At 38.4% G+C, this 72,089-nt stretch overlaps 1 protein-coding gene across 1 annotated transcript; it reads left to right on the top strand.

Moving 5' to 3' along the window:
- The first annotated feature begins 24,511 nt into the window (after positions 1-24,511).
- plpbp (pyridoxal phosphate binding protein) lies at positions 24,512-69,651 on the top strand. The gene is made up of 8 exons (XM_051924258.1): positions 24,512-24,661; positions 36,966-37,073; positions 37,526-37,561; positions 41,633-41,708; positions 62,441-62,578; positions 67,324-67,466; positions 68,145-68,243; positions 68,850-69,651. The coding sequence occupies exons 1-8, from the start codon at positions 24,572-24,574 to the stop codon at positions 68,994-68,996; spliced, it is 837 nt and encodes a 278-aa protein (XP_051780218.1). The 5' UTR covers positions 24,512-24,571; the 3' UTR covers positions 68,997-69,651.
- Positions 69,652-72,089: the final 2,438 nt, after the last annotated feature.

Genomic DNA, 72,089 nt, shown 5'->3' with positions numbered 1-72,089 from the left:
ATCGAAAGAAGCAGAGAAATTAGTTCACGCATTTGTTTTCAGTCGGCTAGTTACTGTAACGCACTCCTCTCAGGACTACCCAAAAAAGACATAAATCGTTTGCAACTAGTGCAGAATGCAGCTGCTAGAATCCTTACCAGGAAAAGAAAATCCGAACACATTTCTCCAGTTTGATGTCACTACACTGGTTACCTGTGTCATTCAGAATTGACTTTATAATTCTGCTTATGGTTTATAAAGCCTTAAATAATCTCGCTCCGTCTTATCTATCGGAATGTCTGACACCTTATATTCCAAATTGTAACCTCAGATCCTCAACTGAGTGTCTCCTTAGAATTCCAAGAGCAAAACTTAAAAGAAGTGGTGAGGTGGCCTTCTGCTGTTATGCACCTAAAATCTGGAATAGCCTGCCAGTAGGAATTCGCAAGGCTAATACAGTGGAGCACTTTAAAAAACTGCTGAAAACACATTACTTTAACATGGCCTTCTCATAACTTCACTGTAATTTAATCCTGATACTCTGTATATCCAATTCATTATAATAACTATTCATTCAAAATCTGTACTAAACCCCTACTCTCTCTTCTGTTTCCTTTTCTGGTGTCCTTTTGGTGGTGGCTTGCGCCACCACCATCTACCCAAAGCTCCATGATGTTCCAACAATGATGGATGGATTAAAAGCCAGAGTCTGTATGACCATCAGCATCAAGTGACTCCGTGAAACCCTAACTACAAAGAGGACTATTTCATTTATGTTAGGTAGAATGTCCAGAGGGGACTGGGTGTCTCGTGGCCTGGAACCCCTACAGATTTTATTTTTTTCTCCAGCTTCTGGAGTTTTTTTTTTGGTTTTTCTGTCCACCCTGGCCATCGGGACCTTACTCCTTTTCTATGTTAACTAATGTTATCTTATTTTAATTTTGTATTTTGTCTTTTATTTTCTTTTCTTCATTATGTAAAGCACTTTGAGCTACTTTTTGTATGAAAATGTGCTATATAAATAAATGTTGTTGTTGTTGTTGAAAGGATAAACCGCATGTGCTATCAAGCCACTGCCGATGTCCATAATGAAGCGGCCTGTCTTGAATTTAACCATTTGAGACAGACATTTGTCACTCCTTCAGGATGCTACATTGGCTCCCTGTAGCAGCATGCATTAAGTTTAGATCCATCATGCTTACCTACAGAATAGTAAATGGGTCAGCACCTGTGTAAGTGGTGACATGGATGAGGTGCTATGCTTCTTCTCGCCCACTCAGGTCTGCCAGTGAACAGCGTCTGGTGATGCTGCCTCTGCTTGGTATCAAGTCTCAATAGAGATTATTTTCCTGTATAAGTCCTAATTGGTGGAACAAGATGCCCACCTTCATCTGAACTGCTGACTCCCTCAACGTATTTAAGATGCAGTTGAAGACCCATCTGTTCTGTAAATATCTAATAAAAAATAAAACTTTGCTCTGTGATCTTTCACAGTGTTGGTTGATTTGTTGTTACATTACTTTAATTGCTTTATCAATTGTTAATCTATGTTTGTAAATTTATTATGTGAGCTTTCTGAACACTCTGAGACCACCCCAACGGGGTGACACGCTGAAGCACTATTGCCGCATCTGTGGAGGACTGCTTGCCCAGGCAACCGCAGGTTCGCAGCACCACAGCACAACCTCACAGAAACAACTACAAGCCGATCACTGCTGCACTATAAACGTCTGTCGCCAGTAATGCAGGGAACATTTTAACTTGGCCACTGACCTGGCCCCAACTATGTCCGTATGCTGTGTCTATGAATAGGAGAGTGGTCGCTCCCGCTGCAATGAATAACTGTGCTGTTCCTGTGTCAATAAAAGCTGGTTTTGCTAAAGTACTGAGACTCAACCTCATGTTTTGGGGTACAAGATAGTGACTCACACAACACAATTAGTTCAGGGGTTGCCAACTCCAGTCCTGGAGAACCACCATGGCTGCAGGTTTTCATTCTAACCCTTTTCTAAATAAGTGACCTGTTTTTGTTGCGAATTAACTTCTTTTGAATTCATTTTAATTGACTTGCTCTTGAAGACACAGACCCCTTAATTGTTTCTTTTTCCTTAATTAGTAGCCAAACAATAATGAGATACAAAATGAGCCAAAACAACTGGTGTCTATCATACAATATCTGACAATAAAGAAAGATGAAGGTTTCAGAAATGTCGTTCTGCTCAGGTCCCTAAAACATTTTAGCAGTGCTCTTAGAAAGAGAAAATCAACAATTTCAGAAATGTCTGCTATTGCCCAATGACAGCAGCAACAAGCCATGGAACTAAAGAACGGGTTTAATTAATGACAGGAATTGGCACCTCATTAAGCACCTGGTTGGAGTGAAATTGATTGGAGTTGAAGGCCCTGACTTAGTTGGTCTTCTGTTGGCTGACTTACTTCACATTTCATTTCTGTTTGGGTGCCATTTTAGGAAAGAAATTAAGCAATTCAGAGGAACGATGAAGAAATTCAGGAGAACAAATCTTAAAAAAGCAATTCAATTAAAATTAATTCACAAGAAGTTAATTAACAGCACAAACAGGGTACTCAATTAAAAAGGGTTAGAATGAAAACCTGCAGCCACGGTGGTCCTCCAGGACCGGACTTGGCGACCCCTGAATTAGTTATTACCTCTTTTCACTTGTGATAATCAACTTTAGTTACCTTGCTGAACAAACAGGCGCTACCCTAATGTTATTCGATTATGTTTACCTCTTTTGTAAGTCGCTCTGGATAAAAGCATTTGCCAAGCAAAGAAATATAAATTTAAATATAAATGAGTCTGAATACTTGTGTTAATGCTATATTTGAGTTTTTATTCCTTTTGATAAAACTGAACAAATTTCAAAAAGTTTGTTTTCTCTTTCTCTTTCTAGGATATTGAATGTTGCTTAATAATAGAAAACATGAACTTAAATAAATAATTTTAGCAGAAGACTGCAGCATAACAAAATGTGCAAAAAGAGGACTGAATACTTTCTGAAGACGCTATAGATGTAGGCTAAAGTAAGTCGGTGCTTGGTGCAATTACAAAGCCAATACTTAAGCACTACAATAGAAGATATTTCTCTCCATATGAGGTGCTTCTGTCATTAAATGCTGAAAGAGAAAAGAAATCACCTTAGCTGTAAGTTTGATCTTTCACAGCTTAATGAAGAATGAATATTAAGAATCTAAGGTTATTACCAATGTGAGTCAAACATCAAAAACGTGTCAAACAGATCGTATGACCACACTGCCTCAGTAGGACATGGCCTTCATCTACATGTCATGCTCTTGATCTGTAAGGCTAAAGGGTGTCACCTTGTACAGTTAATAAAAGAGGAAACAGTTTGTGCTCAGAAACATATATATTGCCTTCTAATATATGTGATACTTCTTTTAAAGATGCAGGCTTTTTAACAGTGCACTTTACAATATCATTGAGTTAAAAGCACAGCCCATATAGGCTTGTGGTGGCTCGATAGCTTTCAGAGAGGGCAGATTCAAATAAAGTGATGGAGAAATGGCATCATCTAATGTCCTATTGTTAGCTGCTCATCTGTTAGAGTCCATGTATAATTGTAGTTCAGATTTCTTACTCATAACATTCTTGAAAAATATACTTGAATAAGAGTACAAATCTTTGATTATGTCTCGATTTAAAATTTTCGGCTGCTTCAGACTATGATGGAAAGCAGGTATGGAGATGAATTATACTGTAGTATCATAGTAATATTAAATCACTGTAATATGCAGATCATGCAGCCATGAGGTTGTTTTTAATGTAACATGCTGTAAATGCTTACAGAGGGATGCTTATGGAACTCTTTTCCACCAGTTTTTTTACTTTTTCAAGAAGCAGGAGAAGTGAGCCATGGCTTACATGTTCAGACATCTGCTGGAGCCTCATTTATCAAGCCTTGCGTGGATTCAAGCGTGAAAATATGCACAGGTCAAAAAACAGGAAAATGCATATGCCAAAAAAAAACAAATTTATAAAACCTGTCCTACACACATTTCTGCGCAATTTACCCTTTATAAATCATAACCACCTTGTAAATATGCGTACTGGAATGAGTCTCTGCCCTGAAACATTGATATATGGAGCGTGCTAATTAACCTCATACATATGCAATCACAATGCTGCTGGTACAGCAAGTTCCTTCTGACATGCTGAGATCCCACCATTTGCATTTAAGAGTATCTGGCTGTTCTCCACAATGGAGAGCATACGATCATAGCATATGTCATTATAACACCTCTGCGCTCTTGAACATGAAGCACCAGCGTCTGAGTGGGTAGCCACTATCACCTAGAACATGTAATGATGTGATTGCTGGTAGTACAGGCCACATGAAACACTGAGGGTTCAGCTATAGTTATCTTACCAACAAGCCATTCACCACGTTCAGCACCATCACCTCTGTCAAAGCTACTTGGCCTCAAAATAAATGAATCACGGGGTGACCCAGGCCACTGAGAGACATCATTTGCCAGACACATCATGGCATCTCAGACGACTTATGCAACAATGGAATGTAACTACTTACGGTTAACAAAAGCAGCTTCATTCTCGCTAGGTGCCCTTATTGCAATATGAATGTAGTCAATAACTCCGATTATATTAGGAGAACCGGACCCTACTGCAAATTACCTGTTAGCTAAAGCATTTGTTTTATGTGTATGCACTCACACCATACAAAAGCTGGACTTCATTAATGGCTTCCAGCACAGCAGGCATGAGGGAGTGAAGCTTAGCTGAGATATTCTGGACCTGTCAACCAATTCCCTGAGAAGTGACAATGGGTAGGCACTGGCCCTCTTAAAATTAAGCTAAAATACAGTCTGTCATATTCATTCATTGTTTTTGAGGTATAATATGTTTGTCATATTGTAATAATGGCTCAGTGATATGAATTATTATACATGTGAGTTGTTGTTTAGCTGGTTTGTCTGCATTTCCATTTTTGATCAAGGGTGCCATCATTTCCCAGTTTCTTCAAAATGTTGTGTATGCTTGGGTCAGAGTTGTTGTAAATATATGGATGCTCTCCCATCAAGTTTTCATGTATAAATTCCAAAAATATGCAAAATATATAAGTTGAAGTGCTTTTCAATGAGAAAGTTGAAATTTGAAAACTGTGTGCAGTGTGCTGTATTCAAGATGACAAACAAAATCTCTCCACTGGGGGTTGCAGTAGGTGCTTCTCTCATTATATGGAAATGCACCTAAAAAGACTTGAAAGCAATTTACTTGCTGGTTGTTGTTGTTGCTGCTGCTTTTATTGGTGCCTGCTGGCAGATGAGGTAAGTCTGGTTTGAAAAAGAACTTTATTGAATTGCACTTCTTTATTCTGTCACCTATTCTTGTATTACAGGTGAAATTTTACAATATGGGTCTGTGGTGATGCAAACTTCTTCTTTCTTAAAGTTACTTTTTGTGAGAAAGCTGACATATATTTTAAAAATACCGTCCATTCTCATTATGTATGGCCTTCTTGTTATTTCAGTTTAAATAAATTTTTAAAAAGTTTGGATGAACCACTTTAATATGATGCTACAACCTGTGTGATTTTTCACATTAAACATAAGACAGACAAATTATGTGCTAAAATCTGCATGGCTTTGTTTCATAAACAAAGGTAAACTTTTGTGTTTCATTTAGGTTGAGCCACAAGTGGCTTCTTACATTCCACCAAATGATTTAGTGTAAGAAACAATGAGCCCTGAAGCAAGCTAAATAAGTGTAAAATTGTAAAATGAGGAAGAGATGAAGATAAACTTTAAAGCAATGGATTCAGAAAGTATTCTGACCCCTTCACTTTCTGCACACTTTATTCTATTGTTGATTTAATTTTTGTCCATCAATTTACACACAATAAACCATAATGACAAAGTGAAAACATATTTTCAGAAATTAAATATTGAAATCTTGCATTTCTAGCCGTTTTTCAGACTCTTTGCTGTGGCACTCCAAATTGTGGGGAGGTGCATCCTGTTTGCTTCAGTTTTCTTTGAGATGTTTCTAGAACTTGACTGGAGTCCACCTGTGCCAACTGAATTGATTGGATGTCGTTTAGAAAGGCATACATGTGTGTATAGAACTCACACCGTGTGGCAGGTCAAAAACCAAGCCCAAGGAACTCTCTGTAGACCTGAAACTGTGGTGAGGCATAGATCAGGAGAAGGAGATAAAGCAATTTCTAAAGCTCTGAGTATTTCTGGGAGCACATGGAAGAAGCTTGGAACAACCAGGACTGTTAACCACGTGAGAAGGGCCTTGATCAGGGATGTGACCAAGAACTCAATTGTTACTGTAACAGAGATTCAAAAGTCCACTGTTAAAATAGGAGAACTTGTCAGAAGGATGGCCATCACAGCAGAATTTCATTAATCAGGCATTTATGGTAGAGTGATTAGATGGAAGCTATAGCCATCTGCTTACAGTAGTCTCTGGTCTATTAAGAGAAAAAAGAACTTCAAGTACTATGTCTGGAGAAGACCAGGCACTTCTTATCACCTACTTATTGCCACCCCTGCAGTGACACATGGTGGTGGCAGCATCATGCAATGAGGGTGCTTCTCCTCAGCATGGACCTGGGGATTGGTCAGAATTGAGGTATGGATAAATTCAGCCAAATACAGGGAGGTTTTTGAAGAAAACCTGATCTAGAGTGCATGTGACATCAGACTGGGGTCTGACAATGACCTGAAGCATATAGCCATTACAAATCGAGAATGGCTTCAGGACATTTCAGGACTATCTTTCAGTGGCCCAGCCAAACCCCAGACTTAAACCCCAGAACATTTGTAGCGAGATCTAAAGATGACAGTTTATGCTTGACATCCAATCTAATGAGAAGATCTGGCAGGAAAAAGGGATAAACTTCCAAAATTCAGGTGTTCAAAGCTTGCAGAAATTTATGAAGGAAGACACAAAGCTCTGACTGCTGCCAAAGGGGCTTCTACAGAGTAATTAAGGGTCTGAATAAATCCATTGATTTTAATAAATATCCATCCATTTTCCAACCCGCTATATCCTAACTACAGGGTCACGGGGGTCTGCCGGAGCCAATCCCAGCTAACACAATGTGCAAGGCAGGAAACAAACCCCGGGCAGGTCGCAGCTCACCGCAGAGCGCACACACACACACCAAGCACACACTATGGACAGTTTAGAATCGCCAATGCACCTAACCTGCATGTCTTTGGACTGTGGGAGGAAACCCACACGGGGAGAACATGCAAACTTCACGTAGGGAGGACCCGGGTCTCCTAACTGCAAGGCAGCAGCACTACACACTGCGCCACCATGCCTCCTTTTTAATAAATATGAAAACCATTATGGATTTTTGAATGTAGTTTGATGGACAAATGTGTCCATTTAAAATGTAATCTACCCCACCATAAAGCGTGGAGAAAGTAAAACGGTCTGAAAGCTTCCTGAATCTACATGAAACTTGAATGCGGTGCTGAAACCTGTGTGATTTTTCGGTGTTAAAATCTGACTAGTGGATTTCTGTCATAACGAAGGTAAGCTTTTATGACTCGGTGTGATTGAACTTTATATGCTTCTTAAATTCCACCAAATAATTTAAAGATAGAAACAATACATTTAAATACGCTGATGAGTAAGCTTTAAAGTAAACCGGCACTTGTGATATAAGGTTCCAATACAATTAAAAAATTTAACTAAATGGGAGAATCCTAACTTCATTTTCCTTTTTACTGGCGCTACTTAGCTGCGATCTTCACGGACCTTCTTGTGAAGTGGGAGTTGTAGAAAAGGGAAGCCCTCTTACGATTTAATCAATTATTATTTAACGGGTGGGACAAACTGAAACTAAATTCGGATCCGTGTGTGAGCTTGTAGGGGATTTTATGGACTTCCATGTAAAACCACAGAAGTGAAAGAGAGTCTGATTTCTTTTTCTCATATCTCAAAATCTCTCTCTGTCTGTCATATATAGCTGTGAAGGGCTTTCGAACGCATAGCTTCCGTCCGTCTGTATTATTTATTTATTCATCGTTTTATTCAATCACAAGTCTGATTTTACTGAAAACTGGGCGCCCCGGAGTCGTGCCCCACTCCTCCACCACTGCTGCCTCACAGAAGGCACGAAAGCAAAGAAGAAACTACAAGTGCGTCCTCCCGAGCGCGTCCCCCCGTGTGTCACCTTACATTTTGACACTCCCGTTACCGTACAGCTGTGTTTTATTCCAACCTCATATTAATTCTTGGAGCGAAATAAGAAATTCATATAGCAAGGTGTATTATTGCCAGTTAGCCGCTCAGTTCTAAACCCTAATCGGTGCCCTCTGCCTCCATTGGTCAATAATGGAATAATGTAAAAGTGTCTTACAATAATTATTTTATAAAATTGTAATTAAAACGAGACTGTGATATAATAACTAACAGCAAATAATAAGCATAAACATAAAAAATGTGCTTTACTGGCGACTCTCACAGCCTTTAAACTAAAGGTTTTCAGATCACACATTAATCTTTCCTGCGGATTTCATATTTATATATCGTATAAACGGTGATCCGTCTCCATCCTTAGGTACATGTCTATTTTTATAAACGCCGCATTACAGCAGTGATGTCGATGCTTGCGTGGGCTCCCTGGTGAGCAATCATGTGCGTCAAATGCTCTTTTCTCCTTGCTTGGAAAAAAAAGGGCGATTTACTTTAACGTCACAAATAAGAAATTGATTTAGTGGATTTGGCTGCCAACAGTTAGCATCTGGAAAACGCCAAAGGCGTTGAAGCTCGCATAACTGATATTAATAAGCGTATTGTTAGGCGCTGAAATTTGGGCTTTGCTTTATTTCGGTCTGTTAACAGACTCAGACAGCATATGTGACAGTATACTGATAATAAAGCGCATGCTCATAGCACTTTTTTTGCTTTGCTCCAAACTTTTATCTGTCAGTTTTCTTAATACGCGTATACAATTTAGTGTGGCGAGGACTTTGTTTATGAATATTCTAGAGATTATGAGATTAAAAGAAAGCACGTAAAAACACAAATGTATGATTAATCTCCAAGAGCACTGACCATCTTTAAAAAGGTGATATACTGTACTTTCTACCATATTAATTAATTTAATGCAATGACTTTATAGTTCAACCTAAAAAAATTACAAGACAACGAAATTATCTCAATAGCACTCAGGAAAATGATCGAAATACTGTGCGAAGACAGTATGATATGCTAAATTAAACTCGAAGTGAAAGAGCTGTAAAGTATTCAGACGGCGATGCATAGCCATTATCAGCGCTTGTAGATAAAGCTAGGAAAGTACAGTAGTTATAAAAACGCTACACATTTGACCGCCGCCGTGTTTAGCTGTAAACCTTTTTCTTATTAAGTATGCGTTCAAGTTCTTTATTACTGCCACCTAGTGACGCTTGATTTTTATGCAGCTACCCTCATTTAATTAAGCGATTAAATTAAGTGTCTACGTGATCCTTTTTTCTTTTTGACCACTTGTACTTGCAATCTTATTCTTTCCCTTATTACTCCTAACTTGGAACCACTGACGATAATAAAATGAAGATGGGTTCAACAGCCACAAAACTGATGCATCTTTATCAATTCATTGGTCAATCTTACCACAATCTCCTTCTCCACTCAGGATTCTTTGTATGCCTTTAAAACAAACATACATAGGTGATCTTACTCGATCTTACCAGCCAGGTACATAAAATGTAATTAATATTATTGTTCACCTTGAGAATTTATCTCTCTTAGAAACAATTCTTCTAAGCAAAAGTACACATGAGTATATGGGTTTCTTTATATTGGGTACTTTCCTGTGCACCTTTGCCATATATTATTATTGAAATGATGATTTATTTATTTTATTATGTATATGGCTACTACTGTGTTATCATTTCTGTTACCTGTACGCTGCTCCCAGTTGCCAAGGAATGTGGATTCAAACAGTGACATGTCTTACATCATAAGTGTGACACCCAAAATACCGGCACAATGGTTCATTTGTATGCATGATCTGGAAAAAAACACGCAAATGAAAGGAGTGCCAATTTCTCTCTTAAATGTCTGGTTTCTGAACTGTCAGTTCTTCCTGTGACTTTGAATTCTGAATAGCAATTAGGCTTTGGTGCAATAGGTTTCGTCTTCTCAGTTTCTTTGGAAAGAACAACACAGGTCACCCTGTGGGGGGGGGGGGGGGTACAAAGGGGGACATCTGTCCCCGGGCGCAGCATCCAGAGGGCACCAAATTGGTGTTTCTTTCCCTTCCCCATTGCATTTTGGCAAACAGGAGGGTGCGCAAAATCTTCAGTTGTCCCCGGGCACTGAAAACCCTAGCTACACCTCTGGGGTCACCCATATACAATGCATGGTAAAACAAGTGCAAAACAATACCAATACAGTACAAAACATTTACATGACTAGGTAGTGTGTTGATGGATGTTCAATGTACAGTTTATTTATTCGAACTGTAGCACACATTATTGAGAAGGACTGCAGTGCAGTAAAAACTGTCCTTGAACTGAGAGGTGCTAACTTTGATACTAGCAATACCTATGGCCTAACCTCAGTTTTTGAAAACAGATTGTGCCCAGGGTAAGCAACCCAGCCACAGGGGATGCACAAACCAGTGTGTTTCTTCGTGACGGTCCCAAACCCAGATAAATGGGGAGAGTTACGTCAGGAAAGGAATCCGGTGTAAAATTTTGCCAAATCAATATGCGAACAACAATACAAATTTCCATACTGGATTGGTCGAGCCACGGGTTAACAACGACCACCACCAGTACTGTTAGTCAACAGGGTGCTGGCGGAAATTGGGCTACTGTTGGCCAAAGAAGAAGAAGGAGAAGAAGAGGGGGGAGACGTGTCCCGAGGCAGGAGGAGAGGAGGAAGGTAAAGAGAGTGGAACTGAAGGTAGGAACTTTGAATGTTGGCAGTATGACTGGTAAGGGGAGAGAGTTAGCAGATATGATGGAGAGAAGGAAGGTTGATATATTGTGCGTGCAAGAGACTAAATGGAAGGGGAGTAAGGCCAGGTGGATCAGAGGTGGATTCAAATTGTTCTATCATGGTGTAGAAAGGAGGAGAAATGGGGTAGGAGTTATTCTGAAGGAACAGTATGTCAAGAGTGTGAAGGTGAAAAGAGTGTCAGACAGAGTAATGATTATGAAGCTGGAAATTGGAGGTGTGATGATGAATGTTGTTAGTTGTGGATGAAAAAGGCACACTGAAAAGCAGGCAGATAATATTTCTCAATTCTCGTTTTTATTCATTCAGAGTCACAGTAAGTAGAGATTCAAAAGAGCATAACTTATTGCCACAAAGCTCAATTGAACACCGAGAAAAAATTAGGAGGGGTTTTTATAATTCAGCATTTCATGATTAATAAAACAGAAAGAACATCCTTATCAAAACAGTAAAGTTAAACAATATGTCTGTTGAGCTAAGCATTATCTGTGTTCTCAAAGCTAAACACAGGAGAGACGCCTTTGCATAAACTACATGTACTTTCTGCAGCCTTGTGACCTTGTCCCTGAAACATTCACTCTGAGAAAGGGAAAACAAGAAACAGCTTAGATTTTATTCATGTGGACACTATTTCTCCTGAACCCTGGAATAACATATTTTTGTTAGTTCATAAGCCAAGCTTCTCTCACTGGCAAGTTACAAAATAGTTATTATAAAAATTCTAATTTACTAAACACACAAAATACATGGTGCTGAGGAGAACATTCTTCTTCTACATAGTACATATGCACCGCGAGTGGGTATGCAATGGATGAGAAAGAAGATTTTTGGAGTGAGTTGGATGAAGTGATGAACAGTGTACCCAAGGGACAGAAAGTGGTGATTGGGGCGGATTTCAATGGGACATGTTGGTGAAGGGAACAGAGGAGATGAGGAGGTGATGGGTAGGTATGGTGTCAAGGACAGGAATGAAGAAGGTCAGAGGATAGTGGATTTTGCCAAAAGGATGGCCATGGCTGTGGTGAATACGTATTTTAAGAAGAGGGAGAAACATAGGGTGACGTGCAAGAGTGGAGGAAGAAGCACACAGGTAGATTACATTCTATGCAGAAGAGTTGATCTGAAGGAGATTGAAGACAGCAAAGTGGTGGCAAGGGAAAATGTAGTTAAGCAGCATAGGATGGTGGTCTGTAGGATGACGTTGGAAATCAAGTAGAGGAAGAGAGTGTGGGCAGAGCCAAGGATCAAATGGTGGAAGTTGAAAAAGGAAGACTGCAAGGTTGAGTTTAGGGAGAAGGTGAGACAGGCACTGGGTGGTAGTAAAGAATTACCAGACAGTTGGGAAACTACAGCAGATGTAATAAGGGTGACAGCAAGAAGGGAGGAAGGAGGAAAAGGAAACCTGGTGGTGGAATGGGGAAATACAGGAGAGTATACAGAGGAAGAGGATGGCAAAAAAGAAGTGGGATAGTCAGAGAGATACAGAAAGTAGACAAGATTACAAGGAGATAAGGTGCAAGGTGAAGAGAGAGGTGGTGAAGGCTAAAGAAAAGGCGCATGATGAGTTGTATGAGAGGCTGGACACTAAGGAGGGAGAAAAGAACCTGTACCCATTGGCTAGACAGAGGGACTGATCTGGAAAAGATGTGTAGCAGGTTAGGGTAATAAAAGATAAAGATGGAAACGTACTCACAAGCGAGGAGAGTGTGTTGAGCAGATGGAAAGAGTACGTTGAAATGCTGATGAATGAAGAGAATGAGAGAGAGAAGAGGTTGGATGATGTGGAGATAGTGAATCAGGAAGTGCAACGGATTAACAAGGAGGAAGTAAGGACAGCTATGAAGAAGATGAAAAATGGAAAAGCCGTTGGTCCTGATGACATACCTGTGGAAGCATGGAGGTGTTTAGGAGAGATGGCAGTGTAGTTTTTAACCAGATTGTTTAATGGAATCTTGGAAAGTGAGAGGATGCCTGAGGAGTGGAGAAGAAGTGTACTGGTGCCGATATTTAAGAATAAGGGGGATGTGCAGGATGGACTGTAGTAACTACAGGGGGATAAAATTGATGAGCCACAGCATGAAGTTATGGGAAAGAGTAGTGGAAGCTAGGTTAAGAAATGAGGAAGAGCACCACAGATGCAATGTTTGCTCTGAGGGTGTTGATGGAGAAGTATAGAGAAGGCCAGAAGGAGTTGCATTGTGTCTTTGTGGACCTGGAGCAAGTATATGACAGGATGCCTCGAGAGGAGCTGTGGTATTGTATGAGGAAGTTGGGAGTGGCAGAGAAGAAGAGTTATACAGGATATATACGAGGGAAGTGTGACTGTGGTGAGGTCTGCGGTAGGAGTGACGGATGCATTCAAGGTGTAGGTGGCTCTGAGCCCTTTCTTATTTGCAATGGTGATGGACATGTTGACAAACGAGATTAGACAGGAGTCCCCGTGGACTATGATGTTTGCTGATGACATTGTGATCTGTAGCAATAGTAGGAAGCAGGTTGAGGAGACCCTGGAGAGGTGGAGATATGCTCTAGAGAGGAGAGGAATGAAAGTCCATAGGAACAAGACAGAATACATGCGTGTAAATGAGAGTAAGGTCAGTGGAATGGTGAGGATACAAGGAGTAGAGTTGGCAAAGGTGTATGAGTTCAAATACTTGGGATCAACAGTACGAAGTAATGGGGATTGTGGAAGAGAAGTGAAAAAGAGAGTGCAGGCAGGGTGGAATGGGTGGAGAAGAGTGTCAGGAGTGATTTGTGACAGTCGGATATCAGCAAGAGTGAAAGGGAAGGTCTACAGGACGGTAGTGAGACCAGCTATGTCATATGGGTTGGAGACGGTGGCACTGACCAGAAAGCAGGAGACAGAGGTGGAGGTGGTAGAGTTAAAGAAGCTAAGATTTGTATTGGATGTGGCAAGGATGGATAGGATTAGAAATGAGTACATTAGAGGGTCAGCTCATGTTGAACGGTTGGGAGACAAAGTCAGAGAGGTGAGATTGTGTTGGTTTGGACATGTGCAGAGGAGAGATGCTGAGTAAATTGGGAGAAGGATGCTAAGGATAGAGCTGCCAGGCAAGAGAAAAAGAGGAAGGCCTAAGAGAAGGTTTATGGATGTGGCGAGAGAGGACATGCAGGTGATGGGTGTAACAGAACAAGATGTAGAGGACAGAAAGATATGAAAGAAGACGATCCGCTGTGGCAACCCCTAACCGGAGCATCCAAAAGAAGAAGAAGAAGATTCAGCCCAGGGTAAGTTGGGTGTACATTTGGTGTACATGGACTTCACAGAGGGTAGAACAGAGCCAGTGATATGCTGTACCTCTTTTCCTAGACTGTGGGGTTTCCATACCAGACCATGATCCTGCCTGTCAGAACACTCTCATTAGTGCTGCAGTAGAAGCTCACCAGTGTTTATTTCTTCATACCACACTTCTTCAAGCTTTTTGATGATGGCAGTTGTGTTTTGTAACCAGTTTAGGTTTTCCAAGATTTGCAGACTGAGGTATTTGAAATGCCCCAATATTGCAGACTGGTGAGTGGTTCACCTCTCCCCTCTTCAAATCCAGAATCATTTTTGTAACAATACCCTGAAGTACTTGAACTCCAGAAGCTGGGGAAACTGTTTATGACTTACAATGGAGAGTGCATGCTGTTCTCTACTTGTAGAGGACCATGACTTAAGGTTTGGAAGTGTGAACTCTCATCCTAGCCATAACAGTCTGATGTGTGATCGGGCTTCATACAATTCAGGGTCATGGGTGGCCAAAGCCTACCCTTGCATCATAAGATGCAGGGTAAGCACAAACTGTGAACAGAATGTCAGTCCACTGAAGAATAAAGTTATGTACACACACATACACACACATACACTTTCTCAAATTAGAGTCACTAATCAACATAAGAATAATTAAAGGGTCTAAAAAACACAGACATGGGAAGAACATGCAGACTCCACCCAAACATTGACAAGGCTGGATCTGATCTGAGTTTCTCTCAACAGAGTAGTACTAAAGACTGTTCCACCATGCTGTACAAGTACTGTTTCCAACAACTGAATACTTCTGCTACAACATCCCATCTGTTTATAACAAACTTGTTTCAGTATTTTGAAAGTTATACTTGTTTAATATTGATATATTTGAGTATGAAAATATGTCCTGCTTATTTTGATTCCCACATTATTATGAGTCAAATAAAGAAAAAATGTTAGAATAAACAGTTCAGTGATATATTTTTTCAGAGATAAAACTTCAAATTCAAGAGAAAGTAGATTTAGGTTTACTAGTGAGTTCTTAGCATATGGGTGTGCATTGACTATCTGGCTATCAGGGTATAATGACAATACAAGAAGCCTTGGCATTTTCAGAATATTTCTAGATTAGATATTATGGGTGTTGCATTTTCTTACTGGTAGTCCTATGTCACAGCACATTTATACCAGCCTATTCTAACAGACAGCTTTAAACAATTGACTTAATTAAATCTAATCAACAATGGAGATCATTGGCTATTTAAATACACCTGGAATTGGATTTCTATACATATATCCATCCATCCATCCATTTTCCAACCCGCTGAATCCGAACACAGGGTCACGGGGGTCTGCTGGAGCCAATCCCAGCCAACACAGGGCACAAGGCAGGAAACAATCCTGGGCAGGGTGCCAACCCACCACAGGACACACACAAACACACCCACACACCAAGCACACACTAGGGCCAATTTAGAATCGCCAATCCACCTAACCTGCATGTCTTTGGAATGTGGGAGGAAACCGGAGCGCCCGGAGGAAACCCACGCAGACACGGGGAGAACATGCAAACTCCACACAGGGAGGACCCGGGAATCGAACCCAGGTCCCCAGATCTCCCAACTGCGAGGCAGCAGCGCTACCCACTGCACCACCGTGCCGCCCTCTATACATATATATTGATATCATATGGCATGATTTACGCATAGCACAAACTTTCATATAATGCATAATGTGGCAAATTAGCTTACCTAAAGTCAAAGTTTTAGGTGCATTTGCATATAAAGTGAAAGCCATACCACAGCCATGTCTGTCTTTTTGCCTCTTCGTACATCTGTCTGTATGTGACCACTCAGTTCCCAGTGAACCAGTTTTTCTTAAACTGGATGCACTTATTATGTTGGAACACTTCAATTTTCACTGAGAAATCTCAAATACAGCACACTGTACACATTTTGTAAAATTTCAGTGTCTCTCATTACCAAATTTGGAAACTTGTCTATCTTAAATCAGAGAAACACGCTGTGAGATTTCAACTACACATTAGTTTGGTATTTCAATTTTACCTCGATAGTGGCTACAACAACTTGAGTGTTCAATTTTTTTTTTCTGTTAGTCATTCAACAGCCGCTCCTGACAGCAGAACAATGAAACACTTGCAGTGGTGCACACTGAAGCAAGTACACCACACTGCAGGACATGTGATGGGGTGGGGTCAGAGGTAGGTGGGGCTAGAGAGTCGAGCATTACCATAATAGGAAGGTGTATTTTTAGATGTGTATTTATTTATTCAATTCACTAACAATGATATTCTTTATTTATGCAATATGGTAATACTTATATTGTTTATTTATTCATTTCTGCAGAATGCACGTTCAATTCCTTACTGTACCAGAATGGAGTAAGTGGTAGGCCTAGTTGAACGCCTCTTCCTCTGTCCAAACCCACACTCATCTTGTGTGAATCTCAGTGACAACAGCTCCAGCTCCTTGAAATCAAAGCGGGTAAGTGACGTGTTGTTCATGTCCATAAAAGTAAAAAAAAAGCAATTAACTTATGTGGAAATGTATGAAGGATAGCTTATTGACATTTTAGATTTCAGTGATTAAACAACTACTTAGTATTTCTGTTACAATAAAAAGAACCTCAAAGCTGCATTATCCAAAGATTATGATTGCTCAATATTTCACTGACACTATTATTTATCATAAAGTGCCACAATAATCCAAAAAGGAGCAAATCATTTTAGCTTAAGACTTAAGCACAGATTTTAAATCAGGTTATTCTTTGAAAAAATGTATGTTTAAGAAATTTGAACTCCAATTAACCAGAGACCCTCCACATCCAACAAGAACCAACTGCTGTACAGCAATATTTTCACTATTTGAAAACTTCAGCCACATTATATTAAAGCAGTATTAAAATGTTTTTATGTACACTATTAGTACATGTAGTTGCATTCTATTATCTTTGTATTTAATATGACTCACTGTTACAAAAATATGTCATTAACAAAGGTGTGATAGCCACTCTTTGATAAAGTGACTAGAAAACTGTCAAACTAGCTATTCAAGTCTCCAGTAACGCCTGAATATTACACCAGGCATACATTTTCTTAAATCTTAAACTGTGGAAAGAAGCTGAAGCTCTTGGACCAAGTACATACATAGAGAGAGGGGACATGAAGATTGCACAGACAAAGAGTCCCTAAATATTACCTGTTAAATGGGGATGCTGTGCTAGTCCATTCATCTTTTCATTTGTTATACAACCCATTTAATCAAGTGCTAAATAAAGAGATCGGCAGCTAGGCAGGAATCAGCCCAATGAGGCACATACACAGCATTTCCATCTTTACTCTGAGCTGAGTTTAATCTTAGTTCATAAGTATACTCACCAGCCACTCATAACTGACAAAACAATATATTTGATGTTTAGACAGTTGAAACAACTGTCAATAGTTCATGGAAAATATGCAAGTAGAGATTGTATTGCATTACGTACACATACGACTGTTAAGTCATTTTATCTAACAGATTATTCACTGATGTGTCAAGAAATGCTACTTCGGCTCCTTCATGAAGCAATACACCTTTATAATGCCACACTCTGACTACTCTTTTATTATTTGCTAAGTGAGAGAAAGGTTTTCAATCTGAACAATCTGTTTGAAAAGTTTCAGTCTGGTTTTCGCCCTGGCCATAGCGCCGAAACAGCCCTGGTCAGGGTCACCAATGATCTTCTGATGACGGCAGATACTGGTTCACCTTCACTACTTATCCTCCTTGACCTGACAGCTGCTTTTGACACAATAGACCATAACATCCTTCTTCACCGCCTGCAATACACTATTGGACTCTCAGGGATTGTTCTAAATTGGTTTACATCATACCTGACTGGCAGAACTGAGCATGTCGCCCTTGGCAGCGCAAAGTCCCACACCCACAATGTCGCCTGTGGTGTTCCACAGGGCTCTGTGCTGGGCCCTATCCTTTTTACTATCTACATGCTCCCCCTTGGAACTGTCATTGGCAGACATGGTTTATCGTTCCATTGCTATGCCGATGACACTCAGCTTTACCTCAGGACTACTCCCACCTCCTCTACTGCTCCTCTGCCAACATCTACATTGTCTACCTGCCTGGAGGAGATAGAGGCATGGATGAGGCTCAATTTTCTTCAGTTGAACAGATCCAAAACAGAAGCCATCTTAGTTGGTACATCACATCATCTTCGCTCTTCTACCATCACCAGTATTACTTTCTCTGGCCAAAATATTCCTCTTTCCACATCTGTTACTAATTTGGGTGTTAGAATGGACTCCCAACTTACTTTTGACACCCACATCAAATATCTCTGTAAGTCATCTTTTTACCATCTCAAGAACATCGCCAAACTCCGCCCATTACTCACCCTGGCAGATGCAGAGAAGCTCGTCCATGCCTTTGTCTCTTCCAGGCTGGATTACTGTAATGCACTCCTCATTGGGATTCCTGGCAAGAGTATCCAGAGACTCCAGTATATTCAGAACAGCGCTGCCAGGATCCTGATGAGGGTGCGAAAGTATGATCACATCACCCCAATCCTGAAAACCCTTCACTGGCTCCCTGTTTCATTCAGAATAGAGTACAAGGTCTCCCTTCTTACCCATCAGTGCATTTATGGACATGCCCCTCTTTATCTACAGGAACTCCTTACCCCCCATAACTCCTTACGTTCCCTCCGCTCTGTACTCACTAACACTCTTCAAGTCCCCAGAACTAAGCTCAGCAGCATGGGTGACAGGGCGTTTTCATCGGTGGCGCCGAGGCTGTGGAATGCCCTCCCTGATTACCTGAGAGCCCCACAGTCGACTGAGGCCTTTAAGCGAAACCTAAAAACTCATCTTTTTAGAAAGTCATTTTGTTAAAGTATTTTATAGACTCTTCTGTTCTTTTTTATTTTATTATTCTATTTTTACTCTGTAGCACTTTGGGATTGCTAAAATATAAAGTGCAATATAAATAAAATTTATTATTATTATTATTATTATTTTCTTCTTTTATGTAATTGCAATATATGTTTTATGGGGGATGTTATTGCTGTTTGTTATCTATCTATCTATCTATCTATCTATCTATCTATCTATCTATCTATCTATCTATCTATCTATCTATCTATCTATCTATCTACATAAGACAGTAAACGTGAATATAAATTTCAATTTGAACTTCAAGGTGTGCACAAGTTACAGTCTACTATGTCCTTGAGAAATACAACCAAATCAAAGCTTGTATGCGGTGGGCTGGCGCCCTGCCCGGGGTTTGTTTCCAGCCTTGTGCCCTGTGTTGGCTGAGATTGGCTCCAGCAGACCCCTGTGACCCTGTAGTTAGGATATAGTGGGTTGGATAATGGATGGATGGATAAAAGCTTGTAATGAGTGACTCTGGTTTATTGAAACTGGCCAACTATCATATTTGTGAGTGAGTACACCATTAACAGATAGAAACAGTAGATGTGTGGTCTAAGTTATTATTAGTCATAAGCCTGATGAAAGCAACACTGCTTGAAGCATTGTGTCTGTAATCTTCATTTCTATATTTTTGCAACCTTTATATTTTTTCCTTTTCTTTATTATAGTGCACTATTACTGGGGTATCAGGCTAATCCTTGCCAAGTCATCGTTTTGGATATCTTATCATTTTGCCTGTCGATTAGACCTCCTACCAGCTACCACTTTTACAACTGAGCATTGAAGCTCAGACTGCTGGAGGAAAGTCTGACAGAAAAATGATACATGTACCCAAAGAGTGTCATTAAAAAAGGCTTTTTGCCTAGTCAAAATGTTGGATCAGGATATAAAGCCTAGCAAGGAAGACCTTAAATTCAAACCATTGTGGACAATTATGGATCAAAATACAAGAGATTTATTCTAAAAGAGACAAATTCTTTTCTGAGTATATAATATATCAGTTGTTGGTGTTTCTGTCCAATGTTTGATATTTCCCCATTTTAACCTTTTCTTTTCTTTGTAGAAGACACTGGTATTTAGTGTCTACTTATGGACGATGCCAACTGAGGACCTGTAAGATGTCTGATTTTTTAAACTACAGATTCTGATGTTCTTAAACTCTTATGCAGCTGTTTCTTTTTCTGACCTGCTTAGATCCATTTTGCACTTTTCTGTCAAGACAATAGTAGACACATTTATATGAAATCTTCTATTTTTTGGCAGTCTGTCACACTGAATAATCTTGTTTTGCAAAATAACAATATACTGACATGTTTCTTGAGAAAGTTGTTTTGTTTTTGTAATTTTTGAACCCAGAATTGAACTTCAGGAATGGGAGGACATTGCATCCCAAAGGAAAAACAATTTACTTGCTTTAATGAACTGAATAATAGATGTCCTCTGTGTGAACACAATTACAAAGGTTTGTCTATAAACAATTGGCATTTAACCATAATCAATTAAGAATGAGCCAAGAGAAATCAATTAACATTAGGACACTGGAAAAATGACTGCTAAAAACAGGCATTGCACTAATATGTGAATAATACATTATAAATCAGCTGTTTTCAAAAATTGTAATGCATTAGCTATATTTTACAGTTAAATTAATAATAGCTTGATATAAAATATTTATCTATAGTGTGGAAGATGACCCGGACACAGACAGGCAGACACGTTGAAGTCACCCAACACACATTTATTCAAGTGCTCCATATTTACAGTTGTGCACAAAAACCCATAAGTCCCCAAAAGTCCTGGCCACAACACAAATGCCTTTCCTTCTTCAGGCCGCCTCCTAGCTTCCTCCCAGACCTTGTTCTTCTTTCACCTGACTCAAGCCCCTGACTGGAGGGAGGAGACCCCTTTTATAGTCATCTGGATGTGCTCCAGGTGCCTCCCGACAATCTTCCACTGGCACTCCCCAGTGTGGCGGAAATGCCGGCTGTGCACCCAGAAGCACTCCAGGTGTCCCCGATCCTCTTCCCCCCAGCACTTCCGGGTGTGGCAGAAGTGCTGAGGTCCAGGGCTCCCAGGGCATTGGGGCGCACCCTGGAGGTGACCACAGGCCCCTACAGGGCTGAGCTTCCAAGCTCTGTACCTGTGGTCCCCATAGCCGCCAGGGCGGTCGCCCCCACGTGGTCTGGGGAAGGCGTAAGCCCTCTTCCATTCCTCCGAGGCGTCCCAGCCTGGTTGCCCTCCCCAGCCACCTGCGACACTGCCCCACCACCAGCAAAGACCCATCGGGCGGAGAGGCTCGTCCCACGAGGGCAGCTCATCCCTGAAGTGGGTCCTACTCCTGAAGCTCCAGGGTCCGGTCCTGTTAAACAAAGAACAGAAACAGGGGCGGAGATGCTGCCTGGACATCACCACGTGGTGTCCTGTCGTGCCTTGCACAGGCAGCGCTCCCCACTTCTACCAGCACCCCGGGGCCTACTCTTTCAGCAACCCCTCCGAGGTTTTCGTGCCCCTTTGGTTGGAGTTACTCGCACCCTCGTAGCCTCCGCCAGCTGTGATAATAGCTAAAAGGTTTGTCTAAGACATGGAAATTCCTGGGTGACTCCGGACTTTAGAAGACTAGTATATATTTATAGATGGATAGTATCCCAGTGGTCAGGACTGTTCTCTGAAAACATGGGTGTTTCATTTGCATGCTGGTCACTGTCCCTGTAAGGACAGCATGTGCCCCCCTAGACATAATATTCACATACTATTTTCTCTGAGTCTTCAGGTTTCCTTCCTTCCTTCTCAAAAACACGTATGTTAGGTTAACTGTGAACTTTAAGGTTGTTTGTGCGAGTCATTGCTTGGTTATGATGGACAGGCACCCTTTTCCACTGCTACATCCTGTGTTGCATCTGGGTGAGGCTCTGACTCCCTGTGTCTCTGGAATAGAACAAATCGATTTAGAATATAAATGAGTAGTTGACAAAAGAAATTGTCCAAAAACAAAAAGCAATGTAGGGTAAAACTGCCTACTCCAGGCTTAACATTTAACAAGTCTGAATGGATAAATTATTCTTGTTATTTTAAGTGTTACTTTTAACTGTACTGATTGAAGAAAATCTATTATGTGGCACCCAATAAGTACATAAAAGTACAACATTTTTTCAATTTAAATATAAATATAAATGTTTTAATTTATACAACCTCAGAGTGTATTTCAATGTGCATTAGTAAAGAGCACATGTAAATTTAGCTGTGGATCCATTCTTCTGGATCAGAGCTGAATTTTTTCTCATGTCTGTGTGGGTCCTCCAAGTGCTCTACTTTCTTTTTTTATAGTAACTGGTATGGAAATGAATGTTGTGGTAGTGCGGGGGTTAACACTGATGCTTTATGAATGTAATGGACTGGGTTCTGCTCCAGTGCCCAGATGTCATCAGTGTTAAGAGTGCATGTTCTCCCTGTGTATTGTGTGGATTTCATCTGTATACTTTAGTTTTACTCCCATATCCCCAAAAATATCCAAGTTAGGATGATTTTCATTTCCAAACTTGTGAGAGTTCCAAGTGTAGGCGTGTGAATGAGTAGGTCTGGTGATAGCCTGCCCAGGTATGTATCCCGCATTAAGTTCTGTGCCACAAACCTGCCTTAAGCTGACATCACAATATCTAGCTGAAAGGGATCACTGCAGTTCCTTTATCTCGTCATTGGACTATATCACATCACATAACTAGAATTCAGAGGACTTGTCAAATTCTGTAACTCCGTAATGACTTACCAGCACAGTTTTGCACTTCCAAAGTACTGCAAGTTCACTGCTTTTTCTGACAGTCAGTAACGTGCTGCCTGATGGAGCTGATAGTCATTGTGACAGATGGCCAGGGCCCATGCCTGGCTGGGACGCCCCTTCACCACATCTGCCAGGGGGACAAGGGTGGGAAGCCCAGTATCTCCCCCTGGACGCTAGATGGCAGCATCCCTGGGTTGCAGCGGTGCCTCTGTCTCCCCCAGGGCTTCATGGGGATTGGAGTTCTGTGCAGCTCTGTTGGGTTCCGCAGGCACCGCCAGGGGGTGCTGCAACAGGAGCAGCTGGCCCCTTTTGGGCACTGGTTTCACTTTACCGGGAAGTGTAGCCGGATGTCGCTAATCAACCACCTGGAGCACTTCCAGGTGCCTGATAAAAGGGAGCCCAGCAACCACCACTCAGCGGCCAGAGTCGGTTGGAGGTGGACAAAGCTTGCTGCTGCTGAGGAGGAGGAGGAGGAGGAGGAGGAGGAGGAGTGGTGGTGGTGGTGGTGGTGGTGGTGGTGGAAGACAAGAGAGAGTGTGTAGTATACTGTGCTTTATTTGGGACTGTGTTGTGGCTAGAGGGATTACGGGGAAGACGTGCCCTCCAGCTGAAGAAAAATAAAAAGTCTCTTCATTTTATACGTGCCTCCCGTGTCCAATCTGTGTCGGGTCAGGCGCTATATAGCGCCATTATTACAACGTGTGAAGGGTTTACTGGTACAGCAGGTTCAGTTGTAATCTCTGCACTTTTTTCCATTCTGTTGTGGTATGTAAAACATGCAACATTAGACAGATAAGACTTTCTTCTGTTAATGAGGTCCAAACCACCCTTTCATCTGCATTTTATATGCATTATACTTCCGAATGAGTGCACATTGGTTATCGGCTGTCATGAACACAGAATCTGTTTGATTTGGTCACAGACTAGTTGGACTGAGTCACTGAAGATGTCAAACTACATGATCGGCGTTCAGAAGAGCGTGTTATGACTGCTCCAACTTCCTAAGATTATGGAAATGAACCTATGACTGAACACCGGCAGAAAGTCATTTAATGTGAAAGGGCCATTAGATTAAGTCGGTTTGAGAATGATTGACTTGCATTGAAATTATATTATTTAAACATCTATTTAAACAACATGAGAAATTTTCTCAAAACTAAGTTGCTACAAATTGTATCAGATACATTCTCATACTGAGAAAAAGAGATACATGGAATAAGTTACCTTAGGAACTGTCAAATGTCAGCTTAACATGATTTAAAACAACTTTGGTGAACCAATATTAAGAAGCTGTTGAGCTAAATAGCCTATTCCGCTCAAAACCTTTTAAGGAATTATTAATTATTTTGGTGCATTTTAAATACAACATTTTAGACTTTTGCTCAAACTTATATTATGGCACTTGTTGCTAAAATCGATGATGTGAGTCTCCTTCTGAGAATCAGGAAAGTTTCTCCTTTTGTTTAATCATCTCGTCTGACCTTACCAACATGGTCGCCGACCCAGTCCGTTTTCTCATATACGTCATCCACTCCGTCTCACAGTGCACGCGGATTGGATGATGTCTTCTGACATTCTTGAGTGGGAAGCGGATGTGATGAGAGTGTTAGCGGCTAGTTGGGAATGTGGAGAGCAGGCATGACGGAGGAGGTTGGTAGAGCGCTCCAGGCGGTAGTGGACCGGGTTCATCAGGCGGCTGCCCGTCGTACAAAGGTAAAGCAGTGGGTCGAGTGTGGGCTCCGGCATGAAGCTGAGAACGCGGTGTAGTGGGTAACTGCCAGTGTGCGTTTTTTCGCGTGTGCGGGATTGTCAGTTTTACAAGTCACCTTTTGGACTTGCATACAAACGGCTACTCTTGTAATGGTAAGAGCATAAATTTGCAAACCAAACTTTGTCCCTGTCATTCTTCGTTAGTTTTTTTTTGTACTTAGTATAAGAACACTACTTGCTATCCTAACAGTGAAACGAATTTTAGATGTGTATTTCTTTAATTCGTAAGATACCTTTTAAAATATATGCTATGGAAAAAGTAGAAAAACAACGAAAAGAAGCTAAAATGAAAAACTCAAAAATATGCATAGATGACGTTTTAATGTTTGAAAGCCATGCTTTGGAAAGAGGAGGAGACAAGGTTGGACTTGGCTTGACGGAGATTTGATTTTCTTTGGAGCTGTCATCTGAGCGTGACACTCTAGCTCTTCCGTAGGTGTAAGCTGAACACGATCGAGTCGTGCTAAGAAAGATCCCCCCCCAATCTCTCTCCCCCCCCCCCCCCGAATTCGTGAGCATGCAAGGAAGGGAAATCCACTATGACGAAAAGAAAACAATACGTATGTATAATTTTTGAGACTGACAAATGCAATTTTTATTATACTGCGAGGGAGTCTAATGTAAGCTGTTTTAAATTGACGCTTGCTATTCCCACGAGGCTATGACTCAATATTTATTACCCTTTTAGCATTGAAATATTTCATTTTTTTCCTATGCATGTTGGATATATGAGTACAGCGTTTGCAAAGGCAAAATAATTAAATGTGAGTATTTCCTTAACTGATGCACTACTTTAAAGTAACTTTCCTGAGTTGTCTGTCCAAGGGTCCATTTAAAACAGATACACATTTGCAAAGTTAGTAGTGTTTTCTTTTGTGCCAAATTTCAAATGACTGAATATGGCACAATTTATTGTACTGTTTGTGAACATGTGAACATTTCCAAATATTTCACTACATTACATTTTCCTTTTTTCTTTAAATCAGTGCCTAATAGTGAAATTCTGTACAAAATTAACATGCTAGATTAAATTAATGTTAATAATCCCAAGGGGAAATTTAGATGCATACAGTAGCAGAAACATAAAACAAAGATGCAGACTCAAAAGGGCAAATAATACAATCAGTCAATAAATAATATTGTATAGAAATTAAAAATGAACTTAAACAGTAGCAGAATTTATTTGGAACATCGCAGGAAGCATTGAATTGCCCAATAACAGCATGTAGAAAAGACCCCCAGAGGCACTTCTTAGTATGCCGTGGTAGAATGAGCCTATGGCTAAATGTGCTCCAAGAGAGCACATCCTGTAGGCGATAGAGGGATTGTTCCTATTAGAGTGTCACCTAATAAAAGTAACAATAATTGGAGAAAGTAAAGGCACGTGCTGTACACCAAGGCTTCAGAGCCAGCTTTTAATAATAAAGAATACTGTTTGTCACCAAATGCTTTGTGTTCTTAAAAAAAATAGAACTGAGGTTTGACTTAGAAAAAGAAAGGCAGGTGTATTTAAGCATTAGTGGCATTATCCCAGGTACAAAAGTGCCAGTCATTTAAGACAAGCTAACTGGTTATTATTTCTTCAGTGTTTAATGAGGAAGGACTGATAAGCAACGGGGGGTGATGCCTTAAGGATATTACCTTCTATACTTTAGGAAGTTGTTTTTAACATCTTGCAGACAAGGGTATAAATTCACAATGTGACTGTTAATAGGGGTAATCTAGCAGATATGTTGGCATGCTTTAAAATTTAACATATATGCAATACTAGCTGTCTTACCTGCCTTTGCCCCAGAAACTTTCTAAGACAATGAGCCTCTGTTATAGCACCATCGGTTTATTGCATGTATAAGAAGTACTATGTAACTAAGTTCTTTTCTGTAAACAAAATTTGTAGTTTTTTTGGTACTAGTGTACTAAACAGACGGCAGTTCCAACCCATTCTAGTGTTGGGCTCCGTGGGAGATGCGCCCTGGTTGCTTAATTTTTGGAGTTTAAATTATTAGACTGACCTACCCCAACCACAAATACTAAACTTAAAGTTAGTGCGGGTGGAGCATAGTTGCCTATAGGTCCTAATGTTAATGTCCCCTTTGGGTGCCAAATGTTAAAAACGAATAAGTCTCTCATACATCACTCATAAGATAAAGTGTGTGCGCTTTTGCTAATATTTTATTGATTGATGAAAAGCGCCCACGCTTTTATTTTACAAGTGATGTATGAGAGACTTATTTTTTAATTTTCTAGTACTTTTTAACATAATATAAGCATTGTTTTTAAAAAGTATATATATATATATATATATATATATATATATATATATATATATATATATAATATTCAACTTTTTAGGTTTGGGTTTGTTTTAGTATAATTTTGTAATCAGTGTTTTAACACTTCCTTTAATATTTCTATCTGTTACTAGTGCCATCTATTGGTGAAAGCTTTAACTATTCTTCATATGAAAATTTCATTTCTTAATTAACATGGATTAATTGATCAATTAGTGAAACTGATTATTGATTCATGTATTGTCATCGGAAGTGAGTAAGTGTGCAAAATTTCAAGTCATTTGGACAATAGGAAGTGGGTTAAATATTGATTACAAGATTTGTACCAGACAACAAACAGGTGAAGTAAAATGAAGTGTGGTAAAATCCGATTTGCATCATGATAATAGAAAAGGATACTAGTCTTCCTTGCCGTCTGTTTAGTACACAACTACCATTTTTTTTTCCGTTTTATTTAAACCAGGGGCTAATATTATTAGTTCACTGGAGCTCCTTACTCTTGATCATACTGCATACAATTGCCCAGGAGAAAAACATTCCTGCCGTAAAATAATTCTAACCTTTCCTAGTGGCTGACATTGAGTTCTGTTGGTGGTCATTGCAAAACTAAAAGGAAACTATTGAATTGAAACAGTAGTAGGAATTGTGGGAATTTTGGATAAAAATTTTCGTGTAGGATAGCCAAAATAGTTTGTTCTGTCAGATTTAAATGTAACTCTTTCATCTATACGGTAATCTTGTATTATTAGAATGGTTTGGAGGGCTTAAATGAAAAGCACTATACAGATTGAAACTTAAATATGGAAACAACAGTTTACTTCAGAAAAAGTAGGTAACTAAAAATTGTAACCATAAAACCCAGATAAACTTGCAAAACTGAAAACTATGGAAAGTCAAATAAAAAATACAGCAAACAAAAAATCTAAACCTTAAATGCTTGCTATGTAAGAATCAAACAATGATAGCAAGCCAGCTAAACTAAACTCATGTTCAAAGGTGGGCTTTTACTTCATTCACTGAAGAATTTGTATTCAAGTGTATCACTGGTTATATGTTCATTTAGGATGAGGGTGGAGGCAGTACTATATTAGTTTTATAATTATTAGATGTTTATGATTTTCATTTGGTTATGCCATTCACTCATGTATTTGTTGTGTTATTTTTCAGTTGTATGTTTAAGCATCTTTTTGTAATTTGTTTTTTAAATTTTGTTAAACAGCTGAAAGGCACTGTTTCTCTATCAGCAATCAGTGAAAGCATTTTAAGATTTTGGAGTATTTAATTTTTCTATTGTTGGGATTGTTTTTACCCCTATATATTGAAATGTCCTTTCTTAGTGGATACCTACCCAGATGTACATCCATCCATCCATTATCCAACCCGCTGAATCCAAACACAGGGTCACGGGGGTCTGCTGTAGCCAATCCCAGCCAACACAGGGCACAAGGCAGGGAACCAATCCTGGGCAGGGTGCCAACTCACCGCAGGACACACACAAACACACCCACACACCAAGCACACACTAGGGCCAATTTAGAATCACCAATCCACCTAACCTGCATGTCTTTGGACTGTGGGAGGAAACCGGAGCGCCCGGAGGAAACCCACGCAGACACGGGGAGAACATGCAAACTCCACGCAGGGAGGACCCGGGAAGCGAACCCGGGTCTCCTAACTGCGAGGCAGCAGTGCTACCCACTGTTCCACCGTGCTGCCCCCCAGATGTACAATTATACCAAATTTCTGCTTTACTACTAAATGGTAAATAGTGCTTTTCTTGATAAGTGAGTCAGTCATCCAGTTTTGCATTGTGTGTATATATATATATATATATATATATATACTGTATATATATACTGTATATAATATGGATGGACTGGGAATTGATACAAAATTAATTGCACAATTGTATGGAATTAATCGCAGTTTATTGCAAAACATGTAATCATAAAATAAATACATAAATGATGAAGTAAATTTATGCTGAATTAGAAAATTAATGTAGAATCAACACAAAGGAATTTTTTTTAAATTTAATGGCATAGTTTAAACTTAAACAATGACCTGGAACCTGACCTTTTAACATAATACTACTTGAGCAAGTACAACCTGAATTTGAATGCCTGCCTAAAAGGCAAGTTGAAAAGAAGGCAATAAGAAAACAAGGCCAATGTATTAATTCTCAGATTGTTATGGCATATGAGACACAAACGTGTCTTTGAAATTAAAAAGTAAAATTAAAAGATCAAAACGACTGTAGGCTTTGAATGCACTGCTTAAGACTGATTTGCTTTAATTGTAATAAGCATCTCTTAAATGGGCATGCACTAAAACTTGTGGTAAAACTCTGCAAATGCCATCCTCAATTGTTCATCACCATCAACGACTTGATAACTATACTCTGTTTAAGTGTTTTTCAACTGGTGCACCATGAGAGCTACCCAGTGTAGTACCATGGGCCCAGACCTGAAAGAGACTGTCAAAGAAGGATGAGGCTACCTGGAAAAGCTGACATAAAAGTAGCTAATTGATTACTATTTTGCAGACACAGAAAACACTTTAGACATGCCTGCCTTGGTTCGTGTTCGCCAGTGACTCTCACAGAGCCAAGGGACAGTGGGCATAGCAGTTGCCTCTGACCCCAGGTCAGTGGAATGAGGCTGGCAGAGAGAGAACTGCATTTGTGAGCAGGAAAAGCGATGAAGCAGCTGGGAAAATTCATCCAATGTACTCAACTAAGTGCTGCATCTGCGAATGGAAATCTCCAAGCTGCTTTTTTTTTTTTTTTTTTTTTTTTTTTTTTTTGCTGGCATTTCTGATTGTCCTGCCCCTTCGGACAGTTTAGCAAATGTATGTGATTTAATCCTTTTGTGGTTGGTAGAATCGTAGTGTGCCTGTCTTGGGGTTTTTTGGGTTGCAACAAGTGTGCCACCATAGAAAAATGGTTGGAAAACACTGCTTTACCTACTCCTTTGCTCCTGGCACGCTAAAAAATATTTCCTTAGCTGCTATCTCGCTTACAAACAGACAGCGTGCATTACTTGTTTATGTTTTGTTCTTTGCTTAAATTAGCGAAGATACTGCTAACTTGAGTCATGGGTGGGGATAATCATTACACTTCTGTTTCGTATTTGTCATTATATTAGGGCAGTAAGCTCTGTAAGCTACCTGGCAGACTGATGAGTTAAATACAGACTTATTTTGGTTTTAGTGCCATTCAAAGAAAACATATTTTGCACTTATGTGATATGACATTAATCAACCGTCTTATAGAAACATAAAATGAAAAAAAGTGTGATTTTTACCTTCGCTACTTTTGTTTAATATTGCTCCAGGACTACCATAACCCCCCACCCTTCCTCCCACTCCGCTGCACCTGTCAGTATGTATAAATCAACGAAATGAACATTAGTACTGTACTGATGTGGATGTGGCAAGGTGTTGTGAAATGTGTAATTTTTCTCAAAATTTTTAAATGTAGGATAAAAAATGTGGTACTGGATGTATATGTAATTCATTAGGTTCACAATAAACTTTATTGTATTACTTCGTAATGTTAAAAAAAAAATTGCATGAAAATGTCACCCTGACCAAAGCACTGCCTGATGTGATTACTTTGTTGACGGCCTTGGATGAGACAATATTTTTAACACATTAAACAGGCCACATTAATCCCAAAAATTAACGTATATAGATATAGATACATATATAGATACATATAGATGTAGATTAACACTGTCTAGTGAATTTTTTTTTGTTTCTTTGATAAATTATTCTTTAGCTCTCATTTTTTGAAAATTAAAAGTATCCTTTCAGTTAACTTATTTTTTTTTATATATATTTTTTATTACAGAATCTGTGGTATCTGAATTCTTTTTGTCCCAACAAAAACAGAAAAGGCAGTAGTAGTGAAGGTCAAATTGACTGGCTGCTGATCGCGATTGACTGATTTTCACCCTGAATAACTTGATTTGTGATCTTTCAATTAGTTGATCTCAAAAAACTATTTGTTTTTAGAACCTGTTTTTAAGTTTTTCAGTAATTATGTAGTAGTAGTGCTTCCTTACGCAAGATATTATGGTAATTGCATGTGTCATTTTTGTTGTCAAACTTCTGTAATTAGAGAGCCGACAGACTTTAGGAGAGCATGAAGACAGGAATATTAGGTTTTATATTAAAGAAAAAAACCTAATATTATATAAACTGAAAAAAGGAAATCTTACTGTACATGGAGGAAATCGCAGAATATAAGAGAAGAGAGGCACCACTTTGACAGAAATAACAAGAGAAAGAGTTCAGGACTTTCATTATTCCAGTAATTAAAACTGAGACTTCTTGTCCGAGTATGGTTGATAAGTGTGCTTTTGTGTAGTACAGCAGCTTACATTTTTGATTAAAAAAAAAAAAAGAACAGTTAACAATTGACTTTTTAGCTTAAGTGCAAAATGAATCGATTTTTCATGTAAAGTTGTTAAGCATGTTAGCCTTGTATCTTCTTTGTTAAACATGAGCATTTTATTAGAGCTGTGTATTGTAATTATGACAAGAATTTTTATATTGTTTTACAGCAAATGTATTTTGGATAAATATTTTGTATGTTTTAGTAGTGCTGGGCAGGTTCACGGTATTGGACGGTGTTATAATATTAAGTTTAATGTCACTGTCTCTGTGCAGATATTTTCATGGATTCATTCACACATGCAGGCCAAGTATGGCACACAGGGGCTAGGCTGCATTTAGAAACAACTAGTCTAGCAGTTTGGAGAATGAGACAACTGCAAGTAGGCATTGTGCTATTCCTGTATTTTTTGGAGGTAGGGTTGAGTCCTTTCCTTTCCTTGTTTGGAGACCAGAGAGGGCCTGCATGTGGAGCAGACAGTATATAAGGCTTGGACTGCTGCCAAGACACTTTGAAGCCTGTGGACAGACGAATGGGTGATAGCGTCATTCGTCCCGAAAATCCTTTCAGTGCAGCAACGGAAAATGGCAGACTGTATACAGTGATCCCTCGCTATATCGCGCTTTGCCTTTCGCGGCTTCACTCCATCGCGGATTTTATATGTAAGCATATTTAAATATATATCGCGGATTTTTTGCTGGTTCGCGGATTTCTGCGGACAATGGGTCTTTTAATTTCTGGTACATGCTTCCTCAGTTGGTTTGCCCAGTTGATTTCATACAAGGGACGCTATTGGCAGATGGCTGAGAAGCTAGATTGCTTACTCTTCTCTCTCTCTTGCGCTGACTTTCTCTGATCCTGACGTATGGGGATTGAGCAGGGGGGCTGTTCGCACACCTAGACGATACGGACGCTCGTCTAAAAATGCTAAAAGATTATCTTCACGTTGCTATCTTTTGTGCAGCTGCTTCCTGAAACGACATGCTGCACGGTGCTTCGCATACTTAAAAGCTCGAAGGGCACGTATTGATTTTTGACTGAAAAACAAACTCTGTCTCTCTATCTCTCTCTCTCTCCCTGCTCCTGACGGAGGGGGTGTGAGCTGCCGCCTTCAACAGCTTTGTGCCGCGTGCTTCGCATACTTAAAAGCCAAACAGCACCATTGATTTGTTTGCTAGAGATTGTTTTCTCTATGTGACATTCTGTGCTCCTGACGCGCACTCCTTTGAAGAGGAAGATATGTTTGCATTCTTTTAATTGTGAGACGGAACTGTCATCTCTGTCTTGTCATGGAGCACAGTTTAAACTTTTGAAAAAGAGACAAATGTTTGTTTGCAGTGTTTGAATAACGTTCCTGTCTCTCTACAACCTCCTGTGTTTCTGCGCAAATCTGTGACCCAAGCATGACAATATAAAAATAACCATATAAACATATGGTTTCTACTTCACGGATTTTCTTATTTCGCGGGTGGCTCTGGAACGCAACCCCCGCGATGGAGGAGGGATTACTGTACATCAAATTCCCACCTTGATAATTGTCATGCTATGGCTTCCTCCATCTGTAATGCCGCGTAAAATCGTCAGTAAAGAAAGCTAAGTTATATCTTTTTCTCTTATGTGATTCTTATTCCACCGTATCACTATGGGGGGGATATCGCCTTTTAATATCATATCTCTATATTTTTCGGTTACTTAAAACGCCACAATTTCAAAAGAACACATTTCCGGAGAGCTAGTGCCTCCTAAGGAAACAGACGGTATTTTTTTCCCCATGCGTGAATGGCTGTTAACCACATTTTCCACTACAATTACTGGCTAAGAATAACCTACATTGTACAAAAAACATTTTAATGTGCACACAAGTATTAATACAGGTTAAAAGTGAAAGTTTTCAAGGTGGTGGCACTAATGAAGAGAAGGAATCGCATTGCATGACAGATGCAGTCAAAATATAGAGCCTTTTTTATTGAACAATGTTTGCAAACAACTTAAACTAAAATTTTGACAACATATTTTCAACCATCCAAAGAGGCATTTAGACTTAGTGAAATATCCAGAGGTGCTTGTCAAAAGTTGTATTGCACTGAACATGTCTTAGAAAAAGAATAAATAGTAAATATTTTTTGTAAACCAACTACACTTTGTTACTGTTAACAATCTCTCTCCACTGACACATTAAAGTTACTTTTTAAACAACTTTACCATCATTAAACTGCATAATATTTAAACTAATAAATAATAACAATAAAATAAATAATAGTGCAACTTTCAGTAATAATACTATTACTTCCAAGACTTCAAGCCCAGGTCCATTACACAGTATTCACCAAATTAAAATAAAATAAAACAAGTGCAACTTGGTGATGACATCTTTACCAACTGAACCATCATTAAAGCAAACTGCATTAATATGGACCTTGCTTCAAGCTAAGCTATATACATAAATAATAATACTGCAACTTGCATTTATAATGCTATTTGTGGTATAGCCCTACGGAAGCGTATTAGGGCCAAGGTGAAGAAAAAAAAAATACGGACACAGTGAAGAAAAAAAAAACTATATGTCGAGATTAAAGTCGACATTTCCACATTATTCTCGTAGTTTATTTTGTCATTAAAGTAGAATGTCGTAAACTAAACTTCATCCTAAAATCAATGTTTAATTCACTAGATTTTCTCAAACCCCGTCATAAGTTATGTAGCACATTAAATGCTTTGTGTTAAGTGTTCCCCAACCCAGTTGTTAACATGCGTGGTAGTGTGGCGGTAGTGCTGCTCCCTCGCAGTAAGAGGTCCCCAGGTGTACGTTCAGTGTAGAGAAGTTTATGGCAGGTGTGACGAGGTTCCAAAAAACTGGATGTATGAATGGGTATCGCACAGGTTTAACTTAAATATTGTGTAAATGTTGGGTTCGTGATCTGGTGCTCGAAGACACTAACACAGAATTCAATGGATGTTCTTCTGAGCGGGCTTTCTTTATTGCGGCCGTGCTGTCTCTTTCTGACGTATTAAACCCCCAGTTCCTATCCTTCCTTTTTCTTTCTCCATATAACCTATCGCCACACGATAAACGTCCTTGTGAAATTAAAACTAGTTATAAACTTAGACCACGGAGTGTTCAGAACTTTTAAAAAAAATCTTCGTTATACATGTTTAATTATGCCATCCATTCAGGGTTGTGCCCATCCCAGCAAGCATTGTGTGCAAGGCAGGAGGAAATTCTGAACGTGGTGCCAACACATCACAGGGTGAATATGAGCAATACATACACTAGCAGGGTTAATATAGCATAACAAAACCCACCATCCTACATGACTTTGAAAGGAAACTGAAGCACGCCGAGTAAACCCACCAGAAAAACATGCAAATTCAAAGCAGGGAACACCCGGGACCCCATTGCTGCGAGGCAGCAGTGCATCCTCCACGCCACCATGCCCCCACATGATTAATACATGCTTTAATGCATTTAATCATGAAAATTGTATCAAGTATTTATCTTAGCATTCTAAATGTTCAGGGAGCAGGAATATCATGAAATTAGCCTCCTCTTAGTGCAAGAGGAAGTCAGTTTAAGAAGCACGTAGTGATTAATATGGCTCCGGGAACACAACACAAAGCATTTAATGTGCTACATAACTTATGACGGGGTTTGAGAAAATCTAGTAATGAAATATTCATTTTAAGATGAAGTTTAGTTTACGATGTTCTACTTTAATAACAAATTACGAGAATAAAGTCAACATGTTGACCTTAATCTCGACAAACGGTGAGAATAAAGTGGAAATGTCGACTTTATTCTCGTCATAAGCGTCGCGATTAAAGTGGAAATGTCGAGAATAAAGTCAACATCTCGCCACACTATTACACAGTACCCAGGTACATTACACAGTATTGAAAAAAATACAACATGGCTTGCAGTATTTTCCAGTAGTATAGAAACAGTATTCACCCATTTGAACATAATGGTCCACATCTGACCTTTTAAATCCAAAGTATCTCCAGTCAACAGACGTGACTCCTTCTTCCAGTAGAAGTTCTTCTGTGTCATCATGTTCAACTTTATCGTCTGCTACAGCTTCAGTTTCGGAATGTTCTCTGTCCATTTTCACGGCACAATACCTCCACTAACACATGTACTCTGCTGTATGCTTGTTTAGCGGTGTAGCAGTGAAAGATTCCCCGCGCAACACCTCCACTAACGCATATACTCCATTGCATGTGTTTAGCGGTGTAGCAGTGAAAATGGTCCCCCTTAAACAGTTTCCTGCTGCTCCACATTCTGAACGTTGTTTAGGTAATTTAAATCCAGTGTTGCGGTATAAGAAAAATCCATATCATAACAAAAATAAAAAACGGTTTTCGGTATGAACCAGTATAACGCCCAGCACTATGTTTTAGTAGTTTATAAAAAATTGAACAAATAACACTTCTTGTCTGCAATTTAATCGTAAAAGTATCACTTTAGTATGGAGCATAAGATTTCTATGTGGTTGGTTATGCAGGAGCTTAGTGTAAAAAGAAAAAAAAATTGGTTTAAAAGGATACAGAAAAAAAAAAATTACAGTCAGGATTGGCCAGTTCTAGTAATAGTGAAGTCAGTCGATGATGTGCATCTGCTCTAAAAAACCCAACTGGAGCATCCCTAAGCAGTAATCATTCTTGAACAGGATATATGTGAAAGTGCTATACGATGAACTGACATCAAGACAATTTGGAATCCACTTAATGGCTTGTCTTTTTAGGGTGGCAAAAGACTGAGTGCCTTGAGGAAATACATATGACATAGAAAGAACATTCAAATTCCACAAAGAAGAAATCACAATAGGGAATTGAAACAGTATCTATAACAGCACTATTAGGAGAGAGCATGCGCCGATAACACGTTGCCGCACCCACCACACGGTGATCCACCTTCACCACAATGCAGTCTAAAGTAGGAAAGATATAGATTCAGTAACATGATATTCTTGTGTATGGGTTTTAAAGAGAAGATAGTTTCTGCCAGGTATTAGTTCTTTTTAAAGGGTATTTTAAATAATATGAAATGCACAAGTCAAGTTCTCCCCTACAGTTAACCAAAATATGGCTAAATAAAACTATATATTTTTGTTCCTTTTATTCTAGTAGTTTTATAGTTAATTGTAATTTGGCTTTCTTACTGGGTAGCAGGTTTGCATTTCTTAGATCTTGGGAGAGACCCAACACCTTGTAAATAGCACATTGGCATTACTGTAAAAGTGTTATTTAGTTTAATCAACCATGGGTTCAGACTACTTTTTAGATAAATAATACTGTATTTTTCCCAGTGGGAAATTTGAACAGATCTGTCTAATGCTAAAATTAATAAAAATTAGTAACTAGTAAATTAAGTTCAAAAACAAACAGAACAGAGAGAGAGAACACAGAGTTTCATTTAAAGGCCTCTTCCTGTACAACACTCAAAATAAATTGCATATTTATTTTGTCATTAACATTGCCTTTATTTTCAACTGCAAACATCTTTTAATGTAATTTCTAATTTTGTTTACTTTTTTCTTCTTTTCATTCTATTTTTCAGTGTTTGCCAAATATCCAACCCCGACTTGTTGCAGTCAGTAAGACAAAACCACCAGAGATGGTGATGGTTGCTTACCAACATGGACAGCGCAACTTTGGAGAGAACTATGTGAGTAACAGTTAGCATGCCCTCATGGGAGAGCAGTTTTTAAATATTAATCTGGCCTTAAGAGTGTTTGATTTTGAGTGAACACTTTTTCTATAATTCCTGGTGGTTTTCTAGTAGTGCTTAGCAAGTTTAATTTTGTAACTATTTTTTATGCAGTGTGGGGGTACAATATATACCTTTGAATTTGTTATATACAAACAACAAAACAAAATTACACTTAAAGGATGAATACAGTATTTTTTGAAATCTAAAGTTATTTTTTTCACAGTCATGGTATATACAATAATTTTGTCACTGGAAATTGTGTCCTTAAGTGAAACATTATTTATATATTTAAAAAAAATATTGTTCATGTTCTTTAAAATGGGGACATTGGTACAAACATGAAAACAATGCTTAAAGGCGATGGTGGAAGCAACCATTTCATAGTTTTTGTTTTCTTTTTCTTTCAGGTACAAGAACTCTTGGACAAGGCGTCAGACCCAAAGGTTGGTGTTTAATTGTAGGAGGGTTCACTTTCAGACAGTTTATTCAGTAGCTTTGAGTAGAATGCCCCAAATCCCATTCATAGCCCTTCTATATTTACTTTGACCAGCTTGGTCACTTTCAGGGTTGACTGCTATTGTTATTAAATAATTTCCCCTTCTGTTTATATCTATAACCCCAGTCAACTAGATAGAGTGCCAAAACAGGCAGGAAAGAAAGTTTATATTTTATAGATAATATGCTCAAAATGGAATCAAATGCTATATGTGTGACTAAATATTACCTATTCAGCCTAGTTGAGTTTGAGTTGTGTCTAAACATTCAGTAATGTTAGACTACCAGATGTCTCTTTGTCTTGGCACTTTCTGGTCTGGAGTGGTCTCTTAAACGGGTTTGGCCTCTGTATGGATAGAATAGCAGAGACACAGCATGTCCTTTGTACGGATGGATAGCAGAGACACCAAGTTTCTCTATTAGCCCTGAATTTAAGACAGTCCTGTGGTATTTGACACACCTCTTGGGATGGTGGGGGAGTATTACTGAGTGACTACCCTCTGCATTCAGGTCTCATGACTTTTAAAGAGTCCAGTCCTGCTCATGCATACGTCACCTTTTCACTTTAGCATGTTACTTTGTCTTCCCTTTCATCTCCCACTGCTTGCAATTTGTCTGTCTAATCTGGTGATTCCTAATTATGCCTAGCTCAAGAACTGGTTGATCCAGCTTCCTTACTGCTAGGTTAAATATTGTTCTTTTTAAAATTAAAATAAAAGTATTGTTGAAACAAAGAGATAGATAGATAGATAGATAGATAGATAGATAGATAGATAGATAGATAGATAGATAGATAGATAGATCTGAAATGCACTATTAGATAGATAGATAGATAGATAGATAGATACTTTATTAATCCCAAGGGGAAATTCACATACTCCAGCAGCAGCATACTGATAAAGAACAATATTAAATTAAAGAGTGATAACAATGCCGATAACAAAGCAGGTATACAGACAGACAATAACTTTGTATAATTTTAACATTTACCCCCCCCGGATCATCCAGCTGCACTCCCAGGTATTTATAGGTTTGCACCCTCTGCACACAGTCACCTCTGATGATCACGGGGTCCATGAGGGGCCTGGTCCTCCTAAAATCCACCACCAGCTCCTTGGTTTTGCTGGTGTTCAGTTGTAGGTGATTTGAGTCGCACCATTTAACAAAGTCCTTGATTAAGTTTTAATACTCCTCTTCCTGCCCATTCCTGATGCAGCCCACGATAGCAGTGTCATCAGCAAACTTTTGCACGTGGCAGAACTCCGAGTTGTATTGGAAGTCCGATGTATACAGGCTGAACAGGACCGGAGAAAGTACAGTCCCCTGCGGCACTCCTGTGTTGCTGACCACAATGTCAGACCTGCAGTTCCCGAGACGCACATACTGAGGTCTGTCTGTAAGATAGTCCACGATCCATGCCACCAGATATGAATCTACTCCCATCTCTCAGCTTGTCCCTAAGGAGCATAGGTTGGATGGTGTTGAAGGCTCTAGAGAAGTCTAGAAACATAATTCTTACAGCACCACTGCCTCTGTCCAATTGGGAGAGGGATCGGTGTAGCATGTAGATGATGGCATCCTCCACTTCCACCTTCTCCTGGTATGCGAACTGCAGAGGGTCGAGGGCATGGCAGACCTGTGGCCTTAGGTGGTGAAGCAGCAGCCGCTCCATGGTCTTCATCACATGTGATGTGAGAGCGACAGGCCGGAAGTCGTTCAGATCACTAGGACGTGATATCTTTGGGACGGGGGTGATGCAAGATGTTTTCCAAAGCCTCAGGACTCTCCCCTGTTCCAAGCTCAGGTTGAAGATGCGCTGTAGAGGACTCCCCAGCTCCAATGCACAGGTCTTCAGCAGTCGTGGCGATACTCCATCTGGACCCACTGCTTTCCTGGCACAAAGTCTCCTCGGCTCTCTGCTCGCCTGCGCTGCTGTAATTGTGGGTTGGGGGAAACTCTCTCCTATCCTGGTATCAGCAGAAGGATGGTTGGAGGGTGCAGTATTCCGAGGTGAGAGTGGGTTAGGGTGGTCAAACCTGTTAAAAAAGTTGTTCATGTGGTTTGCTCTCTCCACATCTCTCTCGATGGTGGCACCCCGCTTCGAGCTGCTGCCAGTGATGATCTTCATCCCATCCCACACTTCCTTCATGCTGTTGTTTTGCAACTTCCAGCTTTCTCCTGTACTGCTCCTTTGCTGCCCTGAGCTGGATTCGGAGTTCCTTCTGCATGCGCTTGAGCTCATGCTGATCACCGCCTTTAAAAGCCCTTTTCTTCTGGTTCAAAAGGCCCTTGATGTCACTTGTAATCCATGGCTTGTTGTTAGCATAGCAGCATACTGTTCTTACTGGAACTACAATGTCCATACAGAAATTGATGTAATCAGTAGTGCAGTCAACAACCTCCTCAATGTTCTCACTATGTGACCCCTGCAGGATATCCCAGTCTGTAGTTCCAAAGCATTCTGCCTAAGGGGACCACTTCCTGAGTGAGCGTGTGGTTGTAGGTAGCTGTCTCACTCTTGGTTTGTAGTGAGGCTGAAGCAGAACCAGGTTATGATCTGCTTTCCCAAGCGCAGGCAGCGGAGCGGCGCTGTATGCATCTTTAACGTTTGCATACAGTAGGTCAATAGTCCTATTTCCCCGGGTGTTACAATCCACATACTGGGAGAAGGCAGGTAATGTTTTGTCCAGCATCACATGGTTAAAGTCTCCAGCAATTAGCACAAGTGCCTCGGGGTGCTGCGTTTGCAGTTTAGCAACAGCTGAGTGGATGATGTCACTCGCTATCTCCACATCCGCCTGAGGAGGGATGTAAACAGTAACAATAATGACATTTCCAAACTCTCTGGGCAAGTAATAGGGACGCAAACTTACGGCCAACAGTTCGATGTCCCTGCAGCAAGAGGAGATTTTAACGTTTACATGTCCAGAGTTGCACCATCTTGTATTAACATAGAGTGCGAGTCCACCTCCTTTGTGTTTCCCACAGGTACTTGCGTCTCTGTCCGCTCTAACTGTGCTAAACCCGGGTAGCTCCACGTTAACATCTGAGATGTTAGTTGTTAGTCACGTTTCAGTAAAACAACAAACTGCATTCTCTGTAGGTCCTGACATTTTTCACCAGTGCAGCTAGTTCGTCAATCTTATTTGGTAGTAAGTTCACATTTCCCAGGATCACAGAAGGCACTGAAGGTTTGTAGCGCCACTTTCTCTCTAGACGCTTGGCTTTTATCTTACAATTAATTACAAATAATTATTACAATATATGCTATATGTTACCAATTTTTGCTCTCTAGTGTAGTGAAAAATATTAGAAATCTTCTAAACATGTTAGTCCAAATGAATAATTTGAAACTGTCATCTTTATACTTAAGACTAGCCATTTCTCCTCTTAAAATAATATTGTAATTTAAAAACTGTTTTGGGCCATGAAGTCCTGTATCAGAGCTCTTGTTTCATTCTGATTATGATTCAAGATAACCAACAGACAAGTTCTTATTCACCTACAACACATCATTGAACGTTCCACAGTTTTGCTGACATAAGTGGAGTCTATCATGGTAATGGTAGAACAAACACTGACTATCTAGAACAGATAGGCAACTCAGTAGAAATCCTGGAGTAGTGGGTGCTAATTGTGTATAATTAATTAGATAGTTCCATAAGGTCTATTAAGTTTAACAGTCCAAAGAATTCTTACTATAAGTGGCCCAGGTGTAATTACATCAGACAGAACCTTTAATGATAGTTAAAATAAATGGTGGCTCATATAAAATACAAATATCTTTGTAGAAAACAGTAGAAAAAAGATCTGTTTAAGCGGATTGTAAATGCTGAGAGGGAAGGGGCTTCACAGGCAGACAGAGTTCTATCTCTGGACTTGTGGCTGTTATCTGTAGAATCTTTGCTTAAAATATTTTGTTTCCAATAAAGCTAGGGTTATGAAGTAATAATGAGTTTTTATCTACAGTATGTGGTACAGTGGGGATACCCTACCCTTATTTTTTTTTTTCTTTTCAGATTCTTTCCTCTTGCCCAGAGATTAAATGGCATTTTATTGGACACCTCCAGAAGAATAATGTTAACAAATTAATGGGTAAGAAAACAAATGTCATTTATTTGTTTTTCTCACATAAATGTTTTGGATGTCAATAACAATAAATTTTCTTATTTTATACAAGACTAGTCTGTCTAACTTTAAAGATTTTATTGTGAAAACATAGTCACATTTGCCTATTCTGTCTGGGCTGCTAATTTCTCTTCTTTGATGAATCTTGGGCTTTAAGTACAACATTCAAGTTAAATAAAGTTCCCTAAGGTTCATGAAGAATTATTAAGATGTAAGAAAGGCAGTGAAAGGAAGGCCATGAAACAGTTCTGCTTTAAATGTTATGACTGACATACTGGCATTTTTAACACTAGAATTACCAAACCCTACGAAAAAACTTGTAAACCCGGCCCACCTTAAATCCCTTCACACCTCTCTGTCAGGGTTTTTTGTCTTGTAAATGTGCCAATCTAGACAAGAACCAAGCAGCCTACTATTCCATCCCCGCACTGCCACAGAAAGGGCACAAATTTCTCCCAGCTTAAGCCTTGATTATCTGGGAGTCAAGTACCTAGAGTTGTATAAGGAAATAATATATCGTTATTTGGAACACATGCATTTCATGTGTGTTCCGTGTCTACAACAATCTATGTAAACACATCTTTAAAACAGAAACATTTTTCATATTTTAGTAATAAATGACAAAATGTAGACATAAACTGTATAATGTGTGAAGCCTGAAGTCCAAAGATCAAATAAACACTTTCACAAAAGTTACAAGGATAATACAACAGCTTCCGTGGTGCAGCAGTAAGAACTGCTGACTTGTAATCAAGAGTCCCCCGGTTCAATCCTGACTGCCTCACAGATTTACTGTTTTGAGTAGAGAGCTGCTCTTATTGTTAATATTATACAATAAAAACATACATTTGATTTCCGTCTGTAACCGCTAGTGTAAATTTATAGTACTTGTAAAAGTTAATCCCCCCCCCCTTTTATTCTGTCAGTCACGATCACAATACATACTACCCTAGAGATCCGACGCTGTTAGTTTTTATTTGAAACTGGGAATAACTGTAGATGTGAGTGGTGTTTTGAGACAATGGAACTGGAAATTCTCTGATCTGGAGGGATAAACCCTAACAAACGCTGGTGAATCAGGCCTTCCTGGTATCTTTTTGTCAATGTAATTTTTTTTTAATCAGTTTAACTGAGTGTTCCTGCTCATGCTGAATTAGTGTGCTCCTTTTGGTCCATGATATCAAAGCCACACTGACAAAAAACAGAGACATAGGTATATTTCATGTTATGAGCTGTATAGTACATTTTGGGAAAACATTTTTTCCGATCTTGCCCAGTCTTCCTCATTTTGGTGCATGGTGGTGTTTCTTTTGTACTCCAGGACATGCAGAGGAAAGAATAGTACAGAGAGGTCAGTTCCAAGCTATATACAATCATCAAATTCAAATGTTAACAGTTCCCACACACCCAAGGACCGTCCTTCCTACATTTATGACATTTGTTCCTGTTGCAATGTACACACCACTCTATGCTGTGATTCCTATTACATTGATGGGGTGCCTGACACTGACTGAGTTTGCTTTCCTGGGCGAAGCGGTGGTCTTGGAACAGAAGCTTGTCGATGTTGCATCCTCTTTTTCTTTTTTCCATCGACTTTTCTTGTAAGAAGCGACAACGAAGTTCCTCTGCAAGGTGAGCCAAGGATACTCTTCTTTTCTCAGTGGACCCATGCATGCCTTACACATTACATGTGCGTTGATCGCCGCCAGGTCAAGCATGTTGTAGCACACAGCAACCAACCAGTCGCGTATTCCTGCTCGTACTGAATAAGCTTACGCCTTCTGGTCCATGATGTGAACGCAGCACCGGGCAAAAAAAGAAAGACAAATGTATGTGACATTTTTTAAGAAATCATTTGATGACCTGAATAGTACCAGTCAGTAAACATTGTTGCACTAATGCAATATTATTTGAAAATGAACAGTGTCAGATCGGGTGTAAATTTTTGTTGAAGCTGTTAGTTAGCGTCAGATATGGGGAGGGAGAACGTAAAAGTGACTTGACAGCATAAAACTGAAAACAAAGCTATCTTTTACAAATACCATAAATTTACACCCGATCTGTAAGGATTGAGTAAAAGACATAAATATAATAATAGTAATCATAACAGTAAAAACTCCAAAATTCATATTATTGTTACTGATCAACTGTTTCAGTTTAAAACAATGTGGTTTCCTCTAAAAGTTTTGCAGTGGCTGTCAACAGAAGCTATGGCCAGTCCCTAGGAAAAGCAGGAATTGATCAGTAGCAGGAATGTTTTAGCCATGTGCATTTGAATGTAGAATATTTAAAAGTAAGGAGCTCCAGTGAACTAATATTAGCCTTTTGTTTAAAAAAAAAAAAAAAAAGTATACAAAAATGTATTGAGTTTGTTACATAATATTAGAGGTGGGCGGTATGACCAAAATTCTATATCACGGTATTTTTCTAAATTCTGCCGGTTTCACGGTATTAGACGGTATTTTTTTCCCCATGCACGAGTGGATGTTAACCACATTTTCCACTGCAATTACTGCAGTAGACTGGCTAAGAATAACTTATTAGACTGTTATGGGAATTGTACATCGTACAAAAAGACATTTTAATGTGCACACAAGTATTAATCCAGGTTTGCATGGCCCCATAAAGTGATAGTTTTTAAGGGGGTGGCACTAAAGAGAAGGAATCACATTGCATGACAGATGCAGTCAAAATAAAGAACCTTTAATTGAATAAATTTTGCAAAAGCTTAAACTATGATTTTGACAACATATTTTCAACCATCCATAGAGGCATTTAGACTTAGTAAAATATCCAGAGGTGTTTGTCAAAAGTTGGATTGCACTGAACACGTCTTAGAAAAGGAATAAATAGTAAATATTTTTTGTAAACCAAGTACACTTTCTGTTAATGCTAACAATCTCTGTCCACTGACACGTTTAAGTGACATTTTAAACAATTTTACCATCATTATGCATAATATTTAAACTAATAAATAACAACAATAAAATACATAATAGTATTACTGATAGCTGCACCATTACTTCAAGGCTTCAAGCCCAGGTGCATTACACAGTATTCACCAAATTAAAATAAACTAAAACAAGTGCAACTTGGTGATGACATCTTACCAACTGTACCATCATTTAGGCAAACTGCATTAATGTGGACCTTGCTTCAAGCTAAGCTACATACATAAATAATAAAAACTGCAACTTGCATTTATAATGCTGTTTGTGGTATAGCCCTATGGAAGCGCATTAGGGCCACTGTGAAGAACAAAAAAATATGGACACGGAAGAAAAAAACAAACTATATGTCGAGAATAAATTCGACATGTTGACTATGTCAAGATTAAAGTCGACATTTCCACTTTATTCTCATAGTTTATTTTATAATTAAAGTAGAATGTTGTAAACTAAACTTCATCCTAAAATCAATGTTTAATTTACTAGATTTTCTCAAACCCCGTCACAAGTTAATGCAGCACATCAAATACTTTGTGTTAGGTGTTCCCCGACCCAGTCGTTAATCACTACACTTCTTAAACTGACTTCCTCCGCACTAACAGCAGGCGCCTGCTGCAATCACCGCACAGATAAACGTCTTTGTGAAATTGAAACTAGTTATTAACTTAGCCGACGGAGTGTTCAGAACTTTAAAAATATCTTCGTTATACATGTTTAATTATGCCATCAATTCAGAGTTGCGCCCATTTCTGAACGAGTCGCCAGCACATCGCAGGATCAATACAAGTAAAACATACACTTGCAAGTACAAAAACAAGTACAACTTGGCTTGCAGTGTTATCCAGTAGTATAGAAACAGTATTTACACATCTGACCTTTTAAAACCAAAGTATCTCCAGGAAACGGACATGATTCCTTTTTTTTCGGCAAAACTTCTTCTGTGTCATTATGTTTAACTTTATCGTCAGCTTCAGTTTCAGAATACTCTCTGTCCATTTTCACCGTGCAGCATACCTATGCTACTGGCCACTATTTGGTGGTGTAGCAGTGAAAAAGAGCCCTAGTGCAACAAATCTGTGTTTAGCGGTGTAGCAGTGAAAAAGGTCCCCACGTGAACAGTTTCCTGCTGCGCCACGTTCCGAACGTCGTTTAGGCAATTTAAACCGGTGTTGCGGTATAAGAAAAATCCATATCATAAAAAAAATAAAAAACGGTTTTCGGTTTGAACCGGTATACCGCCCAGCACTACATAATATGTTTGGTAAATTCAATTAACCAGCGGCATTGTAACTGAGGCCCAATGTCTTTGGAAATTTCTCAGACAAAGATAATATACCGTAAACCTGGTATATTCTCTCACGATAATAATCTGAAATATTGGCAAATAAAATTTTTCTTCCTAGAATTTAACAATTTCATAAATAGCTATGCCTCAAAAAAGCATCTCAAATAGCATGTTTTTTCCACCATAGCCTTGCCTCAAAGAAGCATCTCAAATAGCCTGTTTTTTCCAACCATTTTTATTTTATGTCTTCTCCAGTTATTTTGGAGTTTTCATGTTATGTATGGTGCCTCCCTTGCTAGCATCGGTGTCTGCCAGTCAGTAAACATTGCTGTCTCTCTGGTCTCTTTTTGATTGTTTTATGAAAGGAAAAACAAAGCTCTTAGTTCATTACTTCACAAATCACAGATCATAATATATGTAAATGTATGTATTGTACATATTTTTTTCATGAGTTACATCATTTGCAGTGGTTCTCAATTATGTATTTGCATATGTGTTCTCTTTCTGACCCCAGTCAGAGTCACAAAATAGAATGACAGTATACTGTATGTAATCCTTTTATTTCCTATTTTCTAATTATAAAAAAAAATCTTTCTTCAGTCTGTAATTTATTTGCATGTGTTGTCTAAAGTAAATAATGAAATAGAACAGTTAAACTACAGCAAATGATGATAAAATACAATATCTTTACAGTGCTTTTGACAGCTCAAGTTAAAACAGTTTTTTAAAAAGTTTTTAGCCAGTTCTTGAAACATAATTACAAAACAAGTCTAAAAATTAGCAGAACTTATAGTAAAATAATTTGCATTTAACTACAAAGGCATGTGAAGAAAAGTGGCCCCTGAAACGCTGCCACATACCATATTTTTAGATTTGATTAAACACTTGCTAGTAATATGTAACTATGGACAAACATGATAAACATAACATAGACATTAGCTAATCTTTTAGAATAGTTTTGCTGTTTTAACTCTGTATATGCTTAGTCTGATATTTGATGCACACAACTTGGAAACATTATTAGTTAAACATTGCATGGTGGCAAACTGCTATTTCTTAAACCAGCAAGATGCAAAGTGCAGTAAATAAACAAGGAAAAAACAAATACAAATGGGATGAGACAAAACAACACTGTAATTTAGACATTCGGGACAGACTTTCTCATGGTCATTAGGAAGCTTTTGCTAAACAAAAATACAAATTCAGAATGAAAATAAAGTGGCCAGTAATGCCGTTTGCCCAGTAACTGATGCACAAACATTGCAGAAAAAAAAAACCTGCTTGGTACGTTTTAGTAGCAGAGAGCGTGTGAAATGGACAGATGAGGGCGGATATCTCACTTTTATTATGTTGTGAACTAATATTGGCTAATATTATCTGAACACTGACAATGTATGAATATTTTCTGTGTGCAAATTAAGTACGCAAGAGAGTGTTTTACAATTTGGTAGTCACTTACCCCACCTTGCTTTTCTGTTCATATGCCATGCAACAGAAAAGCAGACATCTTATGGAACTTTGCTTAGCACTGACCTGTCCTGCCAGGAAGGCAGGAAGAGCACACTGCAGGCATTGCATGTGCCTGAATGTCCTTTTCATATGCAGTAACATATTTTATGTTTAGATGCTATACTACTTGAACTGTGATCCTGGACAAACTGAACCAATTGCAAACAACAGAACTAAACCTACCTGTTCTGACGCTTACTCTTTTTTTTTTTCTTTCTCATGTTCAACATATTCAGGCTACATAAAAGGAGTTGACATAAACATGCTCAATAAGAGCTGTGGAGAGTTTGCAGATTTTATTTAATGTTCAGAACTAGATGAGGAAAATCAAATGGAAGTGCTGAACGTTGCAATATAGGCTTTTCCATATTGATTTTGCTTAAGTATCGAATCAAAAATTCAATGTGTTGTCCCACACTACTTGTAATAAATAGCAAAATTAATTACAAGAACATTTGACAGTATTGTATAATTCCAATAATAACAATTAATTCAAAGTTAGCAGTTGTTTAGATAATAATATTTTGTTGAAATACCAAATTCTCTCCAATACTGCTCTAAGCAGTAACATAATGAAATACAATATATAAGTTAATTGTAAAATCTGGTAAAATGTTATATTTACATGGGTAAGTTAATAGGAAATTTTCTCCTTATTTTATGTTACAAAACTTCATACATTGTAATGTACATTTTAATATTGCCAAAATTCTATTTATCTTTATATATAATCTTGCATTCGATTCAAAATTACTTCCTTTCTGTGATTCTTGGTAGTTTTCATATATACACATTTCTCTTAAATTTTAGTTAAAATCCTTTGTTTTGTTTGTGTACAGTTTTCTTGATAATAACTATATGTGAACACTTAACATTATCCGTAGTGAGAGGTGCTTACATTTACCTGGTATTAACCTTGGGGTTCTTTAGAGATTTTCAGCAACATCATATGCTCAGATTTTGAAGAGGATTTGCAAAGACTACTGCTTCTGGGTAGAAATGAATTTGTGAAGCAGTTCTTAACACAGAATGATACAGTAATGTTGTTTAAGGTTTGGCCTAGTCAATTTACCAGGAAAAATAAACAACTACAGTAACATTTTTAAAGACATTAGTACCATTTTCTTTTTGAAAATCTTCAGTGATTCTTAGCTTTAGATTGCTGTGGCATGCTTCCACCAGAGCTTTATTTATTTATGCATTTTTTATGTAATATCTGACATGACATTTTGAAATTCAAATAATTTTGTCAAAGTGCAGCACGTCTTTTTGCCCTTAACCTTATAATAAGTATTATTGACAAACAGATATAGTGGTATGTATCATTGCTTCTAGGAGCATCCTTCATGTTTTATGTGTTTCACAAATGAATACTTTTGTCCACTGTTACCACAAATACTGACTTGAAATGCGGGGATTGCATTCTCCCTCCAATTGGTTAGTAAACGTTTACAATATATATATATATATATATATATATATATATATATATATATAATGTATATATATCCTCACAAACTGAGGGCACCGTGGCGGATGTTAGCAGATTGCTGGCCAACCACAAGCGTTACCTGGTAGGTAACCACCCATACAATCAGATTGTGACACAGACTACGAATGCCGTGAATGTAATTACCCCGATCTACATGCTGTCAAATAAACGAACCACACGCCGTGGCGCAACGTTAGGGGCATCGCCTCTGGCGCTGACGTCCGAGGTTCGATTCCCGAGAGGGAGTGCAGTGGAGTGTGTATGCCTGGTGAGCCCAGAATGAGGGCGAAACACGTGTCACGTACTCTTTGCATTTATTTGACAGTAAACTATTTCAACCATATATATATATATATATATATATATATATATATAATGTATGTATGTATGTATGTATGTGTACATACAGTGCATCCGGAAAGTATTCACAGCGAATCACTTTTTCCACATTTTGTTATGTTACAGCCGTATTCCAAAATGGATTAAATTCATTTTTTTCCTCAGAATTCTACACACAACACCCCATAATGACAACGTGAAAAAAGTTTACTTGAGATATTTGCAAATTTATTAAAAATAAAAAAACTGAGAAATCACATGTACATAAGTATTCACAGCCTTTGCTCAATACTTTGTCGATGCACCTTTGGCAGCAATTACAGCCTCAAGTCTTTTTGAATATGATGCCACAAGCTTGGCACACCTATCCTTGGCCAAGTTCACCCATTCCTCTTTGCAGCACCTCTCAAGTTCCATCAGGTTGGATGGGAAGCGTCGGTGTACAGCCATTTTAAGATCTCTCCAGAGATGTTCAATCGAATTCAAGTCTGGGCTCTGGCTGAGCCACTCAAGGACATTCACAGAGTTGTCCTGAAGCCACTCCTTTGATATCTTGGCTGTGTGCTTAGGGTCGTTGTCCTGCTGAAAGATGAACTGTCGCCTCAGTCTGAGGTCAAGAGCGCTCTGGAGCAGGTTTTCATCCAGGATGTCTCTGTACATTGCTGCAGTCATCTTTCCCTTTATCCTGACTAGTCTCCCAGTCCCTGCCGCTGAAAAACATCCCCACAGCATGATGCTGCCACCACCATGCTTCAGTGTAGGAATGGTATTGGCCTGGTGATGAGCAGTGCCTGGTTTCCTCCAAACGTGACGTCTGGCATTCACACCAAAGAGTTCACTCTTTGTCTCATCAGACCAGAGAATTTTCTTTCTCATGGTCTGAGAGTCCGTCAGGTGCCTTTTGGCAAACTCCAGGTGGGCTGCCATGTGCCTTTTACTAAGGAGTGGCTTCTGTCTGGCCACTCTGCCATATAGGCCTGATTGGTGGATTGCTGCAGAGATGGTTGTCCTTCTGGAAGGTTCTCCACAGAGGACCTCTGGAGCTCTGACAGAGTGACCATCGGGTTCTTGGTCACCTCCCTGACTAAGGCCCTTCTCCCCGATCGCTCAGTTTAGATGGCCAGCCAGCTCTAGGAAGAGTCCTGGTGGTTTCGAACTTCTTCCACTTACGGATGATAGAGGCCACTGTGCTCATTGGGACCTTCAGAGCAGCAGAAATTTGCTTCCCCAGATTTGTGCCTCGAGACAATCCTGTCTCGGAGGTCTACAGACAATTCCTTTGACTTCATGCTTGGTTTGTGCTCTGACATGAACTGTCAACTGTGGGACCTTTATATAGACAGGTGTGTGCCTTTCCAAATCATGTCCAATCAACTGAATTTACCACAGCTGGACTCCAATTAAGCTGCAGAAACATCTCAAGGATGATCAGAGGAAACAGGATGCACCTGAGCTCAATTTTGAGCTTCATGGCAAAGGCTGTGAATATTTATGCACATGTGCTTTCTCAATTTTTTTATTTTTAATAAATTTGCAAAAACCTGAAGTAAACTTTTTTCACGTTGTCATTATGGGGTGTTGTGTGTAGAATTCTGAGGTAAAAAATGAATTTAATCCATTTTGGAATAGGGCTGTAACATAACAAAATGTGGAAAAAGTGATGCGCTGTGAAAACTTTCTGGATGCACTGTATATACATATATGTATGTATGTATGTATGTATATATTGTGATAAACGACATTGTGATATAGCGCCCAGACTGACACAGAGGCACATGTAAAATCCAAGCAAAGACTTTATACTGTATGTATGTGTATATATATATATATATATATATATATATATATATATATATATATATATATATATATATATATATATATATATATATATGTATATGTATATGTATATATATATATATATATATATATATATATATATATATATATATATATATGGGCGGCACGGTGGTGCAGTGGGTAGCGCTGCTGCCTCGCAGTTGGGAGACCTGGGGACCTGGGTTCGCTTCCTGGGTCCTCCCTGCATGGAGTTTGCATGTTCTCCCCGTGTCTGCGTGGGTTTCCTCCGGGCGCTCCGGTTTCCTCTCACAGTCCAAAGACATGCAGGTTAGGTGGATTGGCGATTCTAAATTGGCCCTAGTGTGTGCTTGGTGTGTTTGTGTGTGTCCTGCGGTGGGTTGGCACCCTGCCCGGGATTGGTTCCTGCCTTGTGCCCTGTGTTGGCTGGTATTGGCTCCAGCAGACCCCCGTGACCCTGTGTTCGGATTCAGCGGGTTGGATAATGGATGGATGGTTGGATATATACATACTGTGTTTATATATACCCAATACAATTGTTATGACATAAACCAAGAGGCACAAGTATTGTCGCTGTTGGGAAGAAAACTATGGGAAACCTAATGAAGAAAAATTTAAAATATTCCTCAAAGCCAACTTGCATATACAGAAGGTGTCTTCAGTTACATATTTATTCTTCTTTTCTTCCTAGAGGCCCAGTTGTCTGCAGCTTTCCCATAATCAAAGTCCCCATGATCTGGGCCCTCCAAAGAGTTCAGATATGGAAACGACTCTTTGAGCACTGATGTCGTTGCCATTTTTAATAAAATCTGTTTTGGACTGAAGTCTTTGTATGATTGACTTCTGATCATTTTTGATGCAACTGTCCATTCTTGCCTGCTACTTTCATATTTTAAAATTGGAGGGCTACCATTTTTGGAGTAATGATCAAAAAGAATTTCAGCAAACTCACTTGAATTGTGAGTTTCTGCATTGAAAACTTTTCAAAAGGTGGAAATAATTGGCATGTCAGGGAATCTTGCATCTAGATGCTTGACAACTGTCTCTAGGTATTTATCATATATTGCAGTTTTGAATGACATCACTCTGTGTATAAACAATGCAGAGATCTGACCATTCTTCTGCCAGACAATGAAGAAGGCTTTGAAAATATTTCCCAGGAGTGTCTTTCAACACCATGAATGACAATTTTGTGACAAGCAAAATTGGCTCAATTTCGATGCCTTTGCCAAGCCTTAGATAAGTTGGACAACAAAGGTAATACGTTTGAAAGCATCATCAGAGAGGAAACAAAATTGTACGTTTTAATACATCTGCATAATCCTTCAGCTGTGATGTCATTTCGTTCAGTGGCCACTCTTTCCAGTGCAGCTATGACTCTCCTCATACACTGTCGTAGTGACTATACTGCAAAGTCATGAGACAGCCATCTAGTGTCACTGGCCATTTTCAGCTTAATCTGGGGAATGTTCAGAATATTTTGAATTTCCGTTAAACCAGCCATCCTAACTGAAGAATTTTGGAAGAAATAAAACAGTTGCCTTAAGATGTCGTTCAGTTTTGTTAAATAAGGTACAGCAGCTGCTGCTTGGGCACTTGGCAAGGGCCAATCAGTGGTTTACACAGTGGCAGTTGACCAAGAGTCCAGATGTTTTATCTGTAAGCAGTTTTGCCACACCTTTCTGTTTCCCAATCATAACAGCTGCTCCATCTGACCCTAGTCCAACCAGATTAGCAGTTTTCAAGCCTAGAGTGTCCATAGTCTTACTCAGTGTGTTGGTTATAGTCTCCACTTTGCCATCAATCGTATTGTGGGTTGATACAAAACTAATTCTGACCTCTTTAGTGACCTGGCAAACATATTTAATGTAAATAATTAATTGTTTCACAACTGAGATGTCTGTGGTTTCATCACACCGAATACTGAAAAAAATTTCAGCATGTATATTTTTCAGTATGTTAGATTTTATTTCTGATGCTAAGACATCCAGCAGCTCTTGCATTATTCTTTCAGAGATGTAATGTGCATTTTTACCAACACTGAGATGTTGTATAAAGGAACAAGCCATTTCTTTACAGTGTCCCAACAGCTTTTCAAACAACGTTGTATGTGGCAACTCATTTTTTGCCAACCAATGCATAGATCTTAAAGCTCCCACAAAGGCATCTCTCTGTAAGTTATTTAACACAGATACAGATCTTTCAATTTGACTGATTCCAGTTTGTTCTAGTACACACTTTCCTAAAAGGTCAGCAGAAGACTGTGCGTTTTACTTTTTTCATGGTCCCTCAAGCTTTCTTTTCGAATTCTTGTGCATGGCACGTTTTCCCAAGGTAACTCCCTCCTTGGGGCGGGGGGTGTTTGTTTGAATATTTCATGCACAATGAGCACCACATACCATTTTCTTTGACCATTAGCCAATCAAAATCTTTAAACCATTGTTTGTTTATGCCGGATAAGCGGTGCTTAGATTTATCAATTGGCAGAGTGTGTGCTGAAGAGATTTCCCCTGATGGACCAGCCTCTGCAATGTCTTTGTCTGAAATTACCACATCAGGAGTTGACACCGCACCTTCATTAGTTTGTGGCAGATGGGTCACTTTAACAAAACCCTCAGCAATTCAGTGTCAAAACTTTTGCTCAGGACACAGTGTGTGCTGCAAGGGTTTCTGCACACTTTTTGCAATATGGATGCAGGTCCAAATATGAGCAAATATAGATGGGGTCACTTTAACAAAACCCTCAGTATGAGCAAGTATAAAAATGGCAGAGAGAGTCAGTTTAACAGGAATCACAGTGAGTGCTACAAGGATTTTTAAACACAGAACACAACTAATGCTCAAACAACTGTATACAGTCATATGAAAAAGTTTGGGAACCCCTCTCAGCCTGCATAATAATTTACTTTCAACAAGAAAGATAACAGTAGTATGTCTTTCATTTCCTAGGAACATCTGAGTACTAGGGTTTTTCCGAACAAAGATTTTTAGTGAAGCAGTATTTAGTTGTATGAAATTAAATCAAATGTGAAAAACTGTCTGTGCAAAAATTTGGGTACTCTTATAATTTTGCTGATTTGAATGCATGTAATTGCTCAATACTGATTACTTGCAACACCAAATTGGTTGGATTAGCTCGTTAAGCCTTGAACTTCATAGACCAATCATGAGAAAAAGTATTTAAGGTGGTCAATTGCAAGTTGTGCTTCCCTTTGACTCTCCTCTGAAGAGTGACAGCATGGGATCTTCAAAGCAACTCTCCAAAGATCTGAAAACAAAGATTGTTCAGTATCATGGTTTAGGGGAAGGCTACAAAAAGCTATCTCAGAGATTTAAACTGTCAGTTTCAACTGTAAGGAATGTAATCAGGAAATGGAAGGCCACAGGCACAGTTACTCTTAAACCCCAGTCTGGCAGTCCAAGAAAAATACAGGAGCGGCATATGCGCAGGATTGTGAGAATGGTTACAGACAACCCACAGATCACCTCCAAAGACCTGCAAGAACATCTTGCTGCCGATGGTGTATCTGTGCATCGTTCTACAATTTAGCTCAATTTGCACAAAGAACATCTGTATGGCAGGCTGATGAGAAAAAAGCCCTTTCTGCACTCACGCCATAAACAAAGTCGCTTGTTGTATGCAAATGCTCATTTAGACAAGCCACATTCATTTTGGAACAAAGTGCTTTGGACTGATGAGACAAAAATTTAGTTATTTGGTCATAACAAAAAGTGCTTTGCATGGCGGAAAAAGAACACCGCATTCCAAGAAAACACCTGCTACCTACTGTCAAATTTGGTGGAGGTTCCATCATGCTTTGGGGCTGAGTGTCTAGTTCAGGGACTGGGGCCCTTGTTAAAGTTGAGGGTCGGATGAATTCTTCCCAATATCAAGAGAAAAGCCAAGCAAAATGACACCTTTTATTGGCTAACTAAAAAGATTACAATATGCAAGCTTTCGAGGCAGCTCAGGCCCCTTCTTCAGGCAAGATGTAACCGATTACATCTTGCCTGAAGAAGGGGCCTGAGTTGCCTCGAAAGCTTGCATATTGTAATCTTTTTAGTTAGCCAATAAAAGGTGTCATTTTGCTTGGCTTTTCTCTACATTCATAATGGCTAACACGGTACAACACCCTAGTACTCCCAATATCAACAAATTCTTCAGGATAATGTTCAAGCATCAGTCACAAAGTTGAAGTTACGCAGGGTTTAGATATTCCAACAAGACAATGACCCAAAACACAGTTCAAAATCTACACAGGCATTCATGCAGAGGGAGAAGTACAATGTTCTGGAATGGCCGTCACAGTCCCCTGACGTGAATATCATCGAAAATCTATGGGATGATTTGAAGCAGGCTGTCCATGCTCGGCAGCCATCAAATTTAACTGAACTGGAGAGATTTTGTATGGAAGAATGGTCAAAAATACCTCCATCCAGAATCCAGACACTCATCAAAGGCTATAGGAGGTGTCTAGAGGCTGTTATATTTGCAAAAGGAGGCTCAACTAAGTATTGATGTAATATCTTTGTTGGGGTGCCCAAATTTATGCACCTGTCTAATTTTGTTATGATGCATATTGCATATTTTGTGTTAATCCAATAAATTTAATGTCACTGCTGAAATACTACTGTTTCCATAAGGCATGTCCTATATTAAAAGGAAGTTGCTACTTTGAAAGCTCAGCCAATGATAAACAAAAATCCAAAGAATTAAGAGGGGTTCCCAAACTTTTTCATATGACTGTATATATTGGTTTGCTATGTACTGAACAACAAGAGAGGAACAATAATAAGGAACTAAAGTCTGTGCCTCTTAATTACATAAGTATAGCACTTGAGGATTCTTGTGGACTCAACTGGGGCATCCTTAGTGTTACATTCTGCTTCTCTTGGGAACATGAGATTTTAAAAATACATAGTTGAGAATCAAAAGTTTCAGTGGTTCTACTTTCCTCTCGAATACTTGGCAACTTGCTCCATATGCTCTGTTCAAACACCATTTAATTGAAAGAAAATCAAAAAATTAGTAGCAAGATCAAAACTCAAAAACTAAGTGATCTCGGCCACTTGGCATACATTATTAAGCTCAAGTAGTGCACAGATTAGAAACTCTGTCCCCTGTCCTCTCTGGTCCAAGAATGAAAAAACATTTCCAACAGATGGTCATCTTATGTAGCATACATCCCAGAAAAGACAGGATTTCTGTGAAAGGAAAGGAAGAGACCTTAGGCGGCTTACAGGTGCTATTTAGAATGGTGGAGGAAAGGGCTGAAGACCTTAGCAATTGTGTCCCCTCTTGACATGAAGTGGTAGGGCTTATCTTATTGGAGTCCTGAAAGTGTCCAATAAGTGCCTGTACCTGAGACTACTTAACAGTATTTGTTTTGTCATATCTTAATCTCTTCTTGCATTTACTGAAAAGAAAGATTCATCTGCTAGTCTATGTTCTTTTGTGTTATTAGTAATTTAACTTTTTTTGCATTTTTTAGATTTGTACTTGATACCAATATAAAAGGAAAAAGGAGAACCCTCTAGCTTTTGTAATCTATTGTATTGAACTACGACCTCATGCCTTCAAAATGTGAGAAAAGCTAGATAAGAAAAGATTTAGTGAAATTGTGGATACTGGAGTCATCCTAGTCATGTCCTCTTGTTAGTCACAAACCCTCCACAACCAACAACTAAGTGTAGTTCCGATTTCTTAAACATAACATTTTTGGAAGAAGTACCCAATGTTGAGTTAAAATCTATGTTAGAGATTCAAAGTTACTATTGTTGGTTTCTTCAGACCGTGACAGAGAGCAGGTCTGGAGCTTTGCCGATAAATTGTAGCGTCTGAGAAATGCTGAAACATTATAGTGTAGTGCAGCTATGAGGTTTTTCTTAAGAATAATGTAATTACTGGGTACATATTTTTTCACTCTATGCTTAAAAAGTGATGCTTATACAGTGGTGTGAAAAACTATTTGCCCCCTTCCTGATGTTTGTCACACAAAATGTTTCTGATCATCAAACACATTTAACCATTAGTCAAATATAACACAAGTAAACACAAAATGCAGTTTGTAAATGGTGGTTTTTATTATTTAGGGAGAAAAAAAAATCCAAACCTACATGGCCCTGTGTGAAAAAGTAATTGCCCCCTGAACCTAATAACTGGTTGGGCCACCCTTAGCAGCAATAACTGCAATCAAGCGTTTGCGATAACTTGCAATGAGTCTTTTACAGCGCTCTGGAGGAATTTTGGCCCACTCATCTTTGCAAAATTGTTGTAATTCAGCTTTATTTGAGGGTTTTCTAGCATGAACCGCCTTTTTAAGGTCATGCCATAGCATCTCAATTGGATTCAGGTCAGGACTTTGACTAGGCCACTCCAAAGTCTTCATTTTGTTTTTCTTCAGCCATTCAGAGGTGGATTTGCTGGTGTGTTTTGGGTCATTGTCCTGTTGCAGCACCCAAGATCGCTTCAGCTTGAGTTGACGAACAGATGGCCGGACATTCTCCTTCAGGATTTTTTGGTAGACAGTAGAATTCATGGTTCCATCTATCACAGCAAGCCTTCCAGGTCCTGAAGCAGCAAAACAACCCCAGACCATCACACTACCACCACCATATTTTACTGTTGGTATGATGTTCTTTTTCTGAAATGCTGTGTTCCTTTTACGCCAGATGTAACGGGACATTTGCCTTCCAAAAAGTTCAACTTTTGACTCATCAGTCCACAAGGTATTTTCCCAAAAGTCTTGGCAATCATTGAGATGTTTCTTAGCAAAATTGAGACGAGCCCTAATGTTCTTTTTGCTTAACAGTGGTTTGCGTCTTGGACATCTGCCATGCAGGCCGTTTTTGCCCAGTCTCTTTCTTATGGTGGAGTCGTGAACACTGACCTTAGTTGAGGCAAGTGAGGCCTGCAGTTCTTTAGACGTTGTCCTGGGGTCTTTTGTGACCTCTCGGATGAGTCGTCTCTGCGCTCTTGGGGTAATTTTGGTCGGCCGGCCACTCCTGGGAAGGTTCACCACTGTTCCATGTTTTTGCCATTTGTGGATAATGGCTCTCACTGTGGTTCGCTGGAGTCCCAAAGCTTTAGAAATGGCTTTATAACCTTTACCAGACTGATAGATCTCAATTACTTCTGTTCTCATTTGTTCCTGAATTTCTTTGGATCTTGGCATGATGTCTAGCTTTTGAAGTGCTTTTGGTCTACTTCTCTGTGTCAGGCAGCTCCTATTTAAGTGATTTCTTGATTGAAACAGGTGTGGCAGTAATCAGGCCTGGGGGTGGCTACGGAAATTGAACTCAGGTGTGATACACCACAGTTAGGTTATTTTTTAACAAGGGGGCAATTACTTTTTCACACAGGGCCATGTAGGTTTGGATTTTTTTTCTCCCTAAATAATAAAAACCATCATTTAAAAACTGCATTTTGTGTTTACTTGTGTTATATTTGACTAATGGTTAAATGTGTTTGATGATCAGAAACATTTTGTGTGACAAACATGCAAAAGAATAAGAAATCAGGAAGGGGGCAAATAGTTTTTCACACCACTGTATAATTCCTTTCCTCGTTCCTTTAGATAAGATAGAGAAACATTATAGAAAACAAACATTTAAAAAAATCCTTCAGAATTTTGTTTTAAAAGATAAGATAACTGTTCTTACTTTATTCAGCTTCTGGGTTTGTTTTATTTTAACCCTATAAATATTGTTAATGAATCACCATAGTCTTAAACTTTGCATTCATTCTGAAGTGCATTAATCTTTTTCATATTTTCATGAACGTTGTTCTTACCACAGACAGTTTTTTTAAGATATTTATTGCTTAAACAAAAATAATACTCTTATAACCCTAATCTCCTAGTTAGTTTTATGTAAAAAGCTTATTTGATGTCGGTCAGTCTTCCGTGTATTGCAAAGTCTGTTTTTACACGTCTTCAATATACCTTTTCACCTCAGTGTTGACTTTTTTTTTTAATTATAATTTATGATCATCAGTTATTATTTCCATTTGTCTGTCTTTCTGCTTGTCTGCAACAGAAGACATTACATTCTATAGAGACGATTTTTTTTAGTCTATACATTTAACATTGTCTTCATTTGTGGAAGGAGTGCCATCACTTCACTGCACTTAAAAGTGGTAAACACTGCTACAGTTTTCAGGAGAAATGTGGTACTTACCATGCTTTTGCAATCAAAATTGTTATTTTTGCTCTATACTCAAATTCATATTTGAGATGAAAATATTTAAGAAGTTATTCTTGGTATTTGGGTAATTCTACACAAGTGTGTTAACCTTTTAGAATAATATAAAAAATATTTGCCTTTATATCTTTTGCAGTGTTAGATGTTGTTTTTTGTACCAATTCATCTATTTCTCTGATTTGAATATTATGTATGTTATTTATTCATTTGTTGTAATTATCATAGATACATAGTAATATGTAGTACAGTATATCAGTCCAGCCCTTAACTAAGTAGATTTCTATGATCTGCCTTCTCAGTGAAGGTATGTTTCTTAAAAACAAATGATTTTTAAATATTTGTGATTTGAATAATGTTGTTTGTAATCTGAAAACAGAAAAACAGAGCTTTAAATAATTAATGGAGGAAGTTTAACTGAAATTAACTTTTTAAAGTTCCTGTAAAATATGTGACTTGTGTCCTTATGTTTTCTGTCGATTTAAAAAGTTGAAAAATGTCTGCTCTGTAATTTATATTTTTGTGTATCGGTTCTTTGCATCATTCTAATTAACATTAGTGTTTTAACTTTTTTGTTACTACTCTTGCAGTTTATAGTACTGATACTTATTCTTAATAGCAGAAAATGTATACAGTTTACTGTTATATGCAACATGTCAGGTCAGGTTGGGGAGCATGCCCTGGTTTAGTGTGTTGCTTCACCCACCACCAGAGGTGGGTAGAGTAGCCAAAAATTGTACTCAAGTAAGAGTAGCGTTACTTCAAAGTAATATTACTCAAGCAGAAGTAAAAAGTAGTCATCCAAAAAATTACTCAAGTAAAAAAGTATTTGGTGAAAAGACTACTCAAGTACTGAGTAACTGTTTGAACATAATAAATGATTTATTTTTTAGAAATGTTGTAATAAGACAGACACAAATATTAAAAATAATGTGCAAATTCTGCTATTTCCAAATAATAAAATAAAAAATGAGTAAAAATAAATAACATCTTTACAAAATAAAGATGCACAAATAACACAAAGTTCCAAATCTCAGTTTTTCACAACAAAGCTTTTGAAGCAATACCTACAGTTGGTAAGAAGGTCTGCAGCTTCAAAAAAAAAAAAAAAAAAAAGGCCAGTTTCAAATCCATAAAGCCATGTCACTCTCCGTAGGCACAATTGCACGACCGCAGGAAGTTAATGAGGTAGTTGGAGCGAGTCACACCTGCATGTGCGAGTGCGATCGTTCTCAATTGCTTCATTGGCTTTCTGCAGCGTGTGATTGAGGCCCACGGAGATGGGAGTGTATATACTGTATAACGGTTGGCACAAAAAGAGAAGGGGGAATCAAAGAAAATGAGAAAAGAAGAGTCTGTAGTGGACCGGCATCGTCACACACTTGCCCTCCAAATAGTACAGCTGATGGAAAATAACATTAGAACAAGGCAGCTTGTGCATGTACAAGAAGTCTTACTTTACCATAACTGTCTGTTTCTGTGCATGTTTGGTTAAAACGTGCTTGTTCTTCACTCAGTGAAGTGATGGTTAAGCTTCAGCAGGAGTTGGCTCTCAAGGTTCTTGCAGTGGTGCTGTGACCGTTTAGCAGTAAACAGGAGCCCCGCAAGACTAAAAGTCTCTCACAGGCTGCAGACACAGGAAGTTTGTGTGTGGTCATGTGACTACATGGCTACGTCTGATTGGTGAAATGTAGTCATGTGATTATTGTTGCTATGTCTGATTGGTGAAACAGTCATGCAGTAGATCCACTGGCAACTTCTCTTTGGCAAAAATATAGCGTATCTAATGTATAAATGGAAAAAAGTAGCGAGTCGAGTGTTGCCAGTATAGCGGAGTAACAGTAGCGTTTCTTCTTCACAAATGTACTCAAGTAAAAGTAAAAAGTATGGTACAGTAAAACTACTCTTAGAAGTACAATTTTTTTTAAAAGTTACTCAAATAAATGTAACGGAGTAAATGTAACTTGTTACTACCCACCTCTGCCCACCACACAACGAAATAGCTTGGAATCCTTGTTGGCAACACCCCCAGGCAGACATGCAGTTCAGTCCCAATTTCTGGAAATCTATCTTCTGCACCCAGGTATTACGTGAGTGTCCCCTTGTCGTTGTCAGGCTGCTCAGGTCCTCAACATTGATCCGGATCACCATCATGGAATCGTGCCACATGGCTGTAGTGCCGTCATTGACGTTCCTTCACAGTGCAGTTGATGTGCTTCATTTGGGACTCTGTGAGCAACTGCTTGTTCGACACAGAGTCAAACCAGCAGTACCCAAGAATTCTCCGAATAGACACAGTACCAAAGGAGTCCAGTCTTCATCTCAGGTCACTGGGTGGCGTCCATGTCTTGAAACCATCTAGCAAGACAGGAAACACTTGTACTCTAAATACTTGGACCTTTCTCCTTTTGCAGACATATTGAGAGTGCCATGCACCCCTTTCCAGCAACTTCATGATCCCCATATATGCAATACTATTTCAAAATAAGTAACTGTAGATCAGGATTAAAGAATTGAGAAATGTACATATCTAAAATAATAAACTGCAACTACTACTAAACCTCAGAAGCCATGACACTGAGGACATTAATCAGAAGCTGTTTATTTCTTGTTGTATGTACATGTGTTAGTAAATGATAATAGTGCTTTTATCATGTTTTGGATTTCAGACAGGACACTGTTCAATCTGTTACATAAATTGCAGCTGTATATTTGTTTTCCAGCTCCTCATTTGAGTAATTCTAGTTTGAGGTTTCAAGTCGTTTTCCGCTTGTGTGTTTATGTTTACATATATAAATTACCTCTTTACCAGTATAATTTACTTAATATTTAGTCAGTCTTCCATTTGTCCTTAGAAAAGCCTGACTTTATTGTGTCTGAATTGTGTCCAACTCTAAACTAGCCAGGTATGTTTGATTATGTTTTTGTGCTTGTCCCACTCTTTCCTGGCACTAGGTTCAGGGCCTGCTTCTTCCTTGTTCTCAATGTTGCTAGGACACACTCTGGCCCCTGGTGCCCTGAACTGAACAAAATTGATACAGAATGTAATGAATATTGTTTAATATGTGAAATTTACGCTATTTTTTAAAAAATATTTCTTTCTATACAGGTGTGCCCAACATCTTTATGGTGGAAACCGTAGATTCTGTTAAACTGGCAGATCGAGTAAACAGCTCTTGGCAAAAGCAACGATTGTCTGCTCAGAGGTTAAAGGTTATGGTCCAAATCAATACAAGTGGAGAGGACAGTAAGTGGCAGTTTCATTTCATAATAAACACTTGGACCTGGTAGACTGCTTTATTATTAAATAAAATTTAAATCATTATCTTTAAAAAATTTTGATTTTCCTCAATACTTTAAAGTGGGTAGTTTTGTACATAATGATGATTCATAGGGATTACACATCTGAAATTAGTGGATATTTGAGCAAATTTTTATAATGCTCAAGATCTGCCAGTAGTGGGCAGCATTGTAACAGTTTTAGAGTGAGACCAGAGTTACTGTAAGTCTGGTACAGTATCTAGTTTCTTTTGGAAAGCCCATACTGTACATTATACTTCTTGCTATTGGTATTTAATGTTTAGCATTTATCTGTCATGGCTTTATTTCTTTTTCCTGATATGTTCTAAGAAATTTATCAGTCCTTGCTTTAATACAGACTATTAATATGTTATAGATTGATTACTTTTTTCCAGAGCTTTATTGAAAAACGTTAAAGCTTTCATTGCATGCAGCTGTTTATCTACTTTGATGTAATTGTCTAAAAGCTGCCTTCAGGTTCTGTTGTCCAGATGTACTGTACATTAACAGGTTAATGTGGTAGCCATGTTGTGTTGTTTGAATATCTGTTACAAATTAATGCTTTTAAATAACATTATTTCTTAGTATATTTTGTTTGTTATGTTTGTTTGCATATAAACTGTATTTGGAATTGTACTTAAGTGGTTTTAATAGCTCTTTCACAAGTGTGCAGATTATTGTAACCTTTATCATAATAAATTAACTTAGCAAGTACATTTGTGAAGCTTCTTCTGTTAACCATTTGTGTCTCCATGTTTATGATGTCGACAAGATTTTAAGGCAACAACTATTTCCACTCTGTTTATTCTATCCATAATTTTATACACTTGTACAATGTCTTGCAAAAGTATTGACCTCCTTCAGTGTTTGTCCTGCTTTATTGCATTGCAACCTAGAATAAAAATGGATTTTTGGGTTGTTACAACAATTTGATTTGTACATCATGCCAATCACTTTGCAGGTGCAAAATATTTATTGCTGTTGACACAAACAATAATTAAGACAAAAAAAAAACAACTGAAACACTTGAGTATGTATAGCTATCACACCCAGCGGTCAATACTTTGTTCAGCCACCATTTACCTCAAGGCAAAACCACTCCAGCTCCTTTAAGTTATATGGGTTGTGCTGGTATACAGCAATTTTCAAGTCAAGCCACAGATTCCTAAATGGAGTGAGGTCTGAGCTTTGACTAGGCCATTTTAAGACTTTTAAATGTTTCTGTTTAAACCACTCCAGTTTAACTTTAGCAGTATGTTTATGTGCTGGGGTCCCCAACTTCAGTCCTGAAGGGCCCCTGTGATTTCATTCTAACCCTTTTCTTAATTAGTGACCTGTTTTTGCTACTAATTAACTTTTTTTGAATTAATTTTAATTGACTTGCGCTTGAAGACTCCCTCCTTGTTAGTATTTTATAATTATTAATAATTGAATCTGTCCTATCCAAAGCTCCCTGCTCTGTACAGTTCAACAGCAACATTTACTTGTAGCTCAGAGTGTTTTACAAGAAGTCAAAAAACAAATCAGAATTACAAATAAAAATGGAGAAAAGGTAACTTACAAAAATAATTAAACTGAAATAGAAACTTAAACAGTTCAGAAGATAGAATTCTTAAGAATTCTAAATTAATTTTTTGTTGCCTAAACTCATTTTTCATCCTCTGATGGGTTTTTTAATAATTTTAATGCTATAGTCAGATAACCAGGTAGAAGAGGAAAGAAAAACTCCCAACTGGTGAAATGCTAGAGAAAGTAAACTTCCAGGGGTTCAGACGCCAGATATGCAGTTAGGTTCATAAGTATTTGGACAGTGACACAATTTTCATAATTTTTCCTCTCTACGCCACACAACAGATATGAAATTAAGCAACCATTATGTGATTGAAGTGTAGACTTTCAGCTTTAATTTAAGGTGTTTACCAAAAATATCATATGATCCACCTCCACATTTCCAGGGCTTTAAATGTATTTGGACAAACTATCATAATCATAAATATGATCATTTTCAATGTTTGGTTTAAAATCCTTTACAGTCAGTGAATGCCTGAAGCCTGGAACCCATTGCCATTTCAAAGTCCAAGCTTTTCACCCTAGTGATAACTTGCCAGGCCTTTACTGCAGCTGTCTTCAGTTGCTGCTTGTTCATTGGACTTTCTGCTATCAGTTTTGTATTCAGCACGTGAAATACATGTTCAGTTCTGTTGAGGTCAGTTGATTGCCTTGGCCTTTGAAGAACATTCCACTACTTTGTGTTTGAAAAGCACTTTGGTTTGCTTTTGCAGTGTGTTTTGGCTCATTGTCCATCTGTATTGTGAAGTGTTGTTCTGTCAGTTTTACAGCATTTGGCTGAATCTGAGCAGATAGTATAGCACTATACACTTCAGAATTCATCCTGCTACTTCTGCCCACAGTCCTAACATCAATAAACACTAGTGATTGACTTCCATTCACAGCCATGCCTGATCATGCCATAATACTGCCTCCACCATATTTCACAAATGATGTGGTATTAACTAGATCATGAGCTGTTACTTCTCTTCTTAATACTCTTTCCAGCATTCTGGTATATATTGATCTTAGTTTCCTTTGTACAAAGAAAATTGTTCCAGAACTGGACAGACTTTTAAAAAATGTTTTCTGGGAAAGTCTGATCTGTCCTTCCTATGCTTGAGGTTTACCAGTGGTTTGCACCTTACAGTAAACTCTTTTTACTTTCATGAAGTTTTCTCTTGATTGTAGACTTTGGCAATGATGGGTTTACCTCCCGGTGAGTGTTCTTAAATGTTGTGGAGGGGTTCTTCACCAAGGACAGAATTCTGCAATCATCTAGAACGGTTGTCGTCTGTGTTTTTTGTTTGTGTTTTTGTATTGCTGAGTTCACCAGTGTGTTTCTTCTTTTTCAAGAATGTAGCAAATGGTTGATTTGACCACTCCTTGTGTTTCTGCTATCTCTCTAACTAGTCTGTTTTGTTTTCTCAGCTTAATTATGGACTGTTTTTACTTGCGTGGACAGCTCATTGGACCTCATGTTGAGAGTTCACAGTGACAGTTTCCAAATGCAAATTCCACACTTGGAATCAATTCCAGACCTTTTACCCACTTAATAATTACAAGGTAGTCGTGCCCGTCAAGGACGGGCTGCAGGCGACTTTTATCAGTGTTGCAGGGTAAAAGTCATTAAGTGCAAAATTATTTGTACCATGATTAAATTTAGTAATAAAATGTTTTTTGTTATTTGTGCCACACGACGAATCGGGATTCGAACCCAGGTGGACAGTAGGTGGTGTTAGGTCCTAACTTTGTTCCAACATCCGGGATCGAACCACCGACCAAGGGTAGTGTGCACTCTACCACCTGAGCTGTATGGATCTTAGTTCCAAGGCAATAATAAACATAATGAAAGTTGTTTCTAGTTTAAGTCATGTATGAAAGTGTTACATGCCATAAAATGAACGACTTATCTTTATCAAAATAAAATTATGAATCATTAACACAATCAATACATACTTGACGAATACGTAAACTATGTTTATTCAAGTATTTAGAGCACGACAAAGTTGATTGCTGGAAGCAGCTCTTGCAGAGGCTCTTCGACGTGCGTCAGTGTTTCTTCGAAGTTGAGCTTGAATTTCAGACGCATTTGCACGACTTTCTCGAGTTCGAATGCGATGTTGTTGACGCCTTGAATTTGCATCTTCCTCGTTTTCATGAAGTCTATTTTCTCGTAGTCTTTGTCGCTCTTGCTCTCTTCTCTCAACAATTTCAACTTGAGTTGCGTTTGACCGACTTTCTTGTTGTCGTTGCCGTTCATGTTCACGTCTTTCAGCAACTTCAATTTCAGTGGCAGTAGAACGTTTTTGTTGCAATCGCAGACGCTCAATTTCATGAACCAATTGTGTTTGTTCTTCCGTGCGGTTGCTTCTGTAAGCTGCAACTCGTTGGCGTTCATTTTGTCTCTGCTGCGAGATTTGAACACTCTTTGCTGCTTGTCGTACTGCACGTCGCTGTTTATTCCACAGTTTTTGTTCTTCAGTAAAAATTGTTTTTGGTTTCTTCGTTTTTGGTAATTCTTGAGGTGTAGTTTGAGCACTTGAAATATCCAAAATCTTATTTCTTTTTGCATTTTCGTCTTCTTCAGTCGAGTGACTTCCTTCAGCTTTTCTTTTAATCCGATTGGTCACTCGCTTCCCAGTGCTTCGTTTTTTATTTTGTTGTTGAGGCAAATGTGCACTATTCAAATTGTTTATGGTCTTTTCTTGGGTTTCTTCATCATTAAAATGCAAGCTTGTTTCTTTTTTAGTTGGTTGGTCCAAATTTTCAAAATTCGTAGAATATCAGCCAATCAAAACACTGATGTAAACGTACCAACCAACCAACCAACAGACAGACATGCTGAAATATACATATAGATGAAATAATGAGGGAACTGCTCCCACCTGGCTATGGAACAGCTTGTCAGTGAAATGTCCAAATAGAGGCATTTCAAAACCCATTTGCATTAATAGGTATCCCCCAAATGTCTGATAAATATATTCCTCATACATACATGCCCTCTATCTACACCAAAATGTGACCTACACAATAAAATGTGATCTTCCCAGTCTTACCTGGGGGCTGCCATGTAGTTTGGGTGCTGTGATGGTGACTAATGTCTGTTGCATTTCATATGTAATTTTTATATTTATTTAACAGGCAAACATGGCTTGGCCCCATCTGAGGCTGTAAGCATGGTGCAGCATATTGTTTCCCAGTGTCCTGCTCTTGAATTCATTGGCCTTATGACAATTGGACAGTATGGACACGATCTCAGTGAAGGACCCAATCCAGACTTTCAGGTATTTAGCTGTTGGTATATATGTTTTAATCACTCTGTTCCTTATGTCATATTTTTCTTGCATGTTGTATTTAGTTTTTATTTTTGACATTCATTATTTATCTCCTTTTGACTTTTGTGTACTTTTCATAACATAATACTTTAGATGCTCATCTTTGCTGAACATTTCTTGGATTTCATTTGAGCTTTTCTTCATTTCAATGAGTACTACTTACTTTTAGTACAATTATCTATTTTCTGACAAGTAGTATCTATTTAAATATTTATATCTTGTTAGAAAATTGAAGCACTGATAATTGGTTTGTGTAGCTTAACAGGTGCAGGTTTGAAACATGCTCTGTTATTTCATTTGGTTGTTAGTGTTGTGAACTATGTAACATAAGTCCATCTGCTAGTCTAAGGGTGACTGACCCTGTCAAATAAACTAGAAGTACGGTATTAATTAATGCATCTCCTCTGTGGCAGCTCATAGACAGCCTTCATGTTTGTTTGAAACAAGTAAGGACTCTTCAAAGTGGATATGGCAAGCCATGAATAGTTTATTGAATTAATGGAATAAACAGCTCTTCTGACACCTCAGTATCTGTTCCAGGATGTTGAAATAATCACTCCTCTCCAGTTTCATTGGACTAGTTTCTGTTTGCTGTTCATATTTATGATGGTCATCTTTTTATTATAGATGCTTCTGTCCAAAAGGAGAGAAGTTTGTGATACCCTGAAACTTCCTCTTGACAAGGTTGAACTAAGCATGGGCATGTCGATGGATTTTGAACATGCGGTGAGACACTTTTTCTTCCAATTTATAGTTCTATTTTTTTTTAAGACCTGCCCTTAAATTCCATTAAAAGTTGCTAATTTTTACTATCTTTCATGTTAATGTTATGTATTTTTCAGAAACAATATTTTTAAAATGACAATATTGTTCATGTTAAATCAATACTGTGATAAATACGTTAAGAAATTTGTTGTAGCAACAGCCCTCTTTGCACCTTAAAAATGTAGCCTCTACAGACCAAAGCTGTATGAAATATTAATATATGAGAATTTACTTATATTCACAATATACATTTTAGTTTTCTTTTTTCATCTGCACAGATTATACAAAATATGCTATGCATTTAGTGCATCATCCATCCAGCCGTCCTTTGTCTTACCTGATTATCCAATTTAGATTATAACTGAGCATCATGATTCAGAGAAAACATTCCAGATGTTTACTGTAGATCTTTAAAAGCAAAAATATAAATTAATAAAATATTAAGTGTATTTGTGCTTTACTGAACATTGACATGTTTTCATTTATATACATTTTTTGAGTCTTTGCTTTAAGCTGATGAATTTTGTTTTCTGTTTGTTTTGTACATGTATTTCTCCCATTACCCAGATCGAAGTGGGTTCTACAAATGTGCGTGTAGGAAGCACTATTTTTGGTGAAAGAGCATACCCCAGCACCCCTAGTCCTGAAAAGAAGATTAAGCCTGTTGAAAAAATGGCAGAAAAATTGGAGCATTTGACAGTGAAGGAGCAGTGAGGCTGGACTTATCCCTACTTTAGGGATCAAACTAAATGCCTAAGAATATGGTAAAATCCGCACACTTGGCCCAGAAGGAACAGAGGCGAAAAGAAGAGGACAAGAACTCATCATTTCTTTAAGTTTTGATCATTCTGTTGTCCTCTGTTTTCTGGATAGCATAGTGAATGTGAAGTAATTTGTAAACCATTGTTGCATTATTTTAACATCTGCTAACAATTTTATCTTCACTTTCATAATTGAGGTGGGACATACTTGATTGAAAAAGCAAGAACTATGCCCTTGGATACATGGGCCTTTAACTCCTTTAATCTGAGTTGATTATGATGTCAATATCATTATCATTTAACATTTCAAACTTAATGTTCAGAATTCTTTTAGTTTTATAATGTATATTTGATTGTTTTGCACTGTAATAACAATACAGGATTTAATTCTGTACAACCGGTCCTGTTTCTGTATATTTGTTATGTTTCAAAATGACTACCATTTAATGTGAGACCTCTCCTGCATATCAAATTGTGACCCATGGTTATCTATGCAGAGGCACAAGACCATTATTCTTTAGGATATTTTTGCATTTGGCACAAATGACATTTAGAACTACAGTTGAACATGCCACTTTTTAAATAAACTGTCTGATGTGGCAAGAGCACTAAGATGAATACTCTTTTTTTTTTTCTTTACATCTACATTCTTTACATTAATTACATATTAATTAATTATTTAAAGTGCTTCGATTTAGTAAAAGGCTAAAAAAAGTATAATGATTTTGGAATAATTACTTATTAGTTTTGTGAATTTACCATATTCCATCAGTTTCATAACATTGAACATTCATTTGATTACTTTCTAATTGAAGCTGGCTGTGACTTCATGTTTCTTGAGGTTATTATTTCACACGTAAATGCTTTTCATCCTAGCTGTCTCTTTATCTTATTATTATTATCTGTTTCATCATGGATGTGTAAAGAGAAACTGCATGCCCTCTAAAACCAATTGTGACAGGCTTTGATAGGTATTTTAAAGGTATATAATGCTCTGTACTTCATTAGTTTTTGACTTCATTTTTATTTCAGATATTTTCTTTATTCTTTCTTATAATGTTTTAAATCTATTTCCACTTCGTCCTGGTTACTACTGGCATGTTGTTATCATAGTTTGGAAGCATCTTCTTTTTTCTGGAATATTCAGTTTGCCTCCTTTTACACCTCATTTTAATACAAGTTTGGAATATGTTTTACCTTCCTAATTGTCCTCATTTCTACTCCCAATGTAGCATTTAAGTAGAATTTGATCAAGTCTACTATTCTTACTTTAATTCTTATTCTTTTAGTTCAGGTACCCACATTAGACCAGTGGTTACCAAGTTCAGTCCTAGGGTACTACTGTAGGTTTTTACTCTTAAGCGGTTTCTTCTAATTTATCTCATTAATTAGTCTTTTTCTTACTTTGCTAGTGCTAGTATGTTTACATGTAAACAAATTTCAGACACCATTTGCCATACCTTTAAATGTTAATTTTCTTTTACCGTATTCTTTCTAATTCTCATTTCCTGTTAAGTTTTCTCCCTTAATTGAGAACAAATACTGTCAGTCAGTGGTGTACAATGCAGACATGGGTGTAAATGATACAGAATGTTAAAACTGAGCCCATTTTATTTGTGAAAATGTTTGGGATGAAAACCTGCAACCCCAGTTGTACCTCAGGCCTGAAGTCGGAAAACCCTGTATTAGAGTTCAGTTGAAATACATGTTTGTAGAAAAGGCAAAAAACTTCAAATAGGTTATTCCTAAGAATTGAAAGGATTCATGTAACAAAAAATGTTTTACTGGGCTTGGTTAGGGTTCCCACGCCTTGAGAAATGTAGCTTGTAAGCATTTGAGCAAGGATATGGGCTGTAGTCGGGCAGTGTTATTTTTGCCATTATTAATCCATTGGGACCATATCCTGTTGAATTGTTACCTAGCCAAGAATAATACCAAGGCAGCTAAGGCACCAAACAAAAATGTGATAGTATTAAATAATAATGGCTAGGATTTAATACAGAGCTAATACTGAGGAAAAAAATAAATCCCTGAAGTCGCCCCTAACCATCCATGATATGGTCATTCACTTGCCAGCTTTTCTCCAGTGCATATATATATAAAATATTTATATATATTTATATTTATTTATAAATAAATAATAATACCAGTAAAGGCGCACTGCACGTGAATACGCTTGACTTGTACTTTCCTAGTTTTCATCCTCTTTCTCTGTACGTTTAGCATTCGTTTGCTCAGAGCTTGATGCGCTTGCTGTTTTCTGAGCAACTCCTCTTTTTGTCCACTCTAGTGGTCTGCTTCATCTTTTCACTTTAAAACTGATTAAGTCAGTGTTTGTGTTGCAATTCCTTAGGACATTTTCTTTAATTTTTCACTTAAGCTGGCACTTAAGTCTTCAATCTGCCTCAAGAATGATTTAAGATATGAAGAAGTAGGGGAAGTGACTGCGAAGGTGGTAGGGATGAGAACGGCGCCTGTATGCATATGCTGCACGGCCGCCCTGCTGGCTGCTGCTGAGAGTTGATTCTAAAACAAAACAAAAAGAGGAATAACCTTGGAGGTCAATCATCACCCCGAAAGCGGATAGTAGATGTCAAATAATATATGTGTATCAAATTTCAGGTCAATAGTTTAAACGGTTTGGGAGTTACAGGTGATTTAAAATCCTGGACAGACAAATGAACAGCCACGGTAGCATATTATATATAAAGATGTCTGAATAATTTCATAAATCAATATGTAAACAAAAAGAAAATAAAAGAATAAGTTCAGATTTTGAGAAAGCTTCACATACCCACTCAGCTTGACTTTTGTTCTTGGTATAAAAAAAAAAAACAAATTACTCATTTTTGATAATTAGAGTGGAAATGATTGGTAATACTCACTTTCTCTGTGTTTGTCGGGGGTTTTCTCCAGGTGCTCCACTTTTCTCCAATTCCCTCAACATATAAATGTTCGAATGATTGGTCATAAATGAGTGAGCTTGCTGTGCAAAATAGCCATGGCGTGAAAACTGACGATACGCTTTCTAGCAGCACATCAAAAA

This window comes from Erpetoichthys calabaricus, chromosome 1 (genome assembly GCF_900747795.2).
Source record: "Erpetoichthys calabaricus chromosome 1, fErpCal1.3, whole genome shotgun sequence".
NCBI lineage: Eukaryota > Metazoa > Chordata > Cladistia > Polypteriformes > Polypteridae > Erpetoichthys > Erpetoichthys calabaricus.
Note: the sequence above shows the minus strand (reverse complement) of the source record. Positions and strands in the feature narration are given on the sequence as shown.

What these genes read in the sequence shown, in the direction of transcription:
- plpbp (XM_051924258.1), top strand. Translation starts at nt 24,572, where the DNA reads ATGTGGAGAGCAGGCATGACGGAGGAGGTTGGTAGAGCGCTCCAGGCG. An exon ending in ACAAGGCGTCAGACCCAAAG is followed by an intron (nt 37,562 to 41,632) that starts GTTGGTGTTTAA and finishes TTTTCTTTTCAG; the next exon opens with ATTCTTTCCTCTTGCCCAGA. An exon ending in GACCCAATCCAGACTTTCAG is followed by an intron (nt 67,467 to 68,144) that starts GTATTTAGCTGT and finishes TTTTTATTATAG; the next exon opens with ATGCTTCTGTCCAAAAGGAG.